Below are 72,089 nucleotides of genomic sequence, written 5' to 3'. Positions count from 1 at the left end.
CACTTAAGGAGCTGTGGTAAACTGGGTTTTGTGTATGTCAACCATCCTGAAAGCGATAACTGTATTTTACCCTAAAAAGTCTTCTGTAATACTACGCTTCTATTAGGTCCCAGTTTTCTGTAATTCCCCAGCAGAGTAATTTTCCCACACAAGGGAAGAATCAATGTTGTATATATGGAATGCTTCACATATTCATGGTTTTCAGGTGACCTGCTTGCCTAAGAAAATTTAAAAAACTATTGTTTCAGTCTTTACCTGCATGCCAAACAATAGAACCACGACAGTTCATACAAAAATGACAGCTTTTGGAAGGCAAAGAACAGCCACTGAGAATTAAAAGGAAAGATTATTAAGAGAAGGTGGTTAGGTGTCAGGGTCCAATACTCTCTGACCAGGGTCTTTTAGATGTGGCATACGTGGAGGGTGTAACGTTTAATATCAGATTTACTTACCTGGAGACAGGTGATGTTACATGAGATTTTTAATTTAGCAGTGTCATACAAATTGTACTGAAAACACTACACAAATGTAAGTGACACATAGCAAAATACAATTGCAATACACAGTTCTATCACAACATCAATGAGATTCCCATTACCAATCTCTGTAATATGCTCACTGAGGCTGAGGGAAGACCTTATTGCCATCTACAGCTATCTGAAAGGAGGTTGTAGTGTGATGGGTGTTGATCTTTTTTTCCAAATAACAAGCAATAGGATGAGAGGAAACAGCTTCAAGTTGTGCCAGGGGAGGTTTAGATCAGATATCAGGAAAAAATTCTTCACTGAAAGGACTGTCAAGCATTGGAACAGGCTTGACAGGGAAGTGGTTGATTCTCTGCTTAGGGGAATGGTGTAGTGGTGGATTTGGCTGTGTCAGTTTAACAGCTGGGCTTGATGGTCTTAAAGGTCTTTTCCAACCTAAATGACTCTATGACACTGGGTGCTTCAGTCACTAGAAAGGAAGATGTGGGTTGAAGCCAACTCAAGCCCATTGCTCTCTTCAAAATTATTTTGTTAATGTGCATTTTCTTTGTATCATATGTTGGGCTGAGTCACATATTTACTCCCCTTGTGTTGGTGTGGCTGACTTAGGGAGAAACAATTACACCACAAGTTTATGCATTCAGCTGTGATATAGTCCATTAACCAACTCAACTGACAAAAGTCTCTGAAAGGATATTCCAAACTGAAATTTGCCAAATATTTTTATCCATCTAATGTACATCTATTTGCAATTAAAAATGCTACTATTTAATACACAAATTCCTGTTTCTTTAAGATCTTTTGAAATGGTTACAGTAAGTACAAATATAAGTTTAATTTAAACACTTGTTTCCAAACCACATTTCCATTTTCTTTGTACAGAATTCTTAAATTTGGATATATATTCAGCATTTTCTGTTAAGAAGAAATTTAGGGTTAACAGAATAACATATAGTTTAAACATTTTGAGCAAGTTGCAGTTCCCTATTACAGCAATTTGTACAGCTTGTATCATTTAACAAACCAGTTTGCATCAGACATTATTCTTGGAGGGGAAAAAAAACAGGTTTTGTTAAGAAAAAATGTTTTAGAACAACAGAGTTTGTGTTGGTAGTTTGTGGGGATAGTAAAAACAGAATAATTTGAAACAATAGATGCATATTTTCTAAAGAACATATAGCTCAGTCTAATCAGTCACATAAAGTTAATGAAGCATAATAATTTCTTCTCTAGCATTTGTTATAATACATAATATAAAGTCTAAGCCGTTATCCTTCTTTGGGAAATTACAGTCTTTAGCTGGGATTAAAAAAAATCTCATAATAGGGTAATTCATACCTTTAATATATCACTAGAATTAGACTCAACATAGAAATTTGCATTACTATGAACTAAGAAAAGCAAATAAATCCAAAGAAAGGTAAAATACAACTGCTGAGTTTAAGCTTTAAGTTTCAAGTGATAATATAATATAAAAAAAAAACCAAAACAATTTAAAAAGGAAAAAAGACTTTTCAGTGGCAACCACTGAGCATTGCTGTTTTTCAGTGACTTTTTTGCTCTACAGGAGGTAATGTATTGTAAAGCAGATGCTTCCTTTTGTGCATAATCTCTGCTTGGAATTTAAAAATAAAATATGTATTCTAATGAATCTTTTCTCATTTCCAAAATTACTTTTAAAGAGTCCATTGACTGCAGAAGGAAGCCCATCTGAGATGAGCCTTCCAGTTTTAAAAGTCATCTCTTTTTTTAACGTGTAATAAATAACATTTTTGAGAAATACTGTAGAAAAATAATTCTGAAGATGTGATCAAGAAAGCAAATTAATCCTTAAGAATCTAAAAGTGAAAAGTTTGCTCAGTCAGTTCCCGCATACTTTAACGTTGGAGTTTTAGATATACCAGCAGGATGGACATACACCTTTTCCTGAAAAACCTGGAAGACCTCAGACCGGGAATCTCAAAGGGTAAAATCTTTGCCAATGTTACATTTTGATTCTAAAGAGAAAAAAAATCAGACCATTTATTCTAAAAAAATGAGACACAATAACTTCTTTTCCCTAAAATTTTCTACTGAAAATTATATTCTGAGGAAAGTGTAAAAGAAAATAAAATGAGAATTTGTTTTTCTTGGCTTTACACAGAACTAGGTTACTCATATAATGGAAATGATAAAATAACACCACTACTCTGTGTGTGTGTATGTGTGTAAATAATAATAACTTGAATGTTTGTTATCTGGGGTTAGATTTTATATTAATAGGTACGTGATTTAAAAACAGCTGATGACCATGATGATGAGGAAACTTGCTCTTTCAAATACAAATTTTTCAACTGATCACAAAGAACAAACACACTTTGTCAACAGAGTCAGTGGAAGGTACTGCTGTGCAGATGGGATGGTACGTTCCAAGGCCTAGATGTACAGCTAAGCTGGCAAGCAAGAAATTGAGAAAAAGCTGACTTTATAAGTAAGAATACATTACTTGCATTCAACCCAGCTCAATGCTGATGTAAACTAGACCAAAGAAGTTTGAAGACCACTACAGATAGGAAGGGATGTGAAGGTAATGTCAACTGGCTGCAGCAGGCACAATCAAGTTCTTGAAAATATTTGGTGTACATAGCAGGGTTTTGGGAGGTGGGTGATGTATGCTGCACAGGTGGTCTCATTGAGAAGAGGTCCAAGGCTGAATGGAGTGGGACACAGTGTTCCAGGCAGCTTAGCAACAGACCTACCACTGGCCAAAGGCAACTCAATCAGCAAAGCTAGTTGTGTTTCTGTGAAAAACATAGTAAGAATGGGTAAAAATAGTGAGCAGCAGTGTGTGAGAGAGGGGACTGGGTAAAAAAAAACAGTGTGAGAAACAATCCCATGGACACCAGGGTCAGAGAAGAAGGAGGGGGAGGAGCTGCTCCACAGAACAGAGATTCATTTGCAGCCCAAGGTGAGACCTTTTTGAAGCATGTATTTCCCTGCAGCCTATGGAGAGGACCACGGTGGAGCAGATATCCACACTGCAGCCCACACTGGAGCAAGACGATACGCTCTGAAGGTAGCTGCAGTCCATGGAGGACCCTTGATGGAACAGGTTTATCCTGATGGAGTACAGCCCATGGGAATGACCCATGCTGGAGTGGAAAAGCATGAGCAGGAAGGAGCAGCAGAAAAGAGCTGTTACGAACAGCCCTCAACTCCCAGATTCCCCTACCCTTGTGCACTGCCTGGGAAGGGTGGAAGGCAGTAGAGGAGTTGGAAATGAAGGTGTGAAGTAGAGCCTAGGAAAAACAGGGGAGAAGGTGTGTTAGTTTTTATCTTCATTCCTCACCATCCAATTCTATTTTAATTAGCAATAAATTAAATTATTTTTCTCCATGTTGAATCTGTTTTGCCCATGATGATAATTGGAGAGTGATTTTCCAGTCTTTATTATGACCCACAAGTTTTTCCATCTTATTTTCTCCCTCTGTCCCATGAAGGAGTGGGAGTAAGAGACTGGTTGGGTGGGGGTCTGGCAGCTAGCCAAGATTAACCTACCACACTGATGTAAAACATGCTTAGTATCTTCTGAAGAGTGACTGATGGTTTGGGTGAGCAAAGGTAATAATATAAGGGAAATGAGGTGGTAACCTAATAATGTCAAGAAAAAATACAGTATTGAGTATTAGCAACATAACCTCAATAATCAGGGAGATTAGTAAGATCTGATCAAATCTATGATAACAAGAGTTTTGTTTATTTTCTGGAGACTTAAAGTAAATTTATCCTGTACCTCTCAACAGTAAACACCACAGTGATGAATAATCATGCTTTAAAACATTTTGGTAAGAGGGAATAGCTGTTTTCCATCATTGCAGGGATTCCCTTGTCTACCAACAATAATTCCCTCAATTGGCTTGTCCAACTGGTAAGTGGCAGTGGCATTCAGATAGTGCTTATCAGGTCATAAGGCAGCACTTACATGCCTAAATATAGGCATCGTACCATTAAGAAGCAGGAGACCAACAAAAGGTAGCAGAAGACACTCTATCCCCCAGGCTGTGTCATCCTGGAAGAAAGGGCACATGATTCTTCACAGCAGTTATGTGTGAAAACATCCTTGGAAGAAGTTGGCAAATGTTTTTCTCTGTTTCTGATTCTACAGCAAAATTGGAATACACATGATACTTCCATTGAATAATGTTGATTCATTACACTTAAACCTTTTTGCAGGAAAGAAAACAGAATACTATTTTTTTTTTCCTAGTAAAAAAAATCTTTGAAAACTAAAAATATTTTGACATAAGCAAAAGGAGAAACATTTTTTTTTCTTTTCCTATAACAAGTTTCTTTCAATTGACCAGTATTTAACCAAATGAAAACTTTCCTTACTATGGATTACTGTAATTATTTAAAAGGGGAATATTGAAAATAGCTAAGGATAACACAAATAAAAATAAACATTACAGGACTTTTCTGTATGTGAAAATGTGAAGAAAAAAGCATAATTCAAAACTGGAGATGAATAACAATGCAAAGAAATGTCTAATAAATGTCTAATAAATACATGTAGATGATAGATGTAACAGACTATCTCAGAAACAACAACGCATATTTTTACAGGATCACATAGACTGCTGCATACAGATCAGGAAGAGTGTGTGTATATATACACTATATATACTACATAAGAGTACTCTATATATGCATATATGATATAAGAGCATATATAATGTTTCAACAACATACATGTGGTCATATGTTTAATTATTCTTTACCTCTCTGCTATTCAAAATACTACTGTAAATAAAAAATATTTTTTATTAGCGCCAGACTTCTTTTTTTTTTTTTCCTCCTCTTTTTCTTACATAACTGTAAGCCAGCTCTGTAGGATATAAATTTAAGAAACCCTTTCTATCTAAAGGAAGATCTGTCTGCATGATCAGGTGCAGACAGCTTTGTGTCTCCTCCACATTATTTGGAGGAAAGCCGAGTCTGTTCTGGAAACTTCATCATCATGGTAGTGAAGCTCCAGTCCAGACTAATAAGTTTCCCAAAGAGTCTGACAGTGTAGATGAGCATAGAATCTGTATTAGCAACCAGTTTTCTTGATATGTTCTGAAATATGGTAGGTCTTGTCGATCTCCAGGATAAAGGTATTGATTTCAGCTCCAGATAGTAGAATAAAAGGGATTCCTGTAAATTAAAGTCTGTTTCAAACAGAGTATATTTTATAATTGGAAACATTTGCCTTCTTTATTATTATTATTGTGAGAAGAATAAGAACTGGGAATACATGTCTATGAATGCCTCTGACTTACCTCCACTATTCAGGAGAGGATCATGCTTTGTTCCAACATTTCCTATAGGCCAAATGTTAATGTGTCAAATGGATCCCAAAGAGGAAAGGGAATTTCAGTTTATTTGTTCTCACATGGCCTGAGAGACCCAAAGAGATGGATAGCATCTGTTGAATACAAGCTTCACTCAAAAACTGGCAAATTCAAGTAAATTTTTCAAAGAAACCCGTGGGTGACTATATTATGTGACATTACAGCCTACAGCTGTTTGGGGAAGAATGTGGGAAAGGGAGAATATGTTATACTTGCCAAAAAAATTGAAATACTACAAATACTTTGGAGGGTGATGAAAGATTTTTTTTAAAAAAAAAAAGCTGTAATGATACATGCGAGTGCTTTATGGAAGGAAAATGTATTCAGGGGAGCAGAGGTAGGAGAGGAAAATTACTTAAGTCTGAAGAATAAGAGATTATTATTGAGAAGAGAAAAAAAAAAAAAAAACCAAAACAAACATGTATACTGGAAAAAGAGCAATTAGTGACATCAGGATCCCAGTGATAGACTTTCCTACTTTGTGCACTGGGATTTTGGCAGTTCCTTACACCAGACTCAGCTAGAAAAAAACTAAAGGAAATTTGAATTCAAGATTAATGGGAGTTTCCTTGATATATCCAATTTTATGTCCAGAAATTAGATAGATACAGGTAAAGTTCGATGAACCTGCACCTTTGTCCAAGATTTCTAGACATATTGTAACTGGTCTTGATTTGCTCATTGTATAAAACTGCTAGAATTTATGGCTATTTATAAATCCCAGACATGTTAATTGCTTATGTGAAGGCCAGTGATGCAGCACACATCTCATATGTCTGGGACAAGATAGCTCTACTGTAAAAGCTCTGTTCTGAAGTGATCTGGGCAGTGCAGAACACTCATTCCAAATCTGTCCTTTCCAGAGTGTTAGTCATACAGCACATATACACTGATAATGTCCTCTATATAAATTATGGACATGTCTACTAGATCTAATAGATGTAACTAGGCGGACATATTATTACAGTTGGGGATTCTGGAAAGCCACTAAAAATCATCCATTTCATCCTCTGAAATACTGAAATGAAGTTTCATTCTGTTATTTTGTGGATATGCAGAAATAATAAAGCTTTGGTTGATATACAGTGGGACTATTTATATAATCAACCTGAACCTGTCATTTACATAGTTGTATTAAATTTTAAGGGATTAAAGTAATTATTGTATTTATGAAGTTGAAAGGAGAACACAAAGACAACATTTAAGTCAGTTTTAAAACAGCTACTATCAGTTCTGTCAGTTTTGTCCTGTTTTCTGGGTTATAGTCATACTGATCTTGGTTCTGTTTCCTCACAGAAGTCACACAGTGCGATTTGGTATTAGATTATCTTGCCTGGTCTCCAGTTATTGCTGTAGAAGGGCATATGTCTCCATAGTTCATGTATCATATTCCCCATCTGGTTACTCAGGAACATCATCAAGTACATGAAGTGGAACCAGGGCACTATGTTTCAGCAACAGAGTTAAGCCTTAAGCTTTAGGGTGACATGAACAGCTTAGACTCCAACTGACTGTATTGACCTGGAACTTGTTTAGTTGCTTACACTTAGGCATCCATTACCATTTGTGATACTTAGGGACTCCCTAATATCCTCTAGCTGAAGGTCCGAAAAGGTGACAGTAATCTGTAGGACTTGTGTTATTTTTGCTGAGCACACAGAAATCTTTGATAACCTGAGATATTTTGAATTAATATATTTGTTTAGGCAACTCAATCTTGTCCTATAATAGATAGATAGGTATGTAAGAATAGACACCTATCTCATATGTGTCTCATAGACACCTATCTCATAGTTTAAACTCCTACATCAGAAGTCTACAATCTAGAGCAGTGTTCTTTCTATCTTTCAGCCTTTTTTTTTTATTCATTCTGCTCTTCCTTCACTCTTTCTTTTACTCTCCTGCTCTCTTTCTTTCCCCCTCCCCTCATTCTCCCCCTGCCTCTTTATTCCTCTCTTTCTCTTTCTCTTTCTCTCTTTCTCTTTCTCTTTCTCTTTCTCTTTCTCTTTCTCTTTCTCTTTCTCTTTCTCTTTCTCTTTCTCTTTCTCTTTCTCTTTCTCTTTCTCTTTCTCTTTCTCTTTCTCTTTCTCTTTCTCTTTCTCTTTCTCTTTCTCTTTCTCTTTCTCTTTCTTTCTCTTTCTCTTTCTCTTTCTCTTTCTCTTTCTCTTTCTCTTTCCTTCTTTCCTTCTTTCTCTGAAGAAAATTATAAAGGGTTGCCCTTTTGCTGCAAAATTACTTGAAGCATCACAAGTCTTTGCATTCTGTTTATTTCATTCAGTGACAATATACTATTCTTCCAAACTTGAAGCATACTCACTTGATAACGCATTCAGGCATTGAAAACAAAAAGATTCCATCCCTCATTTCTAAATTATGATTGCTGCCCAGAAATACCAGTCAACTAGCTTCCTTTCAGATTTTACTCTTATTTATACAATGTGTGCAAAGTTTAGTCAATAACAGAAGTAGAAACTGTATCAGAACATATTTGGATGAAAGCTGGGGGAGCCAGTGGCATTAAACTGCCTGCAAGAAACGGGATCAGAGAGTAAAGGGAGGCCAGCAGAGCAGGAACTCACCTAGGGGCATAGTCCCATAATACCTGACCAGGAGAACTGGGCTGGAATAGGAATGGGGGGACTGGGGGTCACTGGGAGCCTAAGGACAAGCCAGGAAGTAAAGTCAGGGTCAGTAAGGTAAAACACATGCCAAAATTATAACTCAGGCCAGGACTCAGGGCAAGGGCCTGAGCTGAAGCGCCACCCTCAAGCCAGCGAGGTTGACGGCACATACATGGAAGAGCTAGATGAGGCTTTGCACAGCTTTCTCACAAATTACATGTTTTCATTTAAGTATAACCCAAGGTTGTACAGCTGAACCATGTCACAGCACACCTTAAACATAGGCAACTAAAGCCCAAGGTAGGGCTGGAAATACAGGAATACAGACAAGGTTTACTAAAAAGATGGTTATAAGCAATTAGAGCCTGCTGGTCCACTCAAGGCCCTGAAAGCAAAGGGCTACATTTAGAAAATTGTAATTTAGAAGCTTTTAAAGAGCCTGATTAGGCTTCTGCAGTTTCATCTGTTTTGCACTCAAATGCTCTTTTCATTTACTTTTTCTGTTAGTGTCTAACTAAAGTTCTTTTTCTGCTCCTTCTCTTTTTTTTCTTTTTTTTTTTTTTTTTTTTTTTAATTGCCTGTCAAGGACTTGAATACCAAATCACTAAAAAGTAAATATTTTATGATTTGTGGGTTGGCATGTTGCATGAGCAATCAGGTTACATTCTTATATTTAATGAATAGTAAGATTTGCTGCCAGGAAAAAGTAATCATCCATGAAATAAAGGCATTTTCAATTGCACCTGAAATGCATATATGGAGGATATATAAGGCATCAATTTAATATTTTAGCAGAACCTTCCCTGTCATTGGTCTGCTCTGCCCAGAGTACATTGGTGGTCCAGGCATGTAAGTAAAAGAGCAGGATAAACCATCTTCATTTTATCTAAGTTTGATAGGCAGAGCAGACAGTTTCAAGAGATTATTTAAAACTGCAGCTTTCATGTTATAAACATAGCAGCACTGCATATAAAATTTTCTTTCAAGGCAAAATTCTTTTCTTCAAAATTATCTTCAGATTTATTTAAGTAGCTTCTTAATTAGAATGACAACTATTAGATTATTTTCTAACTATGTTTATATGCATAATTTAGCTGTTTCAATTAAATGATGGGACAGAAATTTTGAACAAATTTCAAAGTCAGTACTTCAGTAGTTTTAAGCATAAGGATTATCACATGGAATCAGACCAGAGCTCTATCAAGCTCAATATTATGCTTAGGAATAGAAGTGCATGTCTACATAATTTCTCATCAAAGGGAAGTAATTAATCACCTGCATCATACTTTCTTTGATTCTGTGATACCCTTTTTAAAGTGGGATGACCCTAACAGCAATCAAAATATGGAGTTATTTGGTAGCAATGTCTCCTGTTTTGTTCTCTGTTCCCTTCCAACTATTTTCTAGCATTCTCCCCTCATAACTATTGAGTTACTGTTACCAGAAAAATTATGACTCCAAGACCACCTCCTTGAATCATATTAGATCACTGAAAACTCAGCAGTACTTACATGTAATGAGTGTTATTTATCCATATGCATGTCATCTAAGACATCACAAAATTATAAAATGTTCTCTCAGTTTTCTTTACCTGTCATTAACAGTGAGAGTTTTCTGAAAATCTTAGCAGTCAGTTTTGGATTTGATTATACTGAATAAGTTTGAAACACTTGCTATTTTTTTTTTAACCTTACTGTTTACCACTTTCTAAATCTTCTGTAGTTATGCTGGTAGTATAATCCAATAGTTCCTTCAGAAAGCCTGCTGTGGCATCAGGTTTGTACATAGGAAGGTTGCATGAACAGTGTTAGTTACAAGCAGTCTTTGAAAATATCTATGTGGTTCCATTGCTTTTATAAATAGTTTGGTTCCTGACTACACTCAGAAGAGTCATAAACCCTAATGAGTCTATCCACTCAATTTCTTCCTAGAATGTGGTATTACTAATAACACCACAAAATATCCCTGAACTTGGCTACTATGGCGATATTGCTCATGGGTTAAAGGCTCTGCTATAAATATTGTTCACTGCTTTTTACCCCAGATAATTGGAAAAAAAGACACCTATATCTGCTACTTCAACTCTATAAGAATCAGAGTATCTTCCAGCCTACAGAACACAATTGTTAATATAACATGCTTCCTTTTTTGGTGCCTATGTAAGCCACACAGTCTAATATTCACATACTCACCTTTCAGAAATTATTGATTTGTCTGATGCAAAGAGGTGTCTCTTCAGTTGTTGATATTAGGAATAAATTTTTGTAAACATATACATAATTTGGAACTTTTTCAGAATGTATTCATTAAATGTTGGGGTAAAAACCTGGAGATATTAAGCTCACACAGTATTTCTGCTCTAATCATAAGAGTCAGAACTGCCATGAAATATTGGATTATTATGACTTGATTTATCCTTGATGAAGACGTGATCTTCTTGTTACAAAAAATTTCCTGAAATAATAAAGATCAGAAGCTGGCTGAATTTCTGCAGGATTTGATTAGATCAGCCTGTACGATTCCACTGTTTATTTCTATGCTAACTTCTTCCTTGAACTGCAAAATAATTTTATTATTCCTATATCCACTCACTCACTTGTTTTTCATAGGATAACTGACTGTTATTGTGAATCTATAAACCTGTTGGAAAATTAATTCTTTTACATGAAAGTAACAGCCTTGGCAATTTGCTGTTATTCAATGAGTTAACAATCTACATGTCAGAAAGCTCAGCTTCTTTTATAATCTATTAAATGGGGTTTAACCATCATAAAATCATGTAGAAGGAAAACATCTGTACTGCTCCTATTTATTCAGAGATCCTTAACACCTTAGCACACTGTTAAAGATTTTTTATTTTATCTCCATGTTTTGCCACAATATTTGGAAAATGGTTTGCTTCTAACATCTATATTGCAAGATTTTCATTCTCCTGGAGGATTTGAAAAAGTACCACAGATACCTTTCACTGAAATTCATGTAATGCCTGCTGTGTAAATTCCTTTGCTCCCCATCACTGTCTTCAAAACTGCCTCACTTTTACTTCCTCTCCCCTCAACAGTACTGAGTGGGATTTTCCAGCACCATGAGAATAAAGACTTATGTGTCTCTAGTACTTGAAGGACAGGTAGTAGCTGGCATTTATGACATTGTAAAATGGATTGTTTCATAGACTTCCTATATCACCTTTTTACATTGGTTGCTACTTTCTGAGGGGAAAAAAAAATCAAAACAAAATAAAACAAAACCAACACCAAACAACCAAACCAACCCATAGTTGTTTCTTTTCAAAGTTAGATGTAGTTTGTGCTCTGACAACTCCTGTCACCAGGCTAACAGGTTTTTCTCCCTTGCTGCAAAAATACATTTTTCTGCCAGAGAATACATCTTAATTTCTTTTAACACAGTTTATAATTATTTACTCAATATTTGAACTCATCAATAACTTCAGAAATGTCTGATTCTTGCAGTTATATACCAGGAGTTGACAGTGGTGTACATTAATGTAATATTTACCTTTGCCATAAAAATACATTAAAACAGATACAAATTTAGAAAAGTAGAATAATAAATACAACATATGCACAGTAAAATTAATACAAAGTGAAACTTCCAGCGTGATTATAAGTCTATGTTTTGCATACACCATATGCAAAATATTGTGATATGTTAAATAGTGCAGCATTAATTTCTGTAACATACTTGTACATGTTTCTGAAATACAAATTTTAAAAATCTTATCACATATGTCTTTCTGTGTATAAAGGTAAAACAGGAAAAGAATCGTCTTCCATATTTATTCCTGAAAGAAATAACCTCTTTTGAGATCTGTGGCAAGGCTACTTTCTATTCTTGACATCTGTGAAGCTTGCCCTCTGCAAATACGTCAAGAGAAGGCATTTTGTCTTCTCATCTATACCAGATGGTCTATCCAGGAACTGAAGGAGAAAGAGGAAGAACAAGAAATCATCTCACTTCAACACAGTAACATGGAACTAGGAAAACAGGCACATCAAGTTTTCATACTTTACCCCAAACAGTATAATAATTTATCAGACCCAGTGTAAAACCACATTTTTTTTTACATCAGGCATTTTTGTAAACCTGCTTAATCCCTATAGTGAAATACAGCACAGGAACAAATCTATTAGCAACATAATACTAGTAGAGGGTAGAATGGAGAAAAGAATGTATCCCACAGGATACCAGTCTGCTTTCAAAGAGGGGGAAAAAACCACCCCTAAAAATCACAACCCAACAGAAAACCCAAACCTGTCAAAAGGAACACTCATATATTGAAAAACTTCCACTTAAATCTGTGTCTGCTCTCTACAGTTTCATGACAAAACTATCACAAGCACAGAAAGCTTTGCTCCAGAAGGAATATATATTTTGAACAACAGAACATCATCAGTCTTCCATACATGGCAAATAGCTATTACCACATGCTTAGGGTAATAGCAGCAGACATATTGCCAAAAGTAGTCCCATAAAATGTTCAAAAACAGTTCCAGACACCATCAACCACTTTTACGTTTATCAGGAGCTGATGTATGTTCACAATATGTCCCATTTCTTCTAAGAAGAACTAATACTTACATGGTATTTTTCAGAAATATATGAGTGATTTTGAAGATTAATATTTATTTTTAACACTGACTAATACCTTGGAGTAAAATCCAGAAGCAAATCCAGTATAACTTAGTTAGAAGGTCCTGCATAAGGACATTTAACTGTTTACTTGTTTTCACCATCTACCTGGATTTTTAATGCATATCTAATTGGATGTCATTGGCTAAAACCATTAACTTCTCCCAGTTACATCATCCAATTACTAGGCTAAAAGCTCAGATTCCCTTTTGTTTGAGCCATCTTGCGTTCATGCCTTTTGCAGTTTCTCCTATTGATAGGTTTCTATAGTTTTTGATATTTTTGATATTTTTTATAGCTACTGATAGGTTTTGGTAGTTCTCTATATCAAAACTGAGCTCTGCTTCTCTCAATATCTTCAGTCTAGCAGGTTATTTTCTTAAAAGATTGTTGGACGTTTTTGTTGAGTTTTTTCCCCCTAGGTCCTGTTGATCCGAAGACAGTTTATTTCAAGAATACAAGCAGATAAGGAATACGACTAAGTATAACTCAAACACAGTTGTGTAGACTACCATCGAGTATCATATAAAGGAATATATATAACACAAAAGACTTCAAATACTAGTGATATCACAGGTAAACTGTGGATGTGAACCTTAGTTTCTCTTAAGTACATACTTTCTATTTTCTTCAAGTAATTGATACGTATATATATATATAAATGATACATGTATAACACAAAAAGTGCTATTTCTAGAAACATAGAAGTTAAACCTGTAGAAAGCACTGGGGACTTTGTTCTAGTCTACAAACTGATGTTCATTTAAAAGCTCCCACTTACTGTTTTCGCTGGTTCACAAAAGAATGCCACTAACACAGTTGTAATACCAGTTGCCTGACAATTGCAGATGGCCTAGTTACCTGATAATAGTTTCAAAAGAATGTTTCATTCTTTTAAAATGCCCTGTCCCCCAACAGCTACATTTGACATGATATCTAAGATGTTCCTTACCATGTGTGAAGATATCTGGCTTTTTCTTTAAAGAAACTATACATGGATACTTTTAAAGACTGTGGAGTACTCTTTGATATACCTATCTGATCTAACATTTCAATCTTCTACTTGTCTCTTCCTCTTTTGCTTTCACCCTTCATCACTAATACCTTCTTTCCACATAGATGTTTTATTTTCCCAAAGAACTTCGCATAATCTTGTCATTCCATAAAATTGATTCTACTTCTTAAAGGATTTTTTCCAATTTATAATATTTTATGTTCTTATCATTAAAATAGCATGATGTAGCCTGCCTCTTCTCCAATTTAACTAGCCCATCTTGACAGAAATCTGAAGTGTGGTCAGCTAAAAACACTTTGCTGCACATGTCTATACTGCTTTTGTAGGAAACTAGAAAGTTTCAGTAGCAAGTGACAACAGTGGAAATATCTTGTCTGTCCATATTGGGTTCATGATGTGTCACAAAACTGATTTGTTTATGGATTTGACTAGGTCAGGCACAGAATACTGAAGCTTGACTGTCCTCTGAAGTGCTCTAAAACACAGCAGGCATTTCACCTGAACATTTTCTCTTGTTCAGCATGACAGGCCTGTAGTGTGATTATGAACAGATTTGCCCATGAGTGAATTCTTAAAAATTAAAGCCCGACAAGTTTATATAAAACCAGTGTACATCTGAATGGACTTCAGTTTCTGTTGAAGTTGCATGGGCCTGTAAATTATACACTACATTTTTGTTTTGGTTTGCTTTGTGTTACCCTCTCAACTCAATATTGAGGTAGCTAGGTCATTTTCTATCTCTTAAGTATATAAGCAAGAAAACATACTGCGTCACCATGGAGCATTCAGAGAGTTAAGCTCGTGTGTCAAGTGCTCCTTCACCCTTGTTTAAAAATAGTCAATTTAGGATTTTTTTCCCCTTTATCTTGGGTTTAAGCAACCAAAAGCAGGAAAAGCTGATTATATTTTTTAAGTGTGTGTGTGTGTGTGTGTGTGTGATGCTGAATGAGTTTTAATTTTTATTCAAAAGGAAACATGTAGCAGCACTTTGTAGATATTTTAGACATTTCAGTTTTCATCTGGCCAAGCACGCCATGGAGACATTTGCATCTAAGCATCATCTCAGTCCACATCCCTAAATGGAGAGCTTTTAAAGAGAATGATAATCTCCTCACTGTAATGTTGACATTGGCAACAGACCAGATGAATTTCACCCTGTATATGCCTATTTCCTCTCTCCCTTGATCATGATGGGAGTCTCTGATAACTATTTAAAACATAATTAACTGTTTAAGTGTGATAAATTCCAGCACTTTAATCTCAGAATTTTAAGTCTAGTTTTGTGCCTGGGTATGAAAAAAACAAACAACACTTCTTCGTCTTATAATCACAAAAATCAAAAAACCCAAGAGGATACTGCATTGTAGTTAGTGAGCTACTTGCTTTTGTGCTGTAATTGACTAAACAAAAAAAAAATAGTTATGTGGTGTATTATCCAAAATTAAAACGTATAGAAGAAAAGCTAAACAACTATGAAATAAGACCCTGTTAAGCAGTATGGTTGACACAGGGTATGTAAAATGTTCCTGACATTAATTGTACCTAGTAGCAACCTTCAAGATCAAGCAGATATTGATATTCACAGAGCACATTCACTGCAGTCACAGAGCCTTCACAGAAGCTCATCTGGTAACAGAAATAGAAACGGATAATAATGACCTCCCTGAATTAACAAGGGAATGGCTGTGGAATAGCTTTCTTTCATACATCAACACACTGACACATATTTAAACAGGAAGATCCATCTCACTTTCTAAAATGACCTAGTGATGGTAGAAAAGTTATAAAGAAGCAATTACTATTCTTTGTCTTTGGAGGATTTCAAACGGCAAGCCAGCAGTATTCCCTGTACTAGTATAGACTGGAATTGTTTTGCAACCTTTCCGAAGAGAAATATACTTGATATTTTGGTTCACTTGAATACTTGAAAATTACTCAAACTGTCTGTACGTAGGTAGTTTATTTTTAAGCTGTAAGTCTATCCAATAAGAAAAGCTATCTATTGCCAACATATTCCATTAAATTTTGTTATATATTAATACATTTTAACATGTGTTTTTAGGCAAGGCACAACAGAAGCCTGCAGAACCTTTCCTATTTCTTCTTAGCATTACTTCTGAAACTAACTAGAAAGAGGTCATGTTTATCTGTAAAGCAAAGCACTTAAGTGTTAAATAATTTAAACTCAGTAACTAGGTAAGATGAAGGCTGGGGTTAGAAAGGAAAAATTAAAAAATATGTTGATTTGCATTCCTGTCAAAATCATGGGGGTATTTAAACAGTGTTGATATTTAAATAATCATTAACTTACTACATACACACTTTATCTTTTGATCTGAATTTAAGTAGTTCACGTCACTATTTCTCAAAAAAAAAGAAGAAAAAAAAAGAAAAAAAAAAGAGGATTGTGTATGTTAAAACTGAAATCTTCATCTAAACTAGAGAAAAAAAAAATCTTGGCTTTATGAATGAAAGCTATTTAATATGATTGCAGTTACAGTTTTGGAAACTATTTTTAACTTCCAATAACTTATTTATGCACCTGTACTAGGTACAAATAATGGAGTCAGAAAGTCCAAGGCTTAAAGGGAATCAAATCCACAGTTTTAATAGTCTGTTGAGACAATAAAAAAAAAAATAAATTCTTAAAATGTATTATAAATGTAACATTTCCTAACACTAAAAGTGAGGAGGGAGACAGATCCAGGCACTTCACAGCAATGCATGGTGGGAGGATATGAAGCAATGGGCAGAGAATGAGAAATGTATTCCATCTTGAAAGCAGTCAAACAGTGGAGCAGGTTGCCCCAAGAAAGTGTGAAAACCTGGTAACTTTCAAGATTCAACTGCACAAAACCCTGAGCAACTTGATTTGATCTCATAGCAGCCCCTGATTTGAGCAGGACATGGGACTAGAAAGCTCTTGAGGTGCCTTCCCACCTGAATTATCCTACAGACTTACAATGCCGAGGAAAAGAGACCTGCTTAATTTTTTAACTGAAAAATTCTTGGAGAAAGAAATATTAACAAGGATTTTCCAGCTTACTTTTACTGCATAATCACAACTACAGTGTCTGTACACGTGAATGACATATGTGTAATTAATCAATTTTCAGACATTTTGTTAATTCTAAAAACTCCTAAAATTCCTTTTGAAGACTTGATGGGATAATATTGTTAATAATTTTTCTGCTAGTTCAGTATTCATAGTGAATTTCTGTCTCTGCATATGTAAGAGTTCCAGCAGTCAAAGCATGTATATACTCTTCAAAAATAATTCTGGAAAAACATCTAGCTTTTATTTACTATAGGGAAATCTTGTGACTTTAAATGCATGTCAGCCTTTTATGTTATTTTTTTTTTTTTGCAATGTATTCTGAAAAAAACAGTAAAAAATTTGCTTATCTCTTTAAAGCTTATTTCAGCTGCCTCTTATTTCGTGTTGCTTTTTTTTTTTTTTTTTTTTTTTTTTTTTTTAAGAGTCTGCCACTATTAGACATGGACTAGTGGATGGTTCTGAAAAGGTTAAAACTTCAGGGAAGAAAAGTCTGTTAAAACAATATTACAAAGTTATTGCAAAAAAAGCAACCTTTACCTATACAGGAGAAAACTGCAACACTGTAACAGACTTTTTTCAGCTTCATAAAAATTTCTTTCAACTAAGAGTTCTTAAATAACCTTTATCTTCAGAAGACAACAGGACGTTATTTTCAATTATTACAGCACGATGTAAACTATGGGTAGAATCTTGATTTTTAAAATAATCTCAAAGGTATCTAGTTTTGCTTCTAATAAATATAATGTTAATTACCTTGAAGCAGATAAGCATGTTTTTTTCAGAAATGCTAGAGCTATTCTGCAATAAGATGTGGGGTGCCTGCCTTCTTTTGGATGGGATTGGAGTTAAAAAAAACACAAGTCAACAGTCATAGATATTTAAGTGAAGTGACAATTCTCTCATAAATTTTAATTTTCCCAGGTGTGTAGAGAATATTTCTTTGTTTCCTGTACAGGACTACATCTCTGTAGGAAGTTCATAATAAAACCAGTCCAAAAATGGGCTCATATACTGGCCCAGGTCATCCATACCATTTAAACATGAGCAAACTCCCTAATATGATTTTTCTATGTTCTAACCAGCATTTTTCCTGGTAATAGCTAAGCAGTCTCACCAGTCTAGTGGGGAAGACCACCGTCCAGCAGCACAGAGAAAGCAGAGGTGCTGACTCCTTGACTCCGTATGGAGCTTTAGCTTGACATTTCCAAGAAAAACACTAGAGAGAGGTTGGGTGATTGCTCACTTGAGGAACTCTTTCAAGAAAAGTATGGAGGAACATACACCGTGTGGGGTCCTTGTCACCCTGTCAGGTTCTCCAGCACTAAACCAGACATCAGAATGATTCCAGGAGTGTAGATGTAGCTTGTACATATAGGTAAAACCTTTTTAGCCAGGAAAAAAAAAAAAAAATTACTTAAAGCCATAGTTATCAATACTATTCAATAGTACTAATCAACAGTACTGAACAGTACTAATCAACAGTACTGAACAACAGTACTCAACAGTACTAATCAAAATTATTCAATACTATTCCATAATGTAATTAAAAGTACTAAAAATAACATTAGTATCTTCCTCATAGGTCCTAAAAATCCCTTCAATAAAATGGAATATAGTGATTAAAAATGATAAATTGATGAATGAATATTAATACATTGGATCAGAAAGCCAGAGTCTAGTTGAGAAATACGTGTTCATACTGCTAAGTAATTTTTCCTGTTACTTACATGTAATCCCCTGATTACACACACTGTAATGGTTCAAATCAAGGTTATATTCTGGAGCCAAGATACTGAAGAAAATCCAGTATTTTCATTGGCAAGTAACACCAGAATATGATCTCTACCAAACGCTGAGTTACATATTATATGATCTGCATATTTCCTAGATTTGTCTGCATGATTGCTGTTCAAGGTAAAGTTATTTGCCCTGTGAACTAGTTTGTGTTATCATCTACAATAATGAGAGGGGGAAAACAAATCATAACAAACCAAACCGAAACAAAAACAAATGCCCCTTAACTTTTTGAGTTTTAAAATCATTAAAGAATTCAGAATTAACACTTTCACACTTTCAGATTAATATGTTTGCCAAACAAAACTTTACTTATCATAGCTCATTTTTAACTTTTTATGAATTTCATTAATCTTTTTGATAATTTTTTACTTATTTCACTAATTATCCTTTTTGAACCCAATTTTCAGTAATGATAATAAAAATACAAAAGAAAGGAAAATAATAATAATAATAAAAGGAATTAAAAAAATTAAACTGACTAAATAGCAATAAACAATTAGCTTATTGTATATATATTATCTTTAAAACTTACAAAGTAGTGAGGGACTTTTTAAAAAAATATATTATCCATTGAAATAAATTTTAACTTGAAAAACTGAAATCTTTTAAAAGGTAAAAATATTATTTTAACTCAGAAGTTACATGCAGATGTATCTATACTCAAATGCATATATTCTAGTTTCTAAACATTGAAAGATTACTAAAAATGCAAATCCATATGCATAAAGTGTGTTCAAAAAATAAGTATGTGAGTCATGAATAAAATGGTCTTATGGCTGTTGGCATATCTCATTGCCCATTGTAAAAAGCTCAAAATCTACTATATTGCAGATGTATAGTTAACTTATCAAATACCAGGACATTTATGTATACAGCTGGCAAACTTCTGAACATTATCTATATGATTATAAATAATTATTTATTTTTCTAGTTTTTCCTAAAAAGCACTTTAAAAATAAGAAGTAGGCAGCTAAGTTCAAGGAAAACTTTCTCTAAATTGTTGCATGACAAAGACTTTCTAAAAGAAAACTATCCAAATGCAGTTAAAAATTGAGAAAGTCAAAAGAGCAAATCATGTTATTGAAGAGTGACTGCCTTCAGAGCATTTAGGTGTGTAACTATGGTTATTAACAGCAACTATCAAAATCATTTCTATTTATCTTATAACAAACCACCCAACTATGCCACGTTAAACATGAATCTATATTACCAAGCAAGTCTGTCTAGAAAAAAATAAGTTAGTTCCATAATATTTTATTTATATATATAAAATAACCAATAAATTGCTTGATGCTCTATGACTTTTCCTTAATTTCCTCTTTCCCCATATGTCCTCATATAGTAGGTACAAGTATAGAATATTCCACTGATCAACACCTATGTTATTTTATCATTTTGAGCACACCAAAACAGTTTTATTCTGTGTTGCTACTTACAGAACAAATTATTTTCAAAGTCACTTTTGAAAGTCTGAAATCAAATTAACCATCTGCAAATTTCAGAATGCAGTAATTCTACCTGCCACACTGTATAACTAAACTTATACAACTGATAAATCATTATGAGGTTGTGAGGGTTTTCTGGTGTTCTTTTTAAAATATAATTAAAGTGTCTGTTTTCTCATTCTTGAGTATACTGTCCTATTTCAAGATATTACAGAACAAAATATCAAAACAAAGGTTTTTTTACTTATTCTACCAAAAACATGAATATATCTCAGTTTTTATTATAGTTTCACATTGCATTGCTTTTGCATTTAGCAGATACAGCTAATAGACACCTGCACTTTCATTCCACAGTGATTTACAGGTGTCTGGCTGTTTTCCTGATTGTCTCCATGACTACCAATTGACCAAAGGTGCGAAGAAAGTGGAACGAAGCTGTGAAGCTGTGCAGAATTTCCCAGAACTTAATTCTCCATCAGAAGTCTGATTGTAGTACTATTCTCAAAGTCATGCCGGTACTCTTTTATTTCTTGTTTTGTTTCTGAAAAGCTGGTCTGTCTACTTTCTCTTAAGATATTTTGGTGGCCTTTTAAAAAAAAAAAATGTACTAGAAAAAGGACAGCAACATTCTTTCAGTTTTTGACATCCTATCACTGAGGTAGTGAACTTTTATTTTACGAAACATAATTACTTAAAAATGTGCTGTGGATAAGAGATACAGTTCACAGCCTTGGAAGTGACAGGATAGCAAACAGAATGTGAGCAAATAAACAAAAAGAACACCCCAAAAGTCTGAACACCTTATTTGAAAGAAAAATTCTCTAAGGATTGCAATGGTAGACACATATATTCTACTAAATTTAACAATATTATAGCTTGGTACAACCACTGGCAAGTGTCTGTCAACACTAACCACTAACAAAATCTCAGGAATTATTTTGTCCTGTGTGAACAAATATTCCTTCTAACAGTTCTTGGGTATATCCAGTTTTGGGCACAAAAGTAGGTTAGCTGTCTAAGCTATATAACCTAGGCTGCAAGCTGAACTATGCTAATTTACCTTGAAGATAATAAATGTACTCTGGTATGTTTTATTTATATAGCTACAGTCATAAAGTATAGTAGCAAAACCCTTGGCTGATATAAGGTATGGAATCTTTCTCTCCTGTCAAATAAGGAACATATTTTAAAGATCATGTCCACTTAAAATATAAACATGACTAAAACTTTAGAGGGCAAACTGTTTTTCATTTGTTAGGAAGAAGAAAAAAAATTATACATTAGGTACAAATTATTTTTTTCTTTAGTATTTATATATTAAAAATACAATCATTTCACTCCTTCATTTCCTTTGGGCTTCCTTTTAAAAGGAAGACACCTGCATAGAACTAGGACTGGGCTTAAGAACTAGAAAAGGAATGCATTTGAGCTAGGGAAAAAGGAAGACAGTAATGGAGGTCACTTTAGTGTGTGTTTAGTGAAGATACAAAAGTGTTTAATAGCTATTTAATAACTGATACATTAAGACTTGGAAATACTTTAGACTGTCCTTCAAAACAAGGACAACAAAGTACAAGTAGTGATTCCAAAGGGATTGACTCATTACTTCTGACTCATTTTTTTAAGTCTCAAATAAAACTATAACATGATATCAGTACATTTTGGATTTCCTGTGTTAAAAAACAGTAGAAAAATATTGTTGTTTGTTTTAGTAACTAAAATATGTATTTTAAAATTATAAAATACAGATTGGTTCAAATGCAGCAGTGATTAGAAAACCATTAATTTAAAATAAGATATGCAAACTTTTACAAGAATTGTAAATCATACCTAAGTTCAATGTGACTACAATATTGATAGTTTGTTTTATTTTGTGTTACTATTAAAATTTATCAGCATTCTTATTTTATATAATTTACTTAACCTGGCAACCCAGTATTTGTGAAGCCTTGTGAGCCAAGGAGTAGTCAGCAACATTTAATCCAAAAAAACCCCATAAAGTTACAAATGAAAAAAACACCCACCACAACCCACCCAAAACACAAACCACTACCAAAAAAAACCCTCAATTAACATATTGAAATGTTAATTTCATTTGAAATTAGTTTTCTAGAAAATTGTAATTCTGCTATTTTACTTTTACACACTTGTCCCTGAATAATTTGTTTTAAAAAATGTACTCCAAGAAGACTTTCAGACTTCCTAATTTTATTAATTTAATCTACAGGCCTATATTATAAGATAAATTTCATTTTGTTTCCTATATAATCAGTGACAAAAACCTGATTCCTCCACAAGTTAAATTCCACTGGCAGCTGAATTAGATATGTTATCTCAAAATTGTTCTGTGAAGTAAACTTTTAATTGGTTATATAAAAAATTTATGTCTCCTATCTTAATTATCTTTAAAAGATGTTTAAAATTATATGTTAAGAATACCTTGGTATGGGATTCAACTAGTGCACAGTGCATCAGATAATTTCCTTTTCTGTCAGACTGTGCATGCAAAATTACCTGTACCTGCCTGAGCTTCATTTTACTCACATAATATCACCTATATGCATTTTTTAATAAATCTTCAAAGTTTTGACAAGCATAACATATTGCCTTATCTCAATATTTTGACATTTTTATGAACTACACAATTTTATAGTAAGTTACCGAAGTGGAAATGAATATTTTCACAGTGAGCATTACAGAGCACAGTATATGTATAAGATTAAGAAAGAATATGCTGAATTATTTTTAAAACCATATGTAAACTGAAGAAAATCACTTGTGTGTCTATCATCCAACTAAAAGTTATGTGATGTAAAAAAAGTTGCTAAAGAGAGTTTGGAGAGATAAAATGAATAGTTAAACACTGGATTAGCAACATGAACAACACAACAAAAGTAAAGTAATCATTTTTACTCACCTATCCTGGGAAAATAAAATAATGTAGGTTTTGGAATGTAATTAAAATAGAGACTGTACAAAGTATACACACTTTGAAGATTAACATCAATAACATATTAATATCTTTTTAACCATGACAAGTAACCATTAGAGGCAATTTTTTATAGGCTTTAGAATATTCATAGTTTAACATTTTTACATGTTAAGCATGTATTTGCTTTAGCAGTAAAACATACTGAATAGAAACATTTTTGTAATAGACATCATTATATTGTAATTTGACTTGTTAAAAATAAAAAATATTAATATTAAATAATTAGTATTAATAATAAATCTATTTAAAATCAGTGAAGAGAAAAAAAGAAAAATTCACAGAGCTTTTTTATTACTGAGCTATAAGCTTATTTGTGATGGACTGGTCCAGTTCAATATCCTGTAATCTGTTACAGTCTTCTCCAGTTTTAAGGCACCTCCTCCTTCATTTGGTGCTGTAGCTCATAAAAAATCTGACTGTGTTATCACAGCCTCAGGTAAACATTGCTAGCTGTTTTTCTGATAACATATTGATTTTAAAATTTTGTTACTCACTTTTGCATGTTTGGAGTCAAACAACAGCCCTGAATAATAGATTTAACTTGAAGTTCTCAAACACCTTCTTCCCTCTGATCATCTTTCTGAAACCTGCTGTTAAAATGAAGCTATCTACATCTGACAGCAGGTCCTTTATTTTCTTTTTTCTTTCTTTTAATTTAATTTTATTTTTTAATGTGTTGCTATACTAGCGAACAGCCCTTTCCTAGATCCTGAGAATAGTGCACCTTGCTCAAAACTTTCATCTTTCCAAAGACTATCTAAAATAACCCTGAAATGTACTGTTATATACGTGTGTGTATGTCTATGACATGTTTACGATTATCCAGAGCACTCTTAAATCTGGTGGTGGAAAATAATAAAATGAAAACATTGTATTAATTTACTGTATCCATTGTGCATACTGCACAGACTGTATTATTATTTGAGCACTTTTCTTTTCTCTTTCAGTCTTTTCAGTAAGAGACTTGCAAAATCTCTGCTTGACTACTGAGGTGAGGGAATCTTAAACTCTGACCTCCACCCAGAAAAGCACGCAATGCTTAGCATTAACCTTGTGATTAGTACAGTACATTTCAGCACTCTGTTATTCAGAGATAATTCAGACCTTGGCTCCTTTGCTACTTTGTAAGTAGTGAAGTCTCAGACTTTACCCATCCTCCCCAATAAACCAAAGAACAACAACTTTTACTTTGTATGAAGGTAGCACTTTTATTTTGGTATATTAAAAAAAACAGACAAACCACCACATGACAAAAAACTATTGCATTGAATAAGCTGTCTTGTGGCAAAACCACAAAGAATTTAAAAATATAAATATGAATTCTGAATACGACTTGCGTGAGAGGATTAAAAAAAAAATAATTAAATATCTATTTATAATATATTATAAATAATTTATAATATATTTATAAATAATCAACTGGAACCTGACAGTAAATAAACAGAGGAAATGTGATTTTAATGAAATTATAATCCATAATAATATAATTAAACAAGCGTGGTTGGAAAATCATCCAAAATTGGGTATTATTAACTTTGGTATAAAATGCTTCCTTCAAATATATATGAAATTACAATTGCAGACTCAGGAATAAAATCTTCCACCTTTAGAGTCTTGAGTGTATTTATCTATTTCTACACACCAATAACATCAGTGTATATGCACATACTCATATATTTCAAAAAACAAACAAACCAACAAACATACAAAACTCCTCTAGAATTTGTGTGTTTTTTACAAAAAGTAGGGTAAAAACGGTATCAATTTTTGTACAACACTTTCTGTCAAAATATCACAAACACAGAGCAATAGTTGTCTTCTTTTTCAGGAGGGGCACTAGCAAAATTATACTGATTAGCTCTATTCCACACTGGCCTAGAGCAGAATATCTGGATTTATTTTGCGTGACATAGATCTCCCCTAGGCTTCCTGTGGTGTCCTTGTGACATAACAACAGCAATACATTTTTGGAGAACCTGCACTATGAGGAAAGACAAAAGTAGCTAGGTCTTTTCTCCCTGGAGAAAAGAAGGCTCAGGGAGATCTCATTACAGTTTTCCAGTACATAAAGGGTGGTGGTGTGGTACAAACCGGGTCAGCAACCAAGCACCAGAAGCACCATGAAGCCACTTGCTCACTCCCCCTCACCCAGAGGGATGGGGAGGACAATCAGAAAGGAATGTAAAACTCAGGGGTTGAGATAAAAACAATTTAATAGGTAAAGCAAAAGCCACACACACAAGCAAGGCAAAACAAAGAAATCATTCATTCCCATCAGAGGCAGGTGTTCAGCCATCTCCAAGAAAGTAGGGCTCCATCATGCATAACAGTTACTCAGGAAGATAAATGCCATCATGCCAGATGTCCCCACCTTCCTTCTTCTTCCCCCAGTTTATATATTCAGCATGACATCACATGGTACGGAATATCCCTTTGGCTAGTTTGGGTCAGCTGTCCCAGCTGTGTCCCCTCTCAATTTCCCATGCCCTCCAGCCCTCTTGCTGGTAGGGCACGAGAAACCGAAAAGTCCTTGATTTAGTATAAACATCACCCAGCAACAACTAAACCATCCATGTGCTATCAGCATTGTTCTCACACCAAATCCAAACCATAGCACTGCACCAGCTACTAAGAAGAATAAATTTATCCCAGCTGAAACCAGGACAGGTGGCTACAAAGAGGACAGAGGCCCTTTCTTCACAAGAAGCCACTAGGAGAAGACAAGGGACAATGAGTACGTTACACTGGGAGATGTTTCATCTCAATGTAAGGAATTTTTTTTTTTAAGTGAGAAGAATCAATCACTGGAACAACCTCCCAAATGATATGGTGGAGCCCCCATTAATGGAGATTGAGCTAGATAATCACATATAGGATTTCTTTGCCATGAATCTTGGATCAGATGATCTTTCAGGATCTCTTCCAAGGTTGTTCTATGATTCTATGATCTTTTTAGAAACTTTGAACAAAAAGCATTCAGGACAATGAGTCATAGAATCACAGTGTATCTCAGGTTGGAAGGAAGTTATAAGGATCATCGAGTCCAACTCCCTGCTTCTCTCAGGACTACCTAAAACTAAACCATGTGACTAGGAGTGTCGTCCTCGTGCTCCTTAAACTCTGACAGGCTTGGTGCCATGGCCGCTTCCCTGAGGAACCTGTTCCAGTGACTGACCACCCCCTCTGCAAAGGACCTTTTTGTAATGTCCAATCTGAACTTCCTCTGATGCAGCCTTGTTCCATTATCTTGTGTCCTATTGCTGGTCACCAGGAGAGGAGATCAGCACCTCCCCCTCTGCTGCCCTCCTTGAGGAAATTGTAGATTGCCATGAGGTCACCCCTCAGTGTTCTTCAAGATGAACAAGCCAAATGACCTCAGCCACTCCTGCTAGGTCTTACCCTCGAGACCTGTCACCATCTTGGTCACCGTCCTCTGGACACAGTCTAAGTAGTTTGATGTCCCTCTTACGTTGAGGCTTGCAAAACTGCACACACTATTCAAGGCAGTACTGCACCAGTGCGGTGCAGAATGGGACAATCACCTCCCTTGACCGGCCCGCTATGCTGTGCTTGATGCACCCTGGGACATGATTGGCCCTTTTGGCTGCCAGAGCACACTGTTGACTTATATTCAACCTGCCATCAGCCCAGACCCCCAGATCTCTTTCCACAGGGCTTCTCTCCAGCCTCTTGTCCCCCAGCTTGTGCATATAGCCAGGATTGCCCTACCCAGGTGCAGAATCCAGCACTTTCTCTTATTAAATGTCATATGGCTGTTGGTTGCCCAGCTCTGCAGTCTATCCAGATCTCTCTGTAAGGCCTCTTTACCCTCGAGGGAGTCCACAGCTCCTCCTGGTTTAGTATCATCAGCAAACTTACTTAATGTATATTTGATTCCTGTGTCCATATGAGCACTGGCCCTAAAACTGAGCCCTGGGGAGCCCCAACAGTGACTGGCCACCAGTGTGATGTAACCCCATTTACTATAACCCTTTTAGCCCTACCCATCAGAAAATTGCTCACCCAGCGTAGTATGGACTTGTCTACCTGTGTGCTGAACATTTTGTCCAGAAGTATACTATGAGAAACAGTATTGAAAGCTTTGCTAAAATCCAAAGCCATCACATCTACTGGCTTCTTTTGGTCAGCTAAGTGTTGCCTTCACAGGCACGCGGTGACCTGGTTCAGGAACGGCACGGCGGCTGACCCCTGGCCGCGCGGTCCATTAGCTCACAGACACCAATGTGGTGGATGGCAAATGGTGTTTATTGCTGAACGACGTGACACTATGTAGCCTAGGTTTACAATGTCACTTCCGTCTGCTTCCATCATAAACTAAAGCTGTTGGCTACCTGGAGGGGGGGCCCTGTGTTTCCGTACAGCGCGAGATCTTCTGGCCGCCAGGCCCTACCTAGCAACAGCTAGGTGGTGACTTTGTCATAAAAGGAAATTAAGTTGGTTAAGTGGGACTTTTCCCTTGTGAATCCATGTTGAATATGACCAATGCTGCCTTGACTCTCAGGTGTTTTTCTGTAACTCCCACAATAACTTGTCTCTATAGTGTTACAAGGCACTGAGATGAGGCTGACAGACCTGCAATTACCAGGGTCTTCCTTCTTACCCTTCTTGAAAACCTGGGCAACATTTCCCAGCTTCCAGTCAACTGGGACCTCTCCAGACTCCCACAACTGTTGAAAATAGTGTCAAGAGGTCCTGTGATAACATCGACCAGCTTTTTCTGTACCCTGGGATTAATTTCAACAGGACCCATAGACTTATGTACAACCAGCTGCAGCAGCAAGTCTCAAGCAAATTCAAGGTCAGCTGGGATTTTATTACTCCCCCAGTCACAGTTTTCCAACACAGGGCTCTGGGCATTCCAGAAGTGTCACCAGTGTTAGAGACAGAGGCGAAGAAGGCATTAAACATATCTGCTTTGTCTACATCCCTATTTGTGAGGTGACAGGCCTCATCAAATAACAGACCAATGTTATCTCTGATCTTCCTGTTCCTGGCAACATATTTACAAAAAAACAACCCCTTTTGTTGTCCTTTACCCAGTGCTTGCCAGCTTGAACTCTAATTGAGCTTGGGCTGCACAAATTTTCTCCCTACAGTGGCAAGCAGCATCTCTGTAGTCCTCCCATGCTGCCTGCCATTGCCTCCAATGTCTGTATGCTTTCCTTTTCCACCTAAATTCTAGAAAATCCCTGCTCAGCCAAACCAGCCTTCTGCCCCACTTGCTTGACTTGCAAACAATTTGGAATTATGCTCTTTCCTTTGTAGCCTAGCTTAAATTTAAGGATGAAGATAGTTATGTCCTACAGTATCACATAGTCTAATGTCTAATGTTGCAAAATAAAGAGGTTCAAGCCCCCTTTAATACAAATTTCCTACATCTGGGGAAAAAAAACACTATATATTAGACCTTATTTGCAAATGTTCTGAATTCTAAATCCCTAGCTGACATATGATTAGATATGACTCCTAGAATTATATGCTCAGTCAGATACTCCCCTAGGCCATTTCTATTTGGTTTCTCACCAAATGTGTACAAGCATTTAAACTTTCTACAAAATGTCTGGCTTTCTTATTCAATGAATGCAAAAATCCTCACAAAGACATTCTGAATTGTCCTCAAGAGGCCATCGGAAGTCCCTAGCACTTTGCACTGGCTATACTCTCAATGCACATATTTTGTAGGCACAAGAACACCTAAATTAGGTGACTAATTTAGTAACCTAGACATAAATTGTACTGTGAAACTAAAGAGTTTTGGTTTTAGTATAATGCACAATAGGGTATAAAAATGGTTAAAATAAGGCAGATCTTCACTCTAATCCTTTAATTAAAAGGCACTCTAAAAGGAAATATCTGAGTGATGTAACTTCATTTCATGTATTTTTTTAAACACAAAAATGCTCCCAATTGTATGTATGGTAACTTTTGCTGAAAGGTAGAAAATAATTGGTGTCCAGAAGTTGTATTTATGTTTATTAGCTGATTTCAGTAAATCACAAAAGCACTCACCAGATTATCCTAGAAAGCAATATGCATTCTGTTTCATGAAACCATCTAATCTTGAATTAACAGGTTGCCCGGAGACAATTAATTAATGAGAACTGAAAGTACACACCATCCCCTAAGACATCCTTGTAATGTCATAGAATTGAGTTCTCATTTACACTGTTATTAAGTTGTTGTTTTATAGCATAAATGTGTATGAAACATTAGAAGGAATCTGTTCTCAGGACATTACATTCTAAATTAAATATTACCTGATTTAATATATTCTGCAGGTCAGAGCAGATGTTCATGCAAAGTTAAATTGAAGCTTCTAACATCAAAAAATCCTTTCAATTAATAAAATATTGATAATTTGTGAAGTGGATACTTTAACATGGATTAACAGTATTGCTTTTTATAATGTGAATATGAAAAGGTTTAAAATGCATGAGAAATATTCAGCAGAGTAGTTGGACTGCCCTAAGGATTAAGTCTGGTGCTTCAGGATTGTCTTCTGAATCAATTAAGATTATTTTTTTTTTGTCATATGCATTTTGACATATGCATGTCAGTTTTCCAGTAATCTGAACAAGATATACTGTCAAGATAGTAAAAAAAGTGGTCTTATCAGCTTTAGAGACCAAAAGACTAGTCACAAACATTTGCTCATTTCTGATGTTTCCTAGGACAACTTTAAATACTCAGTCTCTTAGAGACATTCTACCCCTTAAATAAAACTGACAGTCTAATAAACAGTCAACCTAAGATACAGAAGAAGATAAATTCCATATAAGAAGGTAGGCTATTAAAGTTTAGTCAACACATTTCAGCCCTTTATACAGGAACAAATATGTAGCGACATGGAAAAAGAGAACTAATTGGATTAAAACTGATTAAAGATTCTTTAAAAAAAAGCTTATAAACTCATATTTGTGTGATGGTACCTCAGAAACAGAAATCTATTGACTACTATTGTAACCATACTGTGATTATACTCCTAATAATCATAATTTCTCACACTGTAGAATCATAGAATCATTTAGGCTGGAAAATAACCTCCAGATTATCATGACCAACCATAAACCTAACATTGCTAAATACACCACTAAACCATGTCCCTAAGTGCTGCATCTACACACATTTTAAATACCTCCAGGGATGGTGACTCAACCACTTCCCTGGGCAGCCTGTTCCAATGCTTGACAACCCTTTCAGTGAAGATTTTTTTTCCTAACAACCAATCTAAACTTCCCCTGGTGTAAAGTGAGGCCATTTCCTCTCATCCTATTACTTGTTATTTTGGAAAAGAGACCTACCTCCACCTGCCTACAACCTCCTTTCACGAAGTTGTAGAGAGTGATAAGGTCTCCTCTTAGCCTCCAGACTAAATAACCGCCATTCCCTCGGTTTCTTCTCATAGGATATGTGCTCTAGATCCTTCACCAGCTTTGTTGCCATTCTCTGGACATGCTCCAGCACCTCAGTGTCTTTCTTGCAGTGAGGGGCCCAAAACTGAACACAGTGTTTGAGGTGCGGCCTCACCAGTGCTGAGTGAAGGGAGACAATCACTTCCCCAGTCCTGCTGGCCACACTGTTTCTGACACAAGCCAGATGCTGTTGGCCTTCTTGGCCACCCGGGCACACTGCTGGCTCATGTTCAGCTGGCTGTCAGCCAACACCCCCAGGTCCTTTTCTGCTTGGCACTTTTCCAACCACTCTTGCCCCAGCCTGTAATGCTGCATGAGGTTGCTGTGACCCAATTGCAGGATCCAGCACTTAGCATTCTTAAATCTCATCAGATGGCCTTGGCCCATCAATCCAGACAGTCCAGATCCCTCTGCAGAGTTTTCCTTTCCTCAAGCAGTTCAACACTCCTGGCCCAGTTTAGTGTCTTCTGCAAACTTACAGAGGCTACACTCAATTCCGTCGTCTAGATCATTGATAAAGATATTAAAAAGAACTGGCTCCAATACTGAGGCCTGGGGAACACCACTTGTGACGGGATGCCAGCTAGATTTAATTACATTCACCATCACACTTTGGCCCTGGCCATACAGCCAGTTTTTCACCCAGGAAAGAATATGCCCATCAAGCCATGACCATCCAGTTTCTCCAGAAGAATGCTGTGGGACATGGTGTCAAAAGCTTTACTAAGGTCCAAGTAGACAATGTTCTCAGCCTTTCCCTTATCCACTAAGCAGGTCACCTTGACATAGCAAGAGATAGGTTAGCCAAGCAGGACCTGCCTTTCATAAACCCATGCTGACTGGGCCTGATCACCTGGTTGTTCTGCACATGCCATGTGATGGCACTCGGGATGATCTGCTCCATAACCTTCCCCAGCACTGAGGTCAGACAGACAGGCCTGTGGTTCCCCAGATAGTCTTTCCTGCCCCTCTTGTAGATGTGTGTCACCTTTTCTAACTTCCAGTCAACTGGAATGTTTAATGACTGGGTGGGCATAAGCCTGCCTGTGAGAGATGGAGTGATTTCCCTTGCTTCAGTTCTGTTTTCTTCTTTTTGGTGGTTTTTTGGGGGGAGTCTGTTTTGGCTTGGTTTGATTTGGTTTGCCTTTCCTTCAGCTGTTCAATGGTCTTTGTCTCGACCCACAAGTTTTCAAACTTTTGCTCTTCCAGCTCTCTCCCCTTGTCCTACTGATGTGAGGGGGGAGGGAGCAAGTGGTTTGTTTGTGTGCTTGGATGCTGGCTGGGGTCAACACACCACATAAGTGTAACCAACTTTCTGCCTTTAGGCTAGATAGTGTTACATTAACAGTTGAACTTGATGATCTTAAGGGTCTTTTCTAACTTAAATGGTTCTATGATTCAAAAAGAATATTAGAAATAATCAGAAAATAACTTATTGATAAATGATTTTTCACAAATTTGAATAGCAGATTAGCATTACAAATAGACAAATTAACTCAGTGTTTCCAAAAGTCTGCGTATCTTCCAGTTACTGGAAGTTCTGGATATGTTATAACCCATATTAATTTTATCTTTTTGTGCTTTCTACTACGCTTTTTCTACTGATGTCTAATGTTTAGACAAATTCTTGTTTATTGCAAGGTTAAAAATACTTGAATCAGCTTGCTTCTCAAGCTTTAAAGTATCTTCTCTAAAGCCTTTCACTACAGCCAGATCTTGTTGCATAGAAATGTTCATGAAAACCTAGTAATGACTCTTGACATTACTACAAGTGACTTTCTAACATTAGATGCTGAATGATGTTTTCATAGTTTGACAGACATGAGTAATTGCCAGCAGTTCTTGAAAAAATTAACTATTTGGAGGTTTGTAAACTCTTGGTAAAGGAAATGCTGGCCACCAGCAAAATAATTTAGTCTTGAATTTATAGAATAGGAAGAATTGAGTACGAGATTACTTTCTCTACTGTTTACTATTAAAGCTGCCAGGGAGGCAGCAAAGCAGAGCTGCTCTGCAAAGGAAATTGAACCAGTGTGAAATCAGGACAGGAATGGGCAGTGTCCTCACCAGGAAGCATACATTCCCCTAACATCCAAACAAGGAAAACAGAGCAGGTTCTGTGATCGTAACCATGTTCAGAAAGGAGTCCAGTGATTGCCAGACAAAAGTCAATTGACATGGCGGGGGTGATGTCAATCAATCTAGGAAGTACAGTTAATCAGGAACAGCAAAGGGCAGGACTGAGCAGAAATGTTGCACAGAAACTGATGGATAGAAGGTTTCCTAAAAAAAAAAAAAAAATAGCAACCCCCCCCACCTCATCCTCCCCAAAAAAACCAAACCACCCAACAACAAAAGCACACAAACAAACAAAATCCCACCAAAAAACTAAATCACTGTGGTTTTGGCATAGGACAGTGCTCATGTGGGGAACCATCTCTTGATCAGTTAGTCCCTGCCTAGTGATGTCTTCAGTTGGATCAGGTGAGTCTCTAAACTGTTCTGCTCACTTAACATCCTGCTGGCCCATGGTCCTAAGTGATCATGGCAACATATGCAGTATCCATCTTTACTGATTACCTTAACTACATAAAAACATGTCTTAAGTATCTAAACTGCATAAGAGAGTTCTACATAACATATTTTTGCACCCCTAGGAGCAGTTTCTATTGACTATTTACAAGCCTCTTAATTATGTAAATATAATCTGTTCAGCAGAAACACCCAAGGTGAGTCTCTGAAAGGGCCAAATCCTCCCCCCAGGAAGGTAATTAGCTATTTTAAGCATCCAATCTGCCCTACAACAGCTGGAGTTGCCTGAAGGGAGCCTTTAGGACTGTCCAAAGTTCCCACCTGGAGAGGTCCTGTAACAATCCATCGATTACTTATTTGTGAACCTCACCAAGAGTTCAGGCAAGCACCTATATTCAAGTCCATCTATTGCCTCATACCAGTCTTTTATCTTACCTAATTTGAGGAGTAGCCATGGAGTTCCTCCTCCCAAACACCCCCACACCCCCCAGAGGGATTGTGACTGAAGCGCCCTGGTTGCACACCCTGGTATCCAGCTATGCCACAGTTAGAACTAATGAATAATCCTCATTTTCACACTGACAACTCACAACTACTGCCTCATAGCTCATACCAGAGCAACAGCTTGAGCTGGTGTTGCTCCTGACAGGTCACTCCACAGGAGGCTGATCAGGGCGCTGAAGGCCTACTGATGCACGCGGGACACTGGCAGCAGCCCTCGCAGTCAGACAGAAATGAATGATCCACATTTGAAATTCTGCACAGCAAGTAAGATTCACATGACATCATGCAAGATAACTATTGCGGAAAGTTACTGAGACAAACAGCTCTCTCAGTAATCAGGGGAGAGAAATAATCACTTCTAGGAAGACATCCATCTCATTTCATGATAAACATACAAAATAAGTCAGATGAATCGTGGCAAAAAAAGTATTTGATTCCACTGATTTGTAGTGTCTGGATGACTGAATCACCTGTAGTTATGTAGGCAGCAGACACCTACCATTAGATGAGATGATTCCTAGAATCTGACCAGCATCTGTATTTACACTCTTGACATACATGTCATGTGAAAGCGTGACAGAGAAAAAACCCTAATTCTATAAGGATACAGAAAACAGCATTAGTTTGCAAGTCAAAGAGGTAATACTATTCATGCGTTAGTTTATAGTACAAAATGGAAACGTAAAAAAGGAAAGCTCCTCCGCAGGTCTTCAGTGCCTTTGTAACCATGTAATACAGTCTGGTTTAGCTTTGCAACTATATCGTTTGTTTCAGTGTAATCACTATGGGGAGATTGCTAACCAACCCTGGTTGTGTAATTTTGTGGCAAGAGGGAAAGAGTCATTTAAAACTTACGGTCACTGAGGACACTGTATGGTAGCTGAGGAGACCATTGTACAGGTAACTACTGAAACAAACTGGGACTCCTTGGGCTTGCCATAAGGGAATTAAATTGAGGATTGGTGATCAGTCAGCTGTAACTATAAGTTCAACTATTGTTTGCGACTCCTTAGAAGACTCTGAGATAGCTGTAAAGAGCATGTGTGATGCTAAATTAACATAGTACTGCCTATTGAATGACTACGTATGATTTTTCCAAGCAATGTAATGCATAAACATGTGTGGATTGTATAATTTTGTTTGAATGAAACATACAGCATGCACATTAGGTGGAACAATCCCCTGTGCATCCAGTGCTGTAATAAAGGAATGCCTGCTTCTTAATGTTACATTGCTGCTAAGGAGTTTTCTAATTCCCAATTTTGGTAACACCTTCATAAAAACAACTGTTTTGATTTAGTAATGAAGAAATGTTAACTCAGGTTTCACTTTCTGCTGAAGTAAATCTGTAATCATCCTGTAATAATTTCAGACTGATCGGTTAGTGATATTATTGAGGTAGTAAATATATTGCCCCTTCTAATCTAAATCTGACACAACAGATAGTGTTCAACATGACCATTTTAGAGACTATTTGTATACAGTCATACACTGTAAACCCGTTACTTAGCTCATGATGTTATAGAGTAGTAGTAGGTGACAATACATGGTATTATATTTAAAAGTATGAGACTAAAGTACATCCTGTTGCTGTATATATATGCATATGTATATGTAAAAATTTTAAAATGCATTCAGGTTTTATTCTGCAACAAAGCATGAAAGGTTTTGACAAAATAAAACAGCTGGAAGATATATTTTAGATGAAACCAGAATAACAAATAGGACAACCTATTTTCTGTCCATTGAAGCAATATCCATGTTGTATGAGCAAAAGTCAGTGAAGAATATGGACTCATATACTGAAAATAAAATTTATGTATATGTACCTGATAAACAAAGGTGTTAACTTTTTCAAACAAATATTGCCATGAATGTGTAGAGATAGTTTTCTAATTCAGTTATTGGGATCCTACAAATTGAACTAAAGAGACATTTCTAAAAAAAAAAAAGATGATTAATACTGATCTCTGCAGTGCTGCACAAAATTCTGAATATTTTTTATGTATAAAGGCTATAATCGGTAAAAGGTTTAATTTGTTTTTAACTGAAACTTATGGATGCTACATAAAATTATTTTCTGTTGAAAGAAACTGAAATCTTTTGAAGCACTATATTAGTGAAGATAGTGACAGAGTTATTTTGTTAAGGAAAGAGAAAAAAGTGGAAGAGATCTTCATCTCCGTAAGCAGCTTGTATATGAAATGAATCAACTCTCTCTATCAGCAGTTACTAACCTGTGCTGTCAGAAAGGATATCTAAAAACCTAAGCAATATAAAAATACTGGGGTTTTCTCAGCATCTATAGTCACATAGTGTTACATTTTGATTCAAATTTCTTCAGAGTTTAAAAACTGCATTAAAGTTACATATTTTCATCTCATATTAGATTTATCTGTAAATATGGCAAACCTATATTTGATAATATTTCTGTGTAAAACTGAGCCACATTTCTTTCTGGGATACATTTGACACTTTTTCAGTTGTTTTCCTGTGTTTTGCAACTCCATTTGGCTGTAATCCTTTGTATAAGAGGCTTTGTGAACAAATATGTTGCACACTTAAAAGCACATCTAAAAGCATCGTGATAAATACTGAATAGCATTTTAAAATGTTTTTCATAATATACCTTTTTGATGCCCATTTAATCATGCAACAATGTTGATTTAGGTTTGAAATAATGTAGTATTTGTTATTTATGTATAATAAATATTAATAATACATTAATAGCACACTATAAACCATATGAAATGGAAACATGCTTTTGGAAAATGTTTATTCCAGTTCATGTAAAGACTTATATAGAGCCCTCAAAGACTGAAAATGTTATTGTCTAAAAATATTGAACATCTTTTCTACATAGCTGACTGAATTCTGGCAAAAAAAAAAAATCTGAATTGATATGATAAGGCTTTCCCAAATACTCTGTCCTTTTGGAATCACATTTTGAATGTTTAGACATGTGCCTAGTGCCATTTTAGACACAATCATATCCTGCCTGGACACCAGCTGCTGCATGAGAATTATGTGGGTCTCCTTAAAGTCCTGTGTCCAGTATGCCAGGAAAGTGAAGCTATCTTAGATACTTGTTGGTTCAAATATAAGTGGGCATCTAAGTTTAAGCACTTAAATTACTGTCTTAAAAAGCTAAATTGGGTGTGGTTTGTCTTGAACAGAAATCCCATTAAATAATTTCCTTGCTTTTCTCCCCATGGCTGCCCATCATGTAACCCAGACTCTAGCTGGTTGGTTGCACATTCTGCAGGGAAAACATGGGGATTAATTGCTTAATTATGAGGTGGTTTATTAAACAGAGTTCTTGTTTCTTGGGGTAAGAGTTTTTAGTAGTAGCATTGTCTAAACAGTAGCATTTATTTATTTAATTATTAAAAAGCAAAACACTGTATTTCCACTTCATGAAGCTGTAGTGTTTATGTGTGTCTTGTGTGTTTTGGTAACAGTTTAAGCTCTTGGGAGTACTCAGATGACTTTCAAATAAAATAAAATATGTCTAAGGAGCTACTGGGACGTGATGTTTGGATTGCTATATTTTAATTATATAGCTCAGAACTAGCCAATTTCAGTTTTAGCTGCCAAAGAGTCTTTCTAAATCTGCCTCAAGTTCTCTATTTAGGAAAAAATGAAGGTTTTTCATTCAGTGGATGGAAATATTATTTTTATTTTGGTTTTGGTTTGTAATTGAACAGATGTTACAAAGATAAAATAATTTAATTTACACTCTTAAAGACATTCTGACATCAATACATTAAAAAAAATTCATTTTACCATAAAAACATTCCAAGGAAGCAAGAAATATTGATATAAAAAGAACCAAGACTTCCTCCTGGGTAATTATATGTAGCAGTAAGGTATGTGTTATGACAGGTTGATGTTGGAATTTTTATTAAAAATTTAACATAATACCTTTCTATTGATGCATCAAATCACATTGTTTCCAGAAGGTTTAAAATAAGGGCACAGATAGTACTAAAGTATTCTGTTCAATTTACCTAAGGCCAGGAAAGAATACTTTTTTATTTTTTCTTAAACACATGCCCCCCTCCCCCCCCCCCCTTTTTTTCCCCCCCTTGTATTACCTTGAAGCTTAAAGTCTTCATGTTTATAAATAATGGACTAAGATGTAAGGTAACTTCTTTTTTAACTCATTTTCTATATAGAATGGACTTAAAACTATTCTGATAGCAAAGACAAAACTCCACATTATAACCAGACAGGAATCTCCTAGTCCTAAGATCCAGCAAAATTGACAAAAGTATTGATATTTGCCTCCATACTGTACAAGTAAGAGTCCATACTTGCTGGTAGGCATGAGCTTTGGTATGTTCTGAGACAATAAAGATGACTTGGAAAGTAAGGTGTCCCAGAACTACTCATGTTTTCTTTTTCTTACAGGTGCACTAATGTGGTTGAAGATTACTGACCACTGTATTAAACTGTATGATGTATTGGTTTTGACTGGAATAATTTTCTTCGTAGTAGCTCATGTGTGGTGCTGTGTTTTGGATTTGTGATCAAAACAGTGTCAATAACACACAGATGGTTTAGCTATTGCTAAGCAATGTTTACACAGCATCAGGACCTTTCCTGCTTCTTATGCTGTCCCACTAGTGAGTAGGCTGGGGGCACACAAGAAGCTGGGAAGGGACACAGATAGAACTGCTGACCCAACTTGTTATTCCAACTCTGGGTTCTTCACCCAGTGTGCAAGAGCTGATCCACACACAGAATCGAGATACTTGTTTACTGCATGTCTGCACAGAGTTGGGTGCTAGGTGGTAAATCCACAAAGCTAGCAACCCTCTTGACACATAGTAAAACTTTTTATACACTTTGAACAATTCTTTACAATGAGATTTAGTCACACTTAATTCTCATTGATTCCTACAAGCTTCATCTCCATTTAAAGGTACAGCATTCTTTTTTTTTTTTTTTTTTTTTTTTTTTTCCACTGGGCATGTTCTATGGGGATGGGATTTTTTTAGTCTCATTAACCTTTTGGTTCTCCTTAAGCTTATCTTGTGTCCCAGTTTGACATATTTATGGTGTCTATTCGTTCTCCCAAGGCCATGTTTTGTTGACTGTAAGGATTAACTAACATCTTCTGTTTTTCAAACTCTTGTTTTTCACCGTATATATATTTACATATATTTTTCCTGCCTCTCTTTTTCGTCTTTAAAGTAAATAATTCTTGTATCAAACTGACTAAAAAAATATCCCATACCATGCCAAGTAATAAAAGTTAGGGGAAGAAGGGCAAAAGGGGGATGTTTGGAGTTACAGTGTTCATCTTCCCAAGTAACCATTATGTGTGATGCAGCCCTGCTTTCCTGGAGACGGCTGAACACCTGCCTGCCCATGGGAATAGTGAATTAATTCCTTATTTTAGTTTGCTTGCACATGTAGCTTTTGATTTACCTTTTAAACTGTCCTTACCTCACCTTTTACACTTTGGATTTTCTCCTCCATCCCACTGAGGGGAAGCAAGTAAACACATGTGGATATTAACTACCTACCAAGTTTAAACCACAACAACGGTTAAACCAAATAATGGGCAAAAGACAAGCTTTATTGCAGACATGTAAATGTGCTTCTGGACCTGATAGTGATACCAGTGTGCAAAATGCTGTAGGTAAATGTAAAATTTCCCTCAGTAACTCCACAAACTAATTCATGTGCATGTGTATGTATACCACATACGTTGTGTATACAATCATTATAATTTGGATTTATAATGTCCAAATGCAGACACTATTTACATGTGTTAAGTGACTAAAGAAAGCATCCAGAATATTCATGAACCTGTAGTGTCCCAGTGGCTCAGAAAAAAAAAAAAAAAAAAAAAAAAAAAAAAAGTCCTCTGAGGACTTTCCCTGAATTAATTAGCAGCCACTAGATCAGACCACTTAACCTACAGTCAGAAGCACTCACACACACACACACTTTATTTAACTGAAAATCACATCATCATCAATCCATTTTTTACTTGTGTAGAATAAAGGTATTAACAATGTAGGAAAGAACGGGCTAAACTTGATGGGTAATCTAGACCACTGTCTGGAAAAAGTTGGTGCTTAGTATCACCTGATCTGTTTGTTATATTGGCACTCAGTAATTAGGCTAATATCATGTGTAGAAGTCAGGTTAAGAGGTACAGGTTTGACAAATCTATAGACATTTGTTTTTTAACTATGCAAGAGGTCAACAAATTATCTCACACTAAGCTAATTTATTTTCAGGAAATTTATGTTGACTTCGATATGAAGAGGGGATTTTGATATCCTACAATACTAGGGATTTTGAGCACAGTTTGGTTTAGTTTGGACTCAATATATTCCTTAAAAATTATGAAATACTGTGTAGAGAAGATTTTTAAATTAATAGCCACAAGATTCTTACGGATCTGTATTAAAGTGCATAAGATTTTTGCTCTATTTTTGCAGTGTGTTAATCAAAACAGGAGAAAATTTAAGAATTTATCCTTTACCTTATCTTAAAACCTAAATATAAAAAGAAGATTCAGCTGCAATCTCATCAGTGATTAGAGCTGTACTATCCAGGGCATTCAGAGGGAAGCAGGTAAAGCTGATTAACTGATTAGAGATTAAATAAACAGGTTATTTATTTGAGCTTTATGAGGATCTTGCACCTACCCCTCATAGCTCTGTGTAGCAACACAGCTCTCTGCACTATCTATCTTGTAAAAATCATTCTGTATTATGACAGGTAAGGTGATAGTTTCAATTACTAAATTAAATGTGATTGTGTTCAAATCCTCCTGGTGCTTTTAGTCTTGGTAATGTTTCAGTTGCCTTAATATAATTGCCAAGATCTTCATAGCAAGGTAGGATAAAGCTAATACAATATTTCACAGTAAAAACAAAAAAAAAAAGGTGGAAAGAGAGAAAACACTGATATTAAAAACAGTGGGGCCCATGACAGATAAAATATCCTCAGCCCTAAAAAGATAGAAGTCAAAAGAACTGTTCACCTTTGAAAATATATTACCATTAATTTTTTCTTATATTTTCTGAATACAGAACTTCTTACTATTAAGATCAACTTTAGTCTAGATTGCTCAGCCATGGTTTTTTATTTCCATACAAATAATTTTGTATGTGTACAACATCATTTTGTAAGTAGCTTCAAAACAAAATCATGCTGACTGATTCTGCCATACCTCAAATAACTTTGAAGTGCACAAACTAAAGCTTTCCTAGGTGCTTTTATAAAAATGTTTAATTTTTTTAATTTTATTTTTTTTATTATAGACAAGCATTTACAGTGAGAGATCCCCAAATGTAAATGACCTTGGTTTTTGGTTTGCCAGTAAAATATTCAGCATTCCAACTTATATTTTAAAGTAGATATTTACTCATGTGGGTTTTTTTTGAGGAAGAGTGCATTTTCTTTCTTTCAAATACTTTGCTTTATTCAAAAGCAAAAATTCTATTTTAATATAACATCTGTTGACACTTAAAATGTATTTTACCTGCTAATATACTGTGTGGAAATTTTTAGAAAAAAAGTTGATATTTACTGTCATATTAGAAGTAACGATGAGTTTTTAAAACTAGTGAAGCTCAAAGACACTATTTCAAGGATGTAACTTCTTTAGTCATAAAATGTGCAGAAATGGATCACATTACTCTTCCACTTTATTGCTGGATATAATTTGCATAAAAATAAGGAATTATTGCATTTCAATTTTTAAAAAAATGCTATTACTTATGTTTTCTGGATGTTTTATATTTCCATGAAATCTATTTTAGATCTTTAATATGTATTATAGGTTTTATTACTGTGCATGGCAACTTGAGAATCTTTCTTGTTTCTTCTTTCCTCTTTTTCTTCTTTCTTCTTTCTTCCTCTTCTTATTCTGACTACAAAGACTCATATTCACCATATTTAGAGAAATCTTTGAATTTTCATTTACTTATAATGAAGTGTATACATCCATTCCAGTGATTTTTCCATTTTGTCATATGTATAGTGATTGCAGTGACTGGAAGTATGCCATCATTCATGATAAATAATTGAGTTCTGCTAAATATACCATACCAGGTACTGGCTAACATTTACTAGAAAAATTAGAAATTCCGCCTTAAAAATCTTATTTATCCTTTCCTTTTTATTGACTATATATCACTTTTTTCTTCTCAAAAGTGCTAATGTTCTTTCCAGTTATGCTATTTTTTAACTTTTATGCTGTTTTGTATCTTTCTTCTTTAATAACAAGCCCCTTAGTTAACAATTTCTCACTCTCTCACTTTAGTTCTGTTCATAGATTTTTCAGAAAAATGACCATAAAACGTCCATTTTCTCTTGAAGAATTAACCCACAGATTTTCTTGTTTCAACAGCGTCACAGTTTAAGATCAAATGAGCACATAGAGATTAAATGGATTTGGACACTAAAACATTTTAATCACAGATACATGCAACTTTACAAATTTCATTACTTTCTTATTCAGTGACAGAGATGGCACAATTCAGGACAGAGGTCCTCAAACTACGGCCCACGGGCTGGATACGCCCCCCCAGGGTCCTCAATCCAGCCCCCAGTATTTACAGAACCCCCCTGCACACCTGTCCACCCCCCCCTCCCCCCCCGCCAGGGGTTAGGGAGGAAACCAAGCAGCCGCAGATGACTGCCTGCCACTTCATCTGTGCGCCGGCCCCCTGTTTAAAAAGTTTGAGGACCCCTGATTCAGGAGAACCATTGGGTGGGTCAGTGGAGCAGTTCCTGTCATTAATTCTCAGTGCAGTGGGAGAGATGAGGCCGTCCAGGAAGAGAGACAGGGTGCTAGCATGGCAGATCCAACTGTGTGAGGTCCCAAGGCCTCTCTCTGGTTCCCTCAGGTTTGTTACATGTTGAAGACATAGTCCCACATTCCAGTGCAGAGTCATGGATCCCTCCAGTTGCCTGGGTTTCCCTCCAAATTCTTTAGTTTTCTCAACCCCACAACTGGGTAGAGAATATTTCCTGAAACCAGGATATCTACTAATGATCTTTAAATTCTTAGTGTAAACTGTTTTTATAGCCTTCCCTTCCTACACGGTTTGGTCATGGGTGGAGATATGGAGTTATAGTGAAAGAAATCATTCCGATAAAGGCCTGTGCTTTCTTTCTCAACTTGGGAGCAGGCCAGTCTTTAATAGCGTCCATCTGTCTGAGCTCTGACTTGACATAGGTGCCTACCAATTTATTGCACAGATAAACAGTTTCCACAATCTTCACTTTACACTTCACCACCTTTACATGCAGGGGGATCAAATTAAATATCCACAGGCAGTATTCACTGTATTATTCCTACTTCTGAGCATCTGAGGTTGCAAACTTGATAATGCTTTTAAGTGATTTGTTCTTGCGAGTAATTATATGCTTAAGGAAAAAGTATGCAAAATAAAAATAACTCCTCAGGTGGTTTCATGCTGACACCCAAATGAATCATGTAGAGGTTATAATACTTTCTAATCACTGTAACTATCTGTTCTAATTGAATAAAATAAATTTTTAAAAAAGCAGTAATTAAGATAAACAAATTCCAAGAAGTGATGAGATATGTTGAGAATAGATTTGCTACATTTGGTTGTGATTTCTAGAGGTCATGTAGGAGTTAGTCAACCTGACCCTCTTGGAAACTACCTCAGGAACAAAGGAAAAGAACAGAGCTGGCAGATGTTTGAGGATGCTTTCCTTAGAGTGCAAGAGCTCTCAATTGCTGTGTGTAAAATATCAGGAAAGGAAGGCAAACGACTGGCATGGCTGAATCCAGGCCTGCTGGTCAAACTAAAGGGCAAGAAGGAAATGTACAGGCAGTGGAAGCAGGGACAGGTATCCTGGGAAGAGTAACAGGATGTTGACCAGTTTTGTAGGGATGGGATCAGGAAGGCCAAGGCACAGCTGGAGCTGAACTTGGCAAAGGATGCAAAGAATAATAAGGGTTTGTGTGGCTGTCTGCCAGAAAAGGAAGGTCAAAGAAAGTGTACCCTCCTTGACAAGCAAGACTGACAAACTGGTAACAATGGATGAGGTGGAGGCTCAGGTACTCAACAACCTTTTTGCCTCTGTCTTCACTGGCCATCTCTCTTCCCACACCTTTTGAGTGAGTGGACTGCAAGACAGGGAACTAGGGGAGCAAAGTTCTTTTCACTGTAAAAGAAGATCAGGTTTGTGTCCACCTGAGGAACCTAAATGTACATAAGTCTATGGGAACTTACAAGATGCACCCCAGAGTCCTCAGGGAATCAGCTGATGTTGCCAAGCTACTCTCCATGATATGTAAAAAGTCATGGCAGTCAGATGAAGTCCCCAGGGACTGGAAAAAGGGAAATATTGCACCCATTCTTAAAAAGGGTAGAAAGGAGGACCCTTGGAACTACTGATCTGTCAGCCTTACCTCTGTGTCTGGGACCATCCTGGAACAGATCCTCCTAGAAGCTATGCTAAGGTACATGGAGGACAGGGAGGTGATTCAAGCCAGCCAGCATGGCTTCCCCAAGGGCAGGTTGTGCCTGACAAACTTAGTGACCTTCTATGATGCAGTGACTGTATCAGTGGGCAAAGGAAGAGCTACGGATGCTGCCTATTTGGACTTCTGTGAGGCCTTTGACATGCTCCCCCACATCATCCTTCCCTCTAAATTGGAGAGATATGGATTTGATGGGTGAACTGTTTGGTGGACGAGGAATTGATCCGATGTTTGCATCTGGAGGGTAGTGGTCAATAGCTTAATGTCCAGATGGAGATCAGTGTCAAGTGGTATGCCTTAGGGAGTCTGTATTGGGACAAGTACTGTTTAATATCTTCATCAGTGGCATAGTGGGATCAAACACACCATCAGCAAGTTTGCAGGCAACACCAAGCTAAGTGGTGCGGTTGGCATGTCTGACGGATGGGATGCCATCCAGAGGAACCTGGAGAATTTCCAGAAGTGGACCCATGTGAACCTCATGAGGTTCAACAAGACCAAGCACAAGGTCCTGGGCCTGTATCAAGGCAACCTCCATTACCAACACAGGCTGGGGATGAAGGGATTGATAGCAGCCCTGAAGACAGTGACTTGGGGGTACTGGTGGATGAAAAGCTGGACATGAGCCGACAATGTATACTTGCAGCCCAGAAAGCTGACTGTATCCTGGGGTGCATCAAAAGCAGTGTAGCGAGCAGGTCAAGGGAGGTTTTTCTTCCCTCTGCACTGCTCTCATGAGACCCCACCTGGAGTCCTTGTTCTTGAGTCCCCAGGACAGGAAATACATGGACCTGTTGGAGCAGATCCAGAGGAGGGTCACAAAAAATGAAATGATCAGAAGCATGGAACACCTCTCCTGCTAGAACAGGCTGACAGCTGGGGTTGTTCAGCGTGGAGAATAGAAGGGTCTGGGGAGACCTTATTGCAGCCTTTCAGTACTTAGAGGGGGCTTATAAGAAAGATGGGGACAGACTTTTTAGCAGGGCCTTTTGCGAAGGGCAAGGGGTAATGGTTTTAAACTAATAGAGGTTAGATTTAGACTAGATAGAAGGAAGACATTTTTTATTATGAGGATGGTGAAATCCTGGAACAGATTGCCCAGAGAATCTGTGGATGCCTCATCCATGCAAGTGTTCAAGATTAGGTTGGATGAAGCTTTCAGCAACCTGATCTAGTTGAAGATGTCCCTGCTCATTGCAGTGGGGTTGGACTAGATGATCTTTAGTGGTACCTTCCAACACAAATTATTCTATGATTCTGTGGTTCTATGTATTCTAGCCATCATGAACAGTTGCATTTGTGTCCCAAGCTTAACAATGTGTCATGTATAGCTCACAGTTCAGTAACACAGATATCTCAGAAAAGAGGAAACGATGTTGGTACTTTACAGAAACTGTCTAGTTTTCTCTCACAACTGTATTATTAGCTTAAAATATTCCTAGATGTCTTTAGGTAAGTTAACTCCATTTTTCAGATCTGTAGTATATGTATGCATTATGGTTTATGATACACAGATCCACTCTCCAGTTTCAGCCACTGCCTCTCCTAATCCCGCTTTTCTATGGCTTTCTTTGTTCCATTTCTATTTTTCAAGGAACATAGACCTTAAAGCAACATTGTCTATCAGCTGAGCTTAATCCTCTGCTATTTTGAGCAATTACACAATAAAATCCCCATTTAAGGTCAAACCTAAATTTACACATGACCAGTTTACACCCATTTATACATATTAGTATTTAAAATTATTGCTTTTAAATTAATATTTTCTCCTTGTATTTACAGGGAATAATCATATCTGTTATTAACTTCCATTTAGCTAAGCCAAAATCCCACATACTTCCTTAAAAGGTTAGTGACATGCCAGCTTAAACCAGTCTAATTTAAGATTACCTTTCCTGCCTGTCCCTCCGTTCTTAGTCATGTGTGCCATGAGCAGTAAATGGCTTTCACGCTGTCATACACTAAGCCAGTTTAGAGAGCTAATTCAAAAGAAAGCTAAATTAAAAAAAATAAAATAAAAAAAAGAAAGAAAAAATAATAAAATATTTTATCCAGTTCTTGGGGATTTTTTCTATCTGTTGTGAAGTTTTGTTTTCTTAGTTCTACCCTTGAACTGCATTATCAATGGATGTGTATGTACTCCTTTTAGCACAAGTAGATCAGAGTGTCAGGATCAATGTCTCAATCAATGCAGATTATGGAATTTCCAATTTAGGATACATCACATGTCCTAAAACCACACCTTCATTTTCTAGGAAGTTATTTTCCCAAATGATGTGGAACTTTTTCAAGCAGCTGATTTCAACTGTTCATGTATTCTGTTGTTAGAATATTCTAAAAGCAAAATATGTCTGTCTTCAAAATCACAACAGAAAGTACATCTCTCAGTCAAAGAAAATTTATTGATGATAACTTTCTAGCAAAGGTAATTGAGGACCCAACGAGGGCAGGTGTTCTGTTGCACCTTATTCTTATGAAGAAGGAAGAATTAGTTGGGGAAGTGAAGGTCAAGGGCACCTTTGGCTGTAGTTACCATGAGATAATGGAATTCAGGATCTTAAAGAGGAAGTGTTCTGTTTTCAGCTGGGATAGAGTTAATTTTCCAAGGACCTGCTAAAAAGGATCACCAGGGGGATGGTCCTTGAGTGGAGTGCAGGAGATGTGGTTGATTTTCAAGGATCACCTCCTCCAAGCCCTAAAACAGTGCAGTTCCACATGAAGGATGTCAAGCAAAAGGGGGTCAGAAGTCTGCACAGACAAGCAGAGAGCTGACACAACTGATACAGAACGAGGAAGCACAGAGGATGTGGAAGCAAAATCAGGTGATGCAGGAGGAATGTAGAGACAATGAACAGGCAGTGATCAGTTTAGGAGAGCCAATTCTCCCCCTGGAGTTGAATCTGGCAAGGGATGTGAAGTGCAATAGGAAGAATTTCTACATTTACATGAGCAGAAAAAAAACCAACAAACCCACAACACAACAAAAAACCCAAGGATAAATGTGGGTCTGCTTCTGAATGTGGCAAGGAACCTGGCATCAAAGGACATGCAAAAGGCCTTTTTCACCTTGGTCTTTACTTACCTAAATTGACTTCACAGATCCTAAGCACCTGTGTCCTGTGATAAGTTCCAGAACAAAGCCTTGCTCTTATTGAAGGAGGATCAGGTTAGGGAATAGTTAAACAAATCAGGCTTACATAAGTTAATAGGCCCTGACAGGTTACATCCATGAGGGAGCTGGCCGATATCATTGCAAGGCCACCCGTTGTTATCTTTGATAGAGCATGGTGATTGGAGATGGATTTTGGGGTGTCCTGTTTTTTGCTGGGATACGGTTAATTTTCTTCTTGGTAGTTAGTGCAGTGCTGTGTTTTGGATTTGGAGTGGGAACAGTGTTGATAGGACACTGATGGGTTTGGTTGTTGCTGCATAGTGTTTGTACTGGATTGGGGACTTTTTGGGTTCTCAGGCCTTTCTAGCGAGAGGGCCAGAGGAGCACAAGAAATTGGGAGGGGACACAGGCAAGACAGCTGACCCGAACTAGCCAAAGAGGTATTCCGTACCATGGGGCATCATGGTCAATGTATAAACTGGGATGGGCTGGCCAGGGCTGCCAGTCATTGCTCGGGACTGGCTGGGCATCTGTCAGCAGGGGTGAGCAGCTGTATTGTGCATCACTTGTTTTCTTTTCTCCCTTCCCTTTGGATTCCATTCCTCTCTCCTTCTCCCTCCTTTTCATTGTAACTGTTATTACTATTATTGTTGTTCTTTTGGTTTTATTTTATCTCAGTTATTAAGGTGTTCTTATCTTAACCCTGGAGTTTTACATTCTTTTCTGATTCTCCTCCCCACCCCCTTGGTGAGGGAGGAGTGAGCGAGCGGTTGCATGGCACTTAATTACTGACCATGACATGGGGACTGGAAGAAACAGTCAGTCCTGTGATCAAGAGGCAAGAAGGATCCAGGGATCTACATGCTGGTTAGCTTCACCTTGATCCCTAGTACGGTGATGGAGCAAATAATCCTGGAAAACATTTTCAAATACATGAAGAACAGGGTGATCGGGTGTCAGCATGGACTTTCAAAGGGGAAAACATACCTGATCAACCTGATAGCCTTCTACAATGAGATGACTAGCTCAGTGAGTAAGACACCAGTGGATTTTGTTTATTTTGAATTCTCCCATAACATCCTTATAAACAAACTACTGAAGTATAGACTAGACAAGTTGACAGTAAGGGTGACCAAAAAGAGGCTAAACTGCTGAGTCCAGGGGGTTTTGGTTAGGTAGCACAAAGTCCAGTTCAAGACCAGTCACTAATTGTGTACTCCAGGGGTTGACACAAGCAAATACTGTTTAACATCATCATTAATGAAGTGAATGATGTGACAGAGTGTGCACCCTCAGAAAATTTGTAGATAATACAAAACTGGGAGGAGTGGTTGACAGATCAGTTATTCAGTGCCATTCAGTGGGATGTCCACAAGGTGAGAAAATGGGTCAATAGAATGATGATGGGGTGCAGCACAAGCATTGTATTATTTCATAACTTTGGAAAAAAAAATACACAAAAATGTCTGAACATCACAGAAGCATCACATGTAGTCCAGAAAACAACCAGAACCAAGTACTATGGAGGGTGGTTGTGACCCATCTGCTAAAAGAGAAAAAGTCTTTATCAGTGTGGATATTGATCACTGCATAGTTTTGACTAGAGGTAAAGGATCCCTCTGTGGATTAGTAAATACTAAGCCCATATTACTGTGAATAGCCTACTTCCAGTAATGAAAGAAATGTGTGCCAGCTAGACATATCCATAATGTATAGGTATAACCATATCCATACATGGTCAAATTTCTCATATACTTAAGGTGGACTCTGAAATACACCATACAAAAGCCTGTGTAAACCAAACTTCTTTCATCCAGGTTAAATAAAAAAAAAAAAATAAAATTATATCCATCACTGTAACATTAAGACAGAAATGGATATTATGAGACAGAGGCCACAAATAACATGATTTTCAGAAAAAGCAAACAGAAAGAGCAGGTGCTTCAGAACTATGCACAGCAAGAACCACAGTTATCACCATCATGAAACTATGTGTTCAAGTCAGCAGATCTGAAAAACTCTATAGACCAAATAATAAACAGCTGTATCTAAGAGATGCACTGAAGACAGATGTCAGATAAGAAACTAAGCCATTCCATGAGATGCTGGTCCATGTGATATCTACATATTCATGAGCGCAATTCACCACTGAATCTAGTATAAAAAATAGATCCAGGGAATTTAAACACAACAGGAGGTTCAAAATAATTTTGTAAGACTGAAATGAAGCAGCAGGCAGCAATAAGTGTACCTGGTAAGCACAGCAGAAAACAGTACTGAACAATCAAACTTAAATAAAGATTATAAAAATTATGATAAAACATCTTTAAACAGATGTTCAGAAAACCTATGGAGAGTTTAAAAGGCGGGGGGGGGGGGGGTGTGTGGGATAAAAACAGCACCCTCTAAAAGACACAAATGTAAATGTTAGTGTATAAAAGTCTTGGCCACCAGGAAAAGATTATAATATAGTTTGAACGTTGGTTCAAAAAAAACGTTCATTCCTATTGCTAATTTCTATTAGTAACAGGAATTGCTAATAGAACCTGCATCTCACAGAACCCTAGCTTAAAATAAAATTGTCACAAAACTTTAAAAATACTGTAAATATGTCATAACTATTGAAGTGAGACTAACTAAAAACCAGAAACTTTAATTTTTTTTACTAATAAAAAAATAGCCTTTCAAATATTATTAATGCTTATATTATTTCACCAAAACAATGACAATAAGTTGATAAAAATTCACACAGGTAACAATTCTTTATAATACTGTGTTTATTATTTACATGTAAAATATCTATATCTAGAAGAAAATATTGTCCTTTCATCATCTCTATGATTGTGTAGTGAGTACATTCAGCAATGCATTCCTGAAAATTCAATTAAGAAAAAAGATAAATAGCATAACAGAACCATAAAAGATGTTCTTGGGATACAATTTATATCCTTCCCCCCTCCACACAATTCAACATATACTCCATATCATGAAAGCTGATAAAAATTATGTAACTGTTTTCTACACACTCCCTAAAATTGTGTATTGAAGCATGTGGGAGTTTTCATAAATCTTGAACTGGTGTTTAGATAGTATAGACTACCTACTTAGATATGGTACATTATTCTAATTTTAATTCCATTACTTTCAGTTTAGTGATGGATATATCATTAAGATGAAGCATTTGGGGGTGTGCTTTTATTAATAATAATTAATGTTCTTTTCTTCCCCAGAAGGGCTTTACATTGTGCCTTTCACATTGTATTAGGTTTACATGCAAGGTTTTGGTAGCAGAGGGACTACAGGCAGGGGTGGCTTCTGTAAGAACATGTCAGAAGCTGTCCCTACATCTGATAGAGCCAGTTCCATCTGGTTCCAAGACATACCCACTTCTGGCCAAATCCGAGATAATCAGTGGTGGTGGTAGTGCCTCTGTGATGACATATTTTAGAAGGAGAAAAAAACTTATGCAAAACAGCAGCCAAAACAGAGGAGTGAGAATATGTGAGAGAAACAATTTTGCAGACACCAAGGTCAGTAAAGGAGGAGTGGGAGGAGGTGCTCCAGGTGCTGGAGAAGAGATTCCCCTGCAGTCCATGATGAAGACCATGGTGAGGCAGGCTGTGCCCCTGCAACCCATGGAGGTCCATGGTGAAGGAGATACCCACCTGCAGCTAATGGAGCACACAATGCCAGAGCAGATGGATGCACCCAAAGGAGGCTATGACTCTGTGAAAGGTTTGTGCTGAAGCAGGCTCTGGTCAGGACCTGCAGCCCCATGGAGACAGAGGAGCCCAGGCTGGAGCAAGGTGGCTGGCAGGACTTGTGACCCTGCAGGGGACCCACACTAGAGCAGTCTGTTCCTGAAGGACCACACCCTGTGGGAGGGACCCGTGCAGAAGCAGTTCATGAAGAACTAAAGCCTGTGGGAAGGACCTATGTTGGGAAAGTTCATGCAGAACTGTCTTCCGTGAGTGGTACCCCATACTGGACCAGGGGAAGGGTGTGAGGAGAAAGGAGCAGCAAAGGCAACGTGTGATGAACTGACCACAACTCCCATTCCCCATTTCCTAGTGCTGCTGGTGGGGAGGAGGTAGAGAAATCACGAATGAAATTGTGCCTAGGAAGAAGGGAAGGATGGGGGGGAAGGTGTTTTAGGATTTGGTTTTATTGCTTATTATCCTGTTCCGACTTTGGATTGGTAATTAATTAAATTAATTTCCCCAAGTTGAGTATGTTTTGCCCATGACAGTAATTGGGGAGTAATCTTTCCGTCCTTATCTCAACCCACAAGCATTTTGTCATATTTTCTCTCTTCTGTCCAGTTGAGGAGGGGGAGTGATAGAGTGGCTTGGTGGACACCTGGTGACCAGACAAGGTCAACCCACCATACCCAAAATTACAGCAAAACTGAGAAAATATCTAATGTGTCATAAAGTAGAGAAATGAATAAATATTAATGTTTAGATTAAAATTGTATTCCCTTTAAAAACCCTTCAAATTTCAAGAAGCCCCTGAATAATTTCATCTCTGTGGTCTTTCAGCTTCTCTGAGTTTCTGTAATATTATCCTGAGACACAATAATAGAAGCAATTGAATAAGGGATAGATATTTTCACTGTGACTCTAGAGTACAAAATACGTACATGATATTTTGTCCTTCTCTCTCTCCCCCCACCAACTTTTTCATCTTCTTTCTCCTTGTATCTGTGTAATGGCAGTCATCAAATAATTCTACTATCTTGTAAATGACTGGCTGCTGCAGGGAAGTTTTATTTCATGATTTTCAGTCACTTTAAAATTCTAGTGATGCCCTGAAATTTCAGAAGCTAGAATTTAGCTTTCAAATAAGTGATCAGAATGGATGGATTATAGTGGCCAGTAAACTAGCCTCTTGAAAACAAAGAAAACTAGTGCTAGTAGGTTATACTATTCTGATGTGAGATGATTGTTTCATTCAAGAAGGCAGGCCCTGGGAAAGAGCATAGTTCATGTGTTTAAGTTTCTGTAGTGAGTGGACAGTATCAGGACATCTTTAGATGACCTCATGGCTAGTTTCTCTATTAAACAAGACTTACATGGTGGTAGGATCATAGGGATACTTGAAGTTTAAAAATTTTCAGCAGATAAATCTCAGTGTCTGCCTAAAATACCATAGACATAAATACTTTAGATATGATTAAAAAGTCACAGAAATGAAACATGTACATCTTTAGAAGATTTCAAAACACTGGAATATAGCAAGAGAATCTGAAGAAAAGTCATTAACTAAAGATCTGACTTGAAAGCTGAACAAATAGTAAATGGAAAAATTAGTCACAAAATACTTTGCATACAGTTCTTGCTATTTCCTGTGTCCTGAGACAACTGAATGAACATGGAAATTTTTTGCAATGATAGGTTTGTCACCATTAGGAAAAAAATGCAAAGGAGACTTCAAATGACCAGCATACTCTCATAAGCTCTTTAAACAGGTAGTCTTTTGACAAACATTGAGATTTTAAAACTGCTAGAAAACTATTAATTTCTTTCCTTCATTGTAGCCATATACATAGAATAAAAGAAACAAACAAACAACAAAAAAACCCCCAACATACCCAAACAACACGTTAACAGTAATGTTCTTAGTTTTACAGTTCAGAAAAGCTCATATTAGATCTTACCATATTTACAATATTGCTTTCATTTATCTCAAATGTAATGACACTCTGGGGCCAAAATATCTTTTGGAATGTTCCTAACCTCAACTGATACAAAACGTTCTATTTGTTTATGGTCTTTTACTATTTTAGGTGTTATTTTCCATTTATCTTGCTACTTAAAATGCAATTGAACATAGTACTTTTATTTTTTTATTTACTTGTAACAAGTACCCAGTATAGAACTCAACTGTAAAGAATATCTTTCTGAAAAAGATGTCAACTACTGTCATGATGCCAGAAATTTCCAGGAACCTTAAAAATATTATAAAAGAAATTATAATTGTGATGTTAAGCACTTACCAACTATTCATCTTCTTCCAGTTCTTCCAGACCAAGAAATTTTGGTTGTTTATTTTTTTCTTTAAAGCATCTGACTAGCAATTAGGTGTTCACTACAAAGGTCAAAGGCTAGAGAAACAAATCCAGGCTCCTATTACTGACATTGATCAGGTTATTAAAGGGATTGAATTTTTAGACATTTTTAGGAGTTGTTTCAAATTTTGTTTAATCTTTATGTTCATAAAACAAAGCACTAGAGAGCAGAAATGCAAGTTCTTCAGAGATTTGGAAACAGGGGGTCTTTTTTGCTTGGCAAGTTATTTTTAGAAGTCACATAAAAAGTGAGCCAGAGACCATCTCCTGAAACAGAGAATAATTTAAAAGCCTTAGATTAGAAATAAAATCAGAGAATACAACTGAGATGTCATGTCTCTCTTCAAACCATGTGATGCACTTTTGCCCCCACTTTGAGAATCTAAAGTTGCAGATAATATACAGCTTCACTTACTGTAAGTATCTGTGCTGGTTTTGGTTGGGATAGAGTTAATTTTCTTCATAGTAGTTTGTAGGGGGCTGTGTTTTGGATTTGTCCTGAAAACAGTGTTGATAATACAGGGATTCTTTCTTTATCACTGAGTAGCGTTTACACAGCGTCAAGGCCTTTTCTGCTTCTCACCCCACCCCACCATCCCACCAGCGAGTAGGCTGGGGATACACAAGAAGCTGGGAGGGGGCACAGCTGGGACAGCTGACCCCAACTGACCAAAGGGATGTCCCACACCATAAGACATCATGCTCAGCATATAATTCTGGAGGAAGAAGGAAGGGGGACATCCAGAGTTACAACACACATGATGTAGCCTTGCTTTTTTTGAGATGGCTGAACACCTGCCTGACGATGGGAAGTGATGAATGAATTCCTTGTTTTGCCTTGCTTGCATGCATAGGTTTTGCTTTCCCTATTAAACTGTCTTTATGTCAACCCACAAACTTTCTCACTTTTACTTTTCTGATACCCCTAAACCCTGTGGAAGACTAAGCAAGCAGCTGTGTGTTGCTTGGTTGCCAGCTGGGGTTAAACCATGACAGCATCAGATAACACCAGAGTCACCTTTTTGAATATGTCTGAGAAGAGCCTCAGAAAGCAAGATCTAGACTAATGCTGTTTGATGTGTTCCTGTATCTTTGCAATGCATCTCATAAGCTCAATTTATTTAATAAGATCACTGAAAAAAACACTATTACAAAGACATATGCAGTAAAGTACAGGATGACATATAGTTCTGTACAAAAATTATCTTTTAACTGGACAGCTTTTTTATCCTCTTGATAAGCAGTAGATTACCTGCACTACAGCCAAATATGAATAGAGTATCTGCTTGCAGTGGGCTTTGAAAGAGGTGAAAATAAAAATAAGGAGGTGGAAGACAGTTGCCTGTCTTCCAGAGTTTACATTCAAATACATGTGGTATTATGAGCACAGCTAAATGAAATTTGGATTCAGGAATGGAGCTAAACCCAGGATTCTGTTGACTACAATGTCTCATCCAAGTTGACTAACAATAAATACAGTGACCTATGATTTCACAATCTTTACAAGCAGTTTAAATTCAAGGAATTGAAGTCTTAGTTAGTCACAGATGCTATGAACTATTATCTTCAGAAAGCTGTCCTCCCAGAAAACCTTTTCCTTTTTTTACATATAGACATGTACTTTTATCTGGAGATTGCTTGATAGTTTGAACATTTTTAATATTTACATTTTGTTTTTCTATTTCTGTTATTAAATTTTTATTAAACTGAAAGTAGAAATTTATGAAGCCTTCTAAAAAGTCAAAGATATTTCATTATGTTCTTGATAAATTCAAATAAATATTGCCAGTAGAGCCAAACTTGACCTGGGCTGTTGAAGCAAAATCAAAGTAAAATTATGACTCATTTCTGATTTGTTGGATATATTTGGTCAGATACAGTATCAAATATTTTTTTTTAAATTAAAATAATGCATAATTTCCTCTCCAGTGTCACAAATTTAATTTTCTTAAAACTCTTATCTGAAAAGTTATTTTCCTCCCAATTTTGTACTTTTCTGATGAAGTCTCTCACTTTGATCTAAAAGAGGATATAAATTGTTTACCTTTGTATTCCACAGTAAAAGGAACTCAAGTTTATTAATTTGTGGTAGTTTGACCCTGTCCAACAGTCAAGCACCCACACAGCTGCTCACTCACTCCCTTCTCCCACAGAACACGAAGAAACTAGGAGGAAGGAGAGAAGCTTCATGGATTGAAATGTTTAATAGGTGGAAGCAAAAGCTGTGTATGCAAGCAAAGCAAAATAAGGAATTAATTCATTACTTCCTATCAGCATGCAGATGTCCAGCCACTACCAGGAAAACATGAATTATGGTTATTAAGAAGACAAATATCATAATCACTAATGACCCCCCTTCTTCATCCTTTCCTTGAGCTTTTATTGTGAAGCATGACATCATATATTATGAACCCTTAGTCCAGTTCTGGTCAGCTCTTCCATCTGTGTCCATGCCCAGCTTCTTGTCTATTCTCAGCTAATCACTAAGAGGGCAGAGTAGGAACAGAGTGAGCAAAAGAGAGTCTTAATGCTTTGCAGCCACTATTGAGTAATAATCAAAACACTGATATGTTATCAATATTTTTTTTGGTCACAAATCCATGCTTCTATGAAGAACATTTACTCCATCCCAGCCAGATTCCTCACAGTGTAAGTAGTGTTTCAATTCAAAGCCACTAATAGCCAGTTTCAAAGTGCAATTCAAAAGCCACTAATAGCCAGTTTATCATCACTACTAGTATTAACACATAGGGTTATCAAAGTTGAGATTCTTTTTGAAGTAAGTATTGTACAAATCTACATGGAATAAGAACACACAATATTATGTCTACAGAATAATTGACCAGCTTTGTCTAACAAGGTGGTACTAAACCAGTTAGTAACTCATATTTCCAGTGCCTTTTCAACATTCATCACCACAAAGACATAAAAAAACAACAAATCCCAGCCACATGAAGAGTGACTTTTTATGTGCAGTTCATGATGTGATAATCTTTTGATTTACAAAACATACAGCAGAATCTCCAGAAAAAAAAACCACAGTAGTCTTGCTGAGGATGTTACATTTCCATGGTAATATAAATATAAATTTCCTAATAACAGTTTTAAAGCAAATCTCAGAATAGCAAAATCAAGGAACATTTCTGTAAGTCTGAGAGATATTTTATGTAAGCCAAAGGAACAGACAGTAACAAAGAATTTGGGAGATGAGACAGTGTAATGAATGTACATGCATCATATAGTCCATAAATAGAAGGTTGTTGGACAACTAGAAATGGTCTTTAATTATCAATAACTTTTAGAGATTTTTGTAAGTGACATTTATTGCTTTACATGGAAGTTCTTTAATTATCTGATACTACCAAAGCCAGTTCTAAGCAACCCAAATAACCTAAGTTTATCTTAGCTAAAATCAAGGGACTGCAAACCTAAGAGAATAGGAGTTTTACTCTAAGAAATAAATGTGAAAGAGCACTGAGTGATATCACGCTCCTAGAGTTAAAGAAGGTTAATATCACAATGAGCCTAGAAATTGATATGATGTTTGATTTACAGTTTTGGAAAATAGAGGGGTAGAAGGGAGATGTTGACTTTTCAACCTCACCAAAGAAGTATCAGAACAGGGATGAGGACATAGATTACCTACCTAATTTACAGCGTTTTGCTCTAGCCATTAAGCTGTTTAACAGCATTACTTCAACTAATGGAAAATCATTAACTTTTTGGAGTGTCATTTAATGTCAAAAGAGCTGATCACTACAGAACAATTGACTTTCTACAGCATATTTTTTATTGCTCTTAATTAGGGTTATGTCCTCAAATAAACTCATAAAACCTATGTCTCTTCTGCTTTAAGTTCCTTAGGTCATAGACTTTTAAAGTGCTAATAAATCTCTGCTAGTTGACATCACCTCCTGACTCTTCAAGTGAATTTTTGCTCCCAAGTTATTACATTGCCTTCTTTGTTTCTGCATTAAGAAGCATCTTGTTGCTTTACACATTATCACTGCAAATCCATTGACCTTCACAGTGCTAAAGTTTATAGGATTTCCAAATATACTACAGTACCAAATGCACTTTCAGATAAACATTTAAATGTCAGAATGTAGGCTAATAGAAATAATGATAATTTTGAAATAGTACAATGCTTTTAATGTTTCATTTAAATGAAATTCCTGTGCATCTTTTAACTTCAAATAATTACACTTTTTAAGTACTACTTAAGAGATGTCTGAGGAAGGATTTGCTTCTTTGACACCTTCTGAAACAGATGAAGTATCTAAATTCAGATTTCTCTTGGAAGAATTAGCTAATGATTATTATATATGAATTGGGTCATAACATAGATATGTGATTATAATTTCCCCAAGGAAGAGTTTCGTATCTCTACCTCATTTGATCTCACCTAACTCAAGAATTAAAATCATGATGATAATATTAAGGTAGAACAGAATGAAGAGCAGCATTTCAAGAAAACCAGAGGAGCATTTAAAAAGAGATGCGTTCAATAGATATTCTAAACAAATATATATATGTTTAACACATAATAAAGGTTTAAAAAGATCAATTGTACAGACAAAATCAGGAAAGAAAAAAACAAAGGGTGCTGGAGAACAGATTATCTCTATAGCATCTTTAATTGAAGTAACTTTCAAGTTATCATTAAATATGTCAGGTTCATGCTATTTAAATTTTTTGACCATAGAAATGATGAATAGTATTGATTTTCTTCTAAGAAAATCTTGTTCAAAGGAACAAAATAGGGTAACCTTCCTAGGGATGGGATCTGTATGGCATGCTGCATGCTTAGGTCTGTTTAATGCTGCATGACTTAGGGTTCCCAGCATCTAAGGGAAGTAGTATTATCCATAGTATCCCCTCTTTCTTTATAGTGTTAGCTCTAGCAAATGACATTTTAAATGATACTTTGTTCTGAGTGCCTTTCTTACTAGGATCATAACAAACCAGCACCTCTGGTATGAAACACATGCCTGAAGAATGGTGTAACATCAGTAGCATGGCCAAGTATAATTTCAGGACTCCAGTAGTATGGTCAGCCTCAAGAAAAATGTCAGGGAGGAATGGGAATTCTGCATGTCCCCTCCTATACACTGAGACTTCCGGATGTTCTTGAAAGAAAAATGAGAGTTTATGACAGTGGGAAGGAGGGCACATCAGAGATCTAGCCCTGGGAGCTAAAGAATTGCAAGCCTAGGAGAGATGCTGGTGCTTAGTTAAACTATTGCTTTCTCCTGCCCCAGTGTGTGCACCACTGCTCTGACAGCTGATTGAAAGTGACAACATAGCAGGGAGGGGGTAGGGAGACAAGACAATGCTGTCCTGGTAGCAGATGAGTATAACAAAATTTACTGGACTATCTGGTTCAGAGAGCCATGCAACATTTTGTCACAACAACATTATCATGTCCTGGTAAACAATAGTGCTTGATGCACCTTATTGACCCTGTCAAGCAGAAGTCACAAAGTAGTAGCCTTGAGTAACTGTTTTTGGAGTACCTTTTGCTACTGATCCTATTGCACCTGCCATCCCTGGTATCGACTTTTTTCATCACCACAGATTGATGGATATGGAAGGAATACTTTAGGCCTTTGGAATGGGCAGTGTGGTTTGAGCAGATGAAAACTCAGAAGAGAACTAGAGCATTCCCCAGGATGCTCCAACATTGTGGGATGTGTTCAGATAAACCTCACAGATATATCTTGCATTCCCTTGGCAACTCAAGTAATTTGCTGAGATCAAACTGACCAACGATGAAAATCAATGACTAATTGATTTTCTGGAGAAATTAGGGATGATCTCAAAAATTAATTCACCATACAATTGTCCTGTTTGACTTGAAAGGAAGCCTGCTGTAGAAAGGTGGGTTAAAACAGACTTCAAAGCTTTGAATGAGATCCTACTGTCCCAGACATTTAGCAGCTCTTGTATGAGCTAGAAGCCAAAGAATGTAGTTGGTATGCTATAAGTGATGTTGCAAATGGTTTCTTTTCCATACTTCTGGCTGAAGAAGTCACACCCCAGCTTACCTCCACACAAAATATGCTATACACACGAAACCAGATACCTCAGGGTGGAGCACCGCCCTACCATCTGACATGGCATCATCCACCAAACTATAAAGCAAAAGATCTTAAGAAAGTTTTTCAAAGCATTCATGATATGTTGACCAGAGGAGCAATTTCAGGTGTGGTAGTGCATCTTGCCCCCTTTCCTGTGCCACTTTACAATCTCAAGAATCCCTGTTAGGCCTTAGCCTCTGTGTAATGAGTTGGGGGTCTAAGCATCCCTTGCCCATACTAGCAACTCTTGCATGGCTGATGTGGGAAGCTGCACTGACTTTACCAGAAACATCCCTTGTCTGTGCAACATCACCTGCTAGCCTTGGAGGATTTGTTATCTTGAACATGACATCCCTAACAAGCCTGAAAACACTCTTTATTACAAGTCTGACTGGTACAGTACCACCATCACTGGAATTTTGATAAAAATTCCACTAATTACTGATTCATATTGTGGCCAGAATGGAAAATTACTGATGACTGAAGTCAATCATCTCTGAACTTATAAACAAACATCATAAGCAAGGCCCTTTGAGCAGTTCTGGACCACAGTGGGCTGCAAACAGCATCTACCTCTCAGCAGGATGTCTTTCAGAACTCATGAACTCCTAAGTTTGTGATACTAGGGGGAATGCTGCCGAAAGCTGATGATGGGACCTGAGCTGATTTTCCTGCTTCTTGAGGTTCAACCCTTCACCTGTTGAGAAATGCGAAGACATACAATGTGAGTGTTTGAACTTGAGGGGAACTTTTAACTGGTTTACCTTTGTCAATATATCTCTATACTTCTATTCCTTTGTGTCTGCATGTATGTGTGTGTGAATTGATTTAGTAACTTTGTAATAAGTATAGTATAAGTATCAACATTTTTAATCCATAATTTAGCCACTTTTATAAGTAAATTCTATTTGAATCACTTTGTAAATGATAAATTAGTCAATGATTTAAGTGCTTCTGAAATTCTATTATCAACTTTAAACTGTGAATATTCCTTGTATCCTTTAAACAAACTGTTGACCAAGTCTAAGACTGAATCTAGCTGCACCTAAATTCTATTAAGCATGAAAGCAACGGGGTCCATTCCAAACCTTGTGACTCAACAGGAGGCTTTCCCTTATTCCTCTCTATTTCTTTAGATAAAAACCATTGTCAAGTCTGAGACTAAGATTGTATCTAGCCACTTTATTGAGAGCTGAGAAAGCAAGGGGGCCCATACTGAACCTTGTGACTCAAAAGAAGGCTCTCCTTTACTCTTCTACATTTTTGGTGTTTATGTAAATCTGCCCAACTCAATTTTAGTTTGATTCTTCTTTGTGTGATTTATCTATGTACTAATTAATATAATGAACCTTACCATTGAACTTTGTGAAGTCACACTCCCACATATTATTAAAGCTTTTTTGCTCATACCTTTGATATCAATTCTTTAAGTGACCTAACGTAAGCCACTCATCTGTGACACCAGGAGAAGTATTAAATAAAAGGTAAGTAGTAATAATGACATTTCTTAATGCTATCAAGTGCTTCAAGTTAAAGGGCATACTTGAGAAATACAGTTTTTTAGGTGTGCAATGGCATATCTAGTTGCTGCTCCAGAAATATGTGGTTTTCATGTAGATCTTATGCTGTATTTGCAAAGCCAAAACAGACTTCTCAGATGCCAAAGGAAGTCTCATAGGGTACTAGATCCAAATGTTTTCACATTGATACTCTTTAGGTCTATAATATAAATGTTAGCATCTGAAATGTTCACTTTAAGTTGTTGGGGGTTTTTTGTTTGTTTTTCCTCTTGGAGAGCAGGGGGAAGCCCCAAACAACAAATATTCCAAGCACATGAGTTGTCTGATCCTAAAGTTGACATCTAAAAAACCCAGCATTGTCCAGTCAAATGAAACATCTGCTTCTCTGTACTGTCTGTGTAGGAAGCTCAGGGCATTCAAATACAGACATAATTTTGGTAAACATTTAGATCAAGTGAGATTAATTTCTCAGTGATTCCCAAAGTTGTTATAGATACTTTAGGATTTCTTACTATTGAATGAGAAAGAGAGAGAAAATGGTAGCTTAAGAATCATCATATCCAGTTTAAATATCTATTTTAAGCTAAAATGTATTGTAACCAACAAATCCTCTCCTCAGTCTGGCATAAGGTATTCCCAAATGTAGGTAAGAGGAATCATACTTTGGGGCTGGGTGCAGAGCTAATCAGGAGACACTTAAGCCTCTGGGAATTCCTTGGAATTATTTCTGATGTCCATGAAATACATAAGGAGAATAGTTATGAGTTCAATGCCTGTACTACAGTACAGTAAGATTCCTTGATCTCCAGGACCTTACACTTTCCTTCTGCTCCTCAGGAACCCACATGCTTTGGGGCAGTCAGATACTTGGTTTAATCTTTCATATTCTTCCTGTACTCTCACTTCAAGAATGAGTTTTCCATTCATTTTTTTCTCTATCCAAATATCTTAAAATAAAATCAGACTCATTTAGTAGACTGGGATACTGTGTTGCATGCGAAACAGATGAGAGCTTGGTTTTCATTATAAGCATTAGTTATATGGAAGGGTATTTTTTGAAGGGGGTGTTTGTTTCATATTTCCTCTGTTTAGGAAACTTAAAGGAAGTAGTTTCTTCTAATTTTTGTGAAATCTTTAAATTTAGGTTCACTGAGAGGGCTGTTACTGTTTGGATTCATCTTGTACTTTAATTTTTTAATAAAACATCTTTTTAGAACTAATTCAGCCTTGGAATGTGAAGTTTGTCCTATTCCATCTCTGAGAAGAAGAAAATTCCTGCTGTAACCTCATAAAATGGGTGATGTGAAATAAAAACCAAACAAACCATTGTAATCGTTTGATCAGAAGAGCAAAGAGAAAAGTCTTCTTTTTTACTCTAAGCTGTAAAAGGTAATTGCTGATAACTCATAATAGGAGATGTTAAAAGGTAACATATGAGCAAAATCAATTAATCCCCAAAAGCCCAAGAACATTGCTTTACACCTTTTCCTACTTCTCTCATGTTTGTGGGAGCAACTCTGAACTTTCTCTTTTACCCATCTTTTAAGACTGCAAGTTGTATATTCTGAAGAACATCTATGTCTAAACTTGAAGTGGACATGTGAGATAGCATGAAAATTTGTGGCAAGCATTACCAGAGGAATAAAAATTTGCTGTCTAGTTTAAAGCTAAGTATCATCTTCCCTCTGCCCTTTACATCTAGCATCATCTTGAACACCTCAAGTGAAATCCTCCCCTAGTCAAATGAATGATAAATGTCCTATTTACTTTAATCATGTCAGAATTTCAGTTACATAATCTTTCCTATTAGCCAGGATACGCAATATCTCTTCCCCTTAACAGTGGCTTTTTAGCGTATTCTTTAAGCGTGTTATGTACCCTCTAGGAATACTAAGCTTTAATAAGAAATGATCTAATTTATTTTTCATGGGCAATGCCAAACTATATTTTGTCTTTGATAATGACAGCTGTGAGACTGTAAAGCCTTTACTTTGAACACTTACTTTAATATTCAAAAGTGTGAAAATATTCTCTTTGCCACCCTTCACTTGACCCTCTCAGTTTGGTGTCATCTGAAAAGTTGAGAATAAACTGTATCATCTCCAAATCAATCACAAAGTTGTTAAATGGGACCTGCAAGAAATCCAGTGTCTGTATGCATTATGCGTATACATTTCCAAGAACCCTCATTAAATAAATTATAGCTATACCCACTGGAAACTGGAACAAGATTACATCACGGTAGCTTTTTTATTAACTTTCTCCAACTACATTTTCATCATCTAAGCTTGCCATAGATAATGGTCTGCTAGGTAGCTGTGTTTCTAGTGCCATTACAAAGAATTCCCAGAGGTATACAATTGTTATTAACCTCCTTTGCATATCCTTATTTCTTTCTTCAGTTGTTTCACTGACTCCTGTGATAGAAAAATACCAATGGAGAAGGTTTAAAAGGATACCTTTAATGGGGTAGGGTGGCGCTTATCTCTGCAAGTTACAGCCAGCCACTGCCATACCACACTGACAGCAGAAGAAAGAATTCTTGTATTTTTCATCTTCTAAACAGGATTTCAGTATGTTAGATATAGAAAGTAAGCTGTATGAGATCAAAAACATTTCAGTTATATTTCCTAGCAGAAAAGTAACTAAAATCAGTTTTGAATGTGTACCAAAAAGGAAATTAGAATCATGTATTGATTCCAATAACTGTATTCTCTTCAACATTGAATGAGGATTAATTTGAAAATATTGTGACATATTCTATGGCATTTCTTTAAAGTTTACACAGTTGAACTATGTTTTATTTTGCATTATATTGTTAAAAAAGGCAACAGCGAGCCTTACTCATATCTTGAAAAACAAAGTTCTATGTACAAAAGACATGCATGAACTTCTATATATTTCTACTTTTTGCTTCGGTTAATTCAGCTGTGCTCTGTTTAGTTGTATTTAACTGCATTCGGGCACACATTTCTTTAAGTAACTGGGCAAAGATATGAATGCATAATTGCACAGAGGTATAAGTCTTTAGGATCAGTTCAGGTTCAGATGCAGCTAACTAAGTTTGTTGAGTTTATGGTCTTTTCGTCTTCCATCTGTCCATTTTTTATTTCCAAAACCCATGAGATTTTTTGAGGGACAGGGACTTGTTTGATTTGTTTTTCTTTTATTGATATCAAGGCTTTAAAAGCTGAAGTTAAAAATATATGGATCCAGTCATTCTGGAAGGAGATGTGATGGAGACAAAAGAGAACATAATTGCATGAGATTACTTTGGAAAGAGAACAACTCCTAAAGCCCCTTTATAGAATAAAATTCCATTTTAAGGTACCTTTGAAGAAACTATAGAGGATGTAGACAGATCTGTAGCTACAACACAATTATATTTTCCCAGGACCAGAAGCGTTTCCTGTGAAGTATTCAGTGTCGGTTCTCACTAAAACCACAGGCCCTAGGATATAATGTGACTTTTAGAACTGAGCTCAGAAACCTGAAATAACTTCCTTACTGAAAAAAACCCAATACTTCAAACTAAATTGATTCTCCTGGTTTCTCAGTATCTTTATCTACATATATTAAATTTTTAAATTGACAGTCCCCACACTAGTAATTTCAGGTTGTTATTGCCAATAAATCATTTTAGAGCAAATGTAATTCTAATTTTGGAAATATGTTCCTATGATCCAATTTGTAGTTAATATAATCTGCCAGTGAAACAAAAAAAAAAAAAACACCAAAAAACACACACAACATGTCCTTTGAAAGGAGTTTTGACAAAAATGAAAATGTATTTCACAGAACCCCAAAACCTGAGGTTGGAAGGGACCTATCCAGATCATATAATCCAACCTCCTTATTAAAGCAGGGTCAGCTATAACAGGTTACCCAGGACAGTGTTCAGTCAGGTTTTGACTGTCTCACCATACAGAGACTCACAGCCTCTGGGCAGACTCTTTCTGGGCATGACTACTGTCACTGTAAAAGAATTCTGCTTAAATCAGATTGTTCTGGTTTAACCCCAGCCAGCAACTAAGCAACATACAGCCACTTGCTCACTTCCACCATGGCAGGATGGGGAAGAGAACTGGAAGGGTAAAAGTGAGAAAACTCATGGGTTCATGTAAAGAAAGTTTAATAGGTAAAGCAAAATCCACATGCACAAGTAAAACAGAACAAGGAATTCACTTACCACTTCCCATCAGCAGGCAGGTGTTCAGCCATCTCCAGAAAAGCAGGGCTGCATCATGTCTAACAGTTACTTGGGAAGACAAGAGCCACCAGAGTGAATGTCCCCTCCCTTCCTTCTTTCCTCAGCTTTATGAAGTATGACCTCATATGGTATCAGACCCCATGGATTTATTGATGTCCAGTTTAAGTGTTCTGACTTAGTCCTCCTCTACTGAGTGTTGTCTTCCTTGCTCTGGACTTACCATCTAGTCTCAGGTGCATTATGAAGGCCCATCTTAACAGCAAATAGAGGCAAAGAACCTGTTAGGTACCTCAGCCTTCTCTACATAATCTGTCACCAGGTTCTCTGCCCCATTCAAAAGTAGAACCACTTTTCCCCCCTAGTCTTTCTTTTTTGGTTTATGCACTTGAATAATCCATTCTTGTTACCTCTCACACACCTTGTGAGAATGAACTCCATGTCAACCTTATCTTTCCTAACCTCAGATTTACATGATCAGAGAGCAGCTTTATGGTCCTCTTGGGTCACCTGGTCCTACTGCCATCTCTTGTACATTTCCTTTTTGCATCCAAGTTCAGTCAGAAGCTCCTTGCTCATCTGTACAGGCCTCCTGCTACATTTACTTGATTTACTACTTGTCTGGATAACCTTTCTTGATCTTGGAAAAGGTTATCCTTACATATCAGGCAGCTGACCTGAACCTTTCTTCTCTCCAGGATCATACCCTATAGCATCCTTAAAAAAAAAAAAAAAATAAATCTCTGAAGAGTCTGAAATCTGCTCTCCCAAAATCTGTGGGTGCAGTCCTGCTTTTTGCCCTGCTCCTTCAACTGGGGATCCTGAAATTCACAATTTAATGTTAACTGTAGTCAATGCTGCCCCCAGCTTTCACATCACTGATAAGTTCTTCTTTGTCCTTCAGTATAAGGGCTAACAAAGCATCTTCCAGACATAGGTGACTGAGGAACTAGAGAAAGCTGTTGTCAATGCCCTTTGGAAATAACTCTGATTGCTTGTACCCTGCTGTGGTGTCCTTCTAGCAGATGTAAGGGTGGTTCAAGGTCCCCATGAGGACCCCAGAGACTGGTAGTCACACTTAATACTTCCCAGATCACCACAGCAATACCATTGGTGTCCAAATGCAAGAACAACAGGGAGTAACTGTGAAAACAGCTGGATAAGCCTTAATAGCCTTTCCATAACATTCCAAATCCAAGCCCCTAGCAAGCAGTGAATCTCTCTAGTTTGATAGATGTGGACCTCAATTTCTCACAACAGGGAGTCTCCTACCACCATCACTCTTTCCTTCTACTGGTCCTGAATGATTCAGTCACCAGGAGCACTCCATTTGACAGCATTCCCAGTTCCTCATCAGTTATGAGGGCAGTGAAGTTATTCTATAACCACAAGTCATCAGGTGGGACAGGATTCTTCCCTCTGGTGTGAGGACTCACCAGCTTCATTATGACAGGAGTTTCAACTCTCAGACTTCATAAGCACAAGTTCTTCCTAATGCTCCAAGGTAGCTGGAGGTTTTGGTTCCTGAAGCAATCAGAGCAGATGCAGACAGTCTCTGATCTCCCTGACGTTGTAGCCTGCTGATTTCCTCGAGGAGTTATTTTGACTGGCAGGATAGCTCCTTAAAAAAATCCAACACCTTTTGCAGGCTAGAACTAAAATGTTACCTGTTCCAGCCTTACCAAGAAGCCTACAGCATGAGCCTTGCAAAGATGCACCCTCCTTCTGAAGCTCCATTCAGGTCTAATCACAAAGGGACAGTTCCTCCAGCAGCATCCAGGGACTATGCCCTTTAGCAGATGACTACTACAATTAAGGACAAGTATGCTAGGTAGAGAAAATTCATTAACTCTTTCTTCACACCCTGTTATGCAAACTGCTAGCTTCAGGAACAACAAAGGAGAGAGCAGGGCTGCTCCTTATATAGGCCTCCCGCTAGTAGGGGCTAAAAGGGTCTTTCAGGGGTCAGCTAGAACAAATGATGTTAGAACCCTTTAATCATGGGCAGCTGACAGAATTCCTTAGAAGCTGCTAGAGATATTGTTGTCCTTTTTGTTATCTTAGCCTATCCTTACCCTTATCTGACAGTAGCTGGAATATTTAATAGCTAAGTTTTAATAGTTAACTTCTATAGAATTTTGCAAAAGAAAACCTAGAGACAGCAGGCAAATTGACAACTAATTAGCTAACTTCCTTGCTGAGCAAGACTTGTTCAGTTTGGTTTTGGATAGCACAGAAAAGGAATTGTAAATAAGGAAAAGATATTTCCCTTTACAGCTCAGGGTTTTTATTAGACAATATTCTAATCTTGTCATTAAATAAATAAAGTATAAAAACCACTGTACTAAGTAAATAAATACAGTACTCCGCCAGAAGTTTATTACAGTCACTTCTGTGACTTTTAAAATACACAACTTATGCTATAGCTACTGCAGTTGATGAGCAGGTTTTCAACAATGGGACCTATTTCATGTTGGCTTTCACTCATTTATCTGTGAAAAAGTTATACTGTACAGAAATCTAACTACATTTCTCCATTCATATGATTCCAATGAATGAACCACTAACCTCATGAAGAACTTTTTCCATCCACTTCAATTGGCCATGACCTAAACCAAGCTTAAATTTAAGAATTGTTTCAGTGACTGATCATTAATGGTAAGGTTATTGTTTGATCATCATAACTTTTATTTCATCCTGCTTCTCCTTTTTTTCTTTTTTCTTTTTTTTTTTTTCTCACCCCCACCCCCACACCCCATATACTTCAGATCTCCACTGTTTGCATAGGTACTTTTCAGACATGGTTCATCTGACATGTCGATAGACGAGATGAATCACTGAAGGGAGTCTGGGCTACCCCAGATTTACACATTTCCATGTAAACAGCTGTATTTGGTTATATAAATCTCATCCACATGGCATGCTTAGTTTTGTTTCATTTTCCATTGGGAACATTTTAGATTACAGTAGCTGTTTAAACAGTCGAGATGCATAGGCTTAGTGGATACTTTGGGGAAAATACTGTAAGTAGATAAATGGGTTAGGCAGCAGGAGTCTTAGCACAGATAAGGAAAGGCCTAAGCTAGGGAGCAGTGACACTTAAAAAATGGAGAGAGGGAGAGGGGAATCAGAAATACAAAACACTTTCACATTGGAGAACATGCTATATCTTTTCAGATTTCTTGGATTTCCTGGCCTTGCAAAGCCAGGCCTGCAAAATGCTACCTTGTATTTTAAAGGAGATGGCTTAAAATACTGAGAAAAAACTGTGACAGGACAACCCTGGAACATGCATGTTATAGATGTCATCATATCAGTTGTGTAGTCAACCTATGTCTAGGTTATTCTTTTCCTCCAAAAAACAGTTCAGGTTATTAAACCCTATTAATCTAAGTGATAGAGTTCTGGGTAAAAACACAGATTACAGAGACAAGATGGTGACAGACTAGTAACTTCACCATGTACATGCGAGTTTAAGACTGAATCATGCCACAGTTCCATGGATCTACATTCTTACAGTGCTGTGAATAATTTTGGGGAATAGTAAATATTAAGCAACTCTCAATGATACCAACTAAGTGAAAGATGTAAACTACCACAGAATCTGCACTGCGAACATGCTGATAGTTTCTAATTCCATTTTAGGTTTACTGACATTCCCTGGATTCAAAAATTACTTCACTGTTTTGCCCCAATTTGACCTTTGCTTCCAATTCCATCTAGACAGTATTGGATGTGCCTACCTTCTCAAGAAATGTATATAATTCTTCTTGCTGCTTTTATAAATTGTCTTTCCCATGAGGCTTCAGGGGAAAGAAAAAAAAAAGTTCTCTATCTGTAGCCATAGCCAAATAAAATCATCATAGGTGGCAGAATCTTTTTCTAGGCAGATGAGAGACAATACTTACATGGTTTAGAAGAAGATTTGAGCAAATGCTGACTGAACTGGCTGCTGAAAATAACTTTGGCTTCAATATGTGGTTTTATTATACATCACAGTCTTACCAGATATATCTACTTATTTCTCCTGTCACCTGACAATTACAGAATAACCCTAAGAAAGGTACTGATATTGGGAAAAATGATGCCATCTCTGTGGGACCCTCTATGGTATAATAATTAATTTGAACATTAGACAATGCAGGAGTCAATAACTGAAAGCTAAGGTAATCATTTAAGGCATTCTTCATACCCTCTGTTGGGAAAGAAGCACTTCTGGAAGCTGATTCTGTTAACAGATATAAAAGCAGGGCCACCTCCTGCAGCTGCTATGGCCCAGGACCCATCCTGTGCAGCTGCAGGAGCCCAGCCTGGTGACTGGGGACCCAGGTCTCTGCCAGGCTGAAGGAGGTGGCTGCAGGTTCAATCAGCAGCAAAGCTGAGCACGTATCCCAGGTTCACACACACAGGCACAGACACAAAGACATGGGCACACACACACAAAGGACACAGACACAGCTGGTCACACAACTAGGGCCATACAATGTGCTGCCTTCAACAGCATCCACATACAGGACACACCAGGCACAAGCCCAGAGAGCCACGTCCCCTCCTCCTCTCGGGCTGGCAGAGGCAGAAGGTCACTAGTGCACACACACATGGCACTCTCCAGGTTTACAAACACATGCACATTTGTGGATCCCCCTGAGCACTGTCAAGGCCCCTCTGCCCACCCAGCACCCCTGCCCAGATCCTGGCCCCTCCCACCCCCATGGGTCCCTGACTCATCAGCTGGTCCAGTGGGTGCTTGCTGCAAACACACAGCACTCACACAGTGTTTCTGGTTACTGTCTTTATGAATGTTAATTGGACAGGTTTTATGACTATATGGTTTCTCCCTCCCTTTCTTTATCCTCCCAACTGAAAAAATAAACATTTTCACACCCTACATACTCTTCATGCCACTGACCATGTTTGCTCTTGCTTATAACCTTCCTTATCATTTCTCGGTCAGGTCTGTTTCTAGATGTTCTGGTTTATGGTTACTTTGACCAGGTACCCTTACAGGACCAGACACTCTCCTTCTACGCACCTTTACAGATTCATTTGATTTAAGACATTTTACACTGAGTATGATAAATTGGTCTTTAATCACATCTGTTCTTTGAGAAGGCTATCTGAAGTAATAGCTGAGTGCTCTAAGACTGTAATAAACGTGGAGTGTGCTGCAGACCATCCCCAGATCGGTAGAAGCAATGATATAAGCAGTGCCTGTGTCCTGTTACAGAGCAGTCCTGGTGCTAAATACAATGAAAGAGAGTGAAAAGCCAGTTCAAGCACTGGAGCCCTTTGCCATTAGCTCACTCGCTTCCTCTGTTCTGCACTGCTCCAAATATCTCTTTCTAGGACAAATGTATTATAGAAGAGGATAGCTGTAAAGACTGTAATTATGAGACTGTCTGTTCTACTTCATCATGGAGACAGGCATCTGTCTTCTTCATTCATTTAGTGCAAGGGCTGTATTACTGTTTTCAGCTAAATAAAGCTTTTTGCTGGGCTAACACTGTGGGAGGTGAAAAGTCAGGTGTAGACAAGGTAAGTGCAGTTGCTTACTGAAAATGATGAGAAGACAGTGGAGGACTAACGAGGAGAGGGGGTTTGCATTCCAGTATGGCAAGGACAGGATGATGGGAATTCTTCAGACTCAGAAATATCTCAGGATATCAACATAGCTGTTGAAATAGTTCTGTTAAGACTCAGAGGGCCTGTACCTGGGGCTTTCTTGTAAAGAAAGAAGACTATAAATTATATATTTTCAAGGAAATCTGAGTGTAATCTTATTGACAGTATAGCTCTGTGTCAGATATCTTTCTTCAATTTCCACTCCCACATGTGTGTTTTGCTCACCATTTGAGCAGAATAGCATTCCCAGTATCTGGTATTAATGATGTGAAATATTGGAGCTGTCTGTCTTCTGGAGTATTGATCCTGGAAAAATTATTATGGGATTGTTCATTTAAAAAGAGATCATCTACTGAGCACCATAACCTTGTGACGCTTTCCTAGAGATCATAAACTTTTTGAGGGTTTTAGTTCTACATGATAGGGGCTACTCCTTTTCATCCATACTGTGTCCTATTATTTCATAGGCTTTGTATTATTTCTGAGTGATGAGGTGTGGAGAATAAATCAACGTCTTAGGACTTTAAGTCAAATGAAGCTGCAACAGATACAATGACTGCATCATTTGTGGAGTATTGGGTGCAAATTTTGTGTGAATGTCAAAAAAACAAGTCATCTGACTTATGATCTTTACATAGTAAATATTTATATCTTGTAATTATACTAAATTGTTTTCATAGACAAATAGGCAGCTTTTGGATGTAATTCGATTGAGCTTTATTAGAAAAGCTTCAAAATGAGGTAGGTTTCTGCCTAGAATTAAAGTACATTTGTTTCTCTTCCTTGACTAAAAGGGGACACTAGGGTGACTGGTTTAGGTGTAAACAAGTGAGTATCCTGCTTGGATATTAAGGTATGGAAAGCAGTACAAAGAACACGGAGAAAAAGAAAAGGAAAAAAAAAAAAAAAAGAAAGAAAAAAAAAATACCCCAAAAGCAAAACCTAAGATACAAGGAGATGCTTATTGAGAATTTATATTTGTATAAAAAGTTCTTTATTCAGACTACCCATCACCTCTGTGATATCATAAACCCTTACTGTATTTCTACAAGTCACAGTGGTTTTGGTGTCCTCGTTTAAAA

Source organism: Falco biarmicus, chromosome 2, assembly GCF_023638135.1.
Source record: "Falco biarmicus isolate bFalBia1 chromosome 2, bFalBia1.pri, whole genome shotgun sequence".
Lineage (NCBI taxonomy): Eukaryota > Metazoa > Chordata > Aves > Falconiformes > Falconidae > Falco > Falco biarmicus.
The sequence above is the reverse complement of the archived record's forward strand: the minus strand, read 5'-3'. Positions refer to the sequence as shown.